Here is a 72089-nt window from a genome sequence, read left to right as displayed (position 1 = left end):
ACAATCCTAAATCTAACTTTCACTTTTTAATACTTTGTTGCAAATCCTTTGCAGGCAATTACAGCCTGAAGTCTGGAAAGCATAGACATCACCAGACGCTGGGTTTCATCCCTGGTGATGCTCTGCCAGGCCTCTACTGCAACTGTCTTCAGTTCCTGCTTGTTCTTGGGGTATTTTCCCTACAGTTTTGTCTTCATCAAGTGAAATGCACGCTCAATTGGATTCAGGTCAGGGGATTGACTTGGCCATTGCATAACATTCCACTTTTTAGCCTTAAAAAAAACTCTTTGGTTGCTTTTGCAGTATGCTTCGGGTCATTATCCATCTGCACTGTGAAGCACCGTCCAATGAGTTCTGAAGCATTTGACTGAATATGAGTATATAATATTGCCCGAAACACTTCAGAATTCATTCTGCTGCTTTTGTCAGCAGTCACATCATCAATAAATACAAGGGAACCAGTTCCATTGGCAGCCATACATGCCCATGCCATGACACTACCACCACCATGCTTCACTGATGAGGTGGTATGTTTTGGATCATGAGCAGTTCTTTTCCTTCTCCATACTTTCTCTTCCCATCACTCTGGTACAAGTTTATCTTTGTCTCATCTGTCCATAGGATATTGTTCCAGAACTGTAATGGCTTTTTTAGATGTTGTTTGGCAAACTCTAATTTGGTCTTCCTGTTTTTGAGGCTCAGCAATGGTTTACATCTTGTGGTGAACCCTGTATATTCACTCTTGTGAAGTCTTCTCTTGATTGATGACACTGGACACTGGAGAGTGTTCGTGATTTGGCCAACTATTGGGAAGGGGTTTTTCTTCACCAGAGAAATAATTCTTCTGTCATCCACCACAGTTGTTTTGCGTGGTCTTCCGGGTCTTTTGGTGTTGCTGAGCTCTCCGGTGCGTTATTTCTTTTTAAGAATGTTCCAAACAGTTGATTTGGCCACATCTAATGTTTTTACTATCTCTCTGATGGGTTTGTTTTGATTTTTCAGCCTAATGATGGCTTGCTTCACTGGTAGTGACAGCTCTTTGGATCTCATATTGAGAGTCGACAGCAACTGATTCCAAATGCAAATGTCACACCTAGAATCAACTCCAGACCTTTTACCTGCTTAATTGATAATGAAATAATGAGGGAATAGCCCACACCTGTCCATGAAATAGCTTTTGAGTTGATAGTCCCTTTACTTTTGGCCCCTTAAAAAGTGGGAGGCACATATAGAAACCGTTGTAATTCCTACACCGTTCACCTGATTTGGATGTAATTACCCTCAAATTAAATCTGAAAGTCTGCAGTTAAAGCACATCTTGTTTGTTTCATTTCAAAGCCATTGTGGTGGTGAATAGAGGTCAAAATATGAAAATTCTGTCAATGTCCCAATATTTATGCACCTGACTGTATCTGTATATATATTTCTCCTTCATCCACTAGGGGACACAGGAGCTTCATGACAGTGGGGTATAGATGGTGGTAGAGTAGAGCTCTGGCACTTTAAAAATCTAAAAGTGTGATTGGCTCCTCCCCCTCTATGCCCCATCAGCCCCAGTTTTTAGAACGTGCCCGAGAAGAGCCGGTGTACATGGGGCTGGCTCCAGCCCTATAGTTCTTATTTTTTATTATATTTATATGATTTACTATGAGGACAGTCTGCCTGCACCGTGCGAGCCGCCAGTGTGGGTCACCCTTATGGAGGAGTCATTACAATTGAGTCCACAGACTCAGTGGGGCCCACCACAGCTGAAACCGGCTTGTGTCCGGGTCCCCGCACCTCTCCCCTCTGCACAGCACTCTGGCCACAACAGCAGTAAGTATGACACACCTCTCCTGATTAGCGGGAGAGGTGTTAATTTCTAGCTGGGCAGTGACATGGTCACTATTGGTGTCTCTGTGGAGCTGTAGTGCGTCGGGGCTTGTAGTAGAAGCTCCGGCGACAGCATTGACGGGGGCACTTAGATGCTGCTTCAGCGCGGCTGTCTGTAAAGCCCCTAGCAGAGCCGCGTCAGCGCGGATGTCAGTGACCACCGCGCCGGTGACTTACAAAGTACATTGGCGACGGCATTGACGGGGGAACTCAGACGCCGCTTCAGCGCGGCTGTCTGTAACCTGCTCCAACAGCCTCTAGCAGTGCCGCTTCAGCACGGCTGTCTGTAAAACTGCTAAGAGCCGCCTCAGCGCGGTAGAGTAATTACCGCGCAGGTGCTTTACAAAACACCGGCGCCGGGTTGTTCTCCGGCATAGCCGCTTAGGACGCATACCGGAGATAGGGGCGGAGCTTCCATCTATCCCAGAGAGCCATGCGCCGCCGCCTCCTGCATATTGGCGCGCTCTGCTGAGTCTGCTCACTAGGGGGCCTATTTATCAAGCAGTGAAAAGTGTGGAGAAGTGTACCAGTGGAGAAGTTGCCATAGCAACCAATCAGCTTTCAAGTAGCATTTATCAACTACAGTCTATAAAATAATAGGTAGGAGCTGATTGGTTGCCTATGGGCAACTTCTCCACTGGTTCACTTCTCCACACTTTTCACAGCTTGATAAATAGGTCCCTAGGAGCGGTGCCATCTTCTGCAAAGGATGCTCAGGGTGATAGCCCACATTCCAGCTCCAGTCTGCAGAGTCTGTGAGTTTTGCAGTGGGGTTGTATATATTAATCCTCCCCATCTGCTTTTACAATAGTGGAATTTTCACCTTATAATTGAATAGGTGGGATTTTCCACTTTATCATTGAGTTGCGTTATTAGTGATATTCTGCTCCTCCCCATCTGTTGCTCCAACTGCCTCTGTTTGCACATTGTCTACTGAACTGGGGGCCTGATTCAGACCCACTCGCAAGCGGGTCGATGGTGGCCCAGTGCGCACGCGCGAGCCCAAAAAGCACTCGCTCCGGGACTCACTACAAATGGGGCGGCTGACGATGTTGATCGACAGCTCACCCCATTTTGTAGGCATGGCGGGGGGGGGGGTGGCTGAGCAAACGGAGGCGTTCCTGCAGGAACGCCTGCCGTTTGTGGGCGGCCCTACTGACATCACTAGTGATGGCAGTAGGTGGACTTCCTGCTCTAATAGTGCAGGAAGTCCACTGGGGCTTGCGGCAATGAGACCCTACCGCAAGGGTCTCGTCCCAAGCCCAATGGTCGCGATGGTCTTGACCATCATGTCCGCTCGCATAAGCTGTGGGTGGTAACACACAGCTATGTGAGCGGCCAAGAGGCTGCAACAAAAAAAACAACACGCCCTGATTCAGAGCGAGCGCACGCTTTTTGTGAGCTGCTCTGAATCAGGCCCAGTGTGTGAGTGTGTGGCTTGTCTGTGAGATTGTCTTCCAAGGCCACAGACAAGACTGCATCACAGAAACTGTATGCCTAGGTGCAAAAAGAAATGTACCCATGCTTGAACTGACGGGTCGTCCCTGTGCAAGGTTTGTGGGGCGGATAGTGCGAACACAGCACATACTGTCACACCCTCAATAGATTATTTGGCAGGGGTCATGACACAGCTTACATCAGAATTAGCCGCTTCACGTAGGGAACGGGAGGCTGCCAGAGACAGTCCTGGTTCCGCTCACCCTTCCTTTCTTGATACAGAACCAGCGTGGGCTTATGAACTAGCCCGCTCTGTTTATAGCCTTACCCAGGTTGTGGGTTCTGCATCTAAGACTCCTGAGGCCGCGGTAAGTCGGCCGTCCAAAAAGAGGACACTTCCAACTGAGGATTCTGAGGCAAATCACTCTTCTCAGGAGGAAGGAGAGATGCTAGACTAATATGATGTAGAGGCTGCTTCACAGGAACCGGCAGGGTATAGAGGCTGGCGGTGAGGGAGGTACTTCACATTTCTGACCTGGAGACATTAGAACAGGGGTGGCCAACCAGTCAGAGGCAAAGAGCCCAAAAATATCTGTAGATATGTCAAAGAGCCGAGAACATGTGCATGCTGAAGGCACATGTGCAAAAAGGGGCGTGGTTAGCTAGGCCATGCCCCTGGTATGATAATTGAAGGAGCATGTAAAAGCACATGCACACAAACACTGTGGAGGTAACTATTAAAGGGAAAGGAAAGCCAGAACAATATAAAAAAAACAGATCCACATAAAATAGGTTGGAATAAGCTAGATCCACAGAAAATACACTGATAAAGCCACCTATAGAAATAATACACTGAAAAAGTCACATCCACATAAATTACACTGAAACAACCCAGATCACCAAAAAAAAATAACCCCCCCCCCCCAGATTGACATAATACAATCCAACCCCACCTGGTGTCACTCCAGCCCTCTATGTGTCACTTTAGTCCCCCTCTTGGGTCACTACAGCCCCCCATTTGTCACTCCAGCAGCTCCTCCATGTGATACAGCAGCAACCTCCCTTGTCACTTCAGCAGCCCACCATATGTCACTCCAGCAGACCCTCATGTGTCACAACAGCAGACCCTCATATGCCACTCCAGCCTCCCCCTCTCCCCGGGCCACTCCAGTCCAACCACCTTCCCCCGCACTCCCACTCCAGCCCCTCCACGTCTCAAATAAAATGAAAAAAATAAATAAAAAACAAATAAAGAAACCCACAGCTTTTACCCTGTTGTGACTGTCTGTGTCACATAGGTAGGCTCCGGCGTCTGCAACCGTGTCCTCCTCGTGGCTGCAGTTTCACCTCTGAACAGCTGCGCTCCTATCAGAGGAGGCAGTTAGTGTCAGGGGAGCCGCATGTGGCTCAAGAGCCACAGGTTGGCCACCGCTGCACTAGAGTCATTGGATGATTCATTGTTTGCTAAGAAAAAGAAGTCTTCGGTTACCTTTCCGGTAAGTTAGATGAACAGATGGCAGCGGCCTGGAAGAATCCAGACCGTAAGTTCCAGATCCCTAGGCGGTTTTTCTACCTTTATCCTTTTCATACAGAGAATAGAAGGCGATGGGGGACACCACCATCTGTGGATTCTTCAGTGTCTCGCCTATCAAAGAAGACCACACCAGTCCCAGGAGCTACTACGTTGAAGGAAATCTCAGAGCGAAAATTTTAAACTACGTTAAAATCCATTTATACTGCTGCATGCGCACTTCTCAAACCGGTCTTGGTTGGTTTTTGGGTCAACAAGGCAGTGGAGAAGTGGGCGGAACAGTTGGTGGAAGGTTTAAAGTCGAACACTCTGCGGACAGATCTGATTACCTTGGCGGAGTATATTCAGGAGTCTGTAGTATACTTGGGAGACGCCTCCAGAGATATCGGCCAGGTAGGAGCTAGAATCTCTGCGTCGGCTGTCGCTGCTCGCCGAGCACTTTGGCTTCGTGCTTGGCAGGCGGACGCTGAGTCTAAAAGAGCCGTTGAAGCTCTTCCCTTCACAGGCGATATTTTATTTGGTCCAGAGTTGGACAAATGGATTTTGCTGGCCACGGGAGGTAAGAGTACTTTTCTACCTACGTCAGCTCCCACTCCATTTCGCTTGTTTAAAGGGCCTTCTTTTCGCTCCTTTCGAGCTCCAGCGAGAATTCAAGGTCGACCTCGAGGTTCATCTTTAGCAGGTTGAGGAGGTCACGCCAGAGGACGTCAGATGGCCAGTGCCCACCATCCGCATCCCAAGCCAGCAGATAAACCTGTTGCATGACAGGCTTCCATCTCACCTCGGGGATTCCAAGGTGAGTGATCGTCTCCAGCGCTTCTCCGAGGCTTGGAGGCAGACTTGTTCTGACAAGTGGGTCCAGAATCTGGTATCTTACGGATACAAGATCGAGTTTGCCTTCACTCCTTTAGTGCGATTTTTCACAACAGGTTTCCCTGTTGATCCTTTGAAACAACTAGTTATGCGTCAGGCGATCGACAAACTTCTGCTAGCCGAAGTTCTGGTTCCGGTGCCGTTGGCACAAAGAAACAAGGGGTTTTACTCAAACCTTTTTGTGGTTCTGAAGCCGGATGGGTCAGTCAGACCCATTCTAAATTTCAAATCATTGAACCAGTATCTCTCCTTTCACAGGTTCAAGATGGTGTCCCTTCATTCTGTAAACAATAATAGGATAAAGCGCTCTGTGGCAATAGATCTGATGTGTAAATGTCAACAAGATAATAAATCATAAACTAGCTGTAGTCCCATCTATTAAATATGTAGGTAATCGATACAAAACTGGTTAGCAAAAACTTGAGGCTGTATGTTCAGTACTGGATTATTTTGGTAAGAGATGTCGTGCTGGTGGACAATAACTTGAGGCTGGGTGTTCAGGACTAAAACCTTATAAATATGAGAGTCTAGTGTGGCATAAATACCACTAATGTCGTAATTAAAGTGTGGCTCTCCAATTCAATGTGACACAATAATCAACAAATACCATGCATCCCAGGTGGGCAAAAACTGTCGGCAGGATGTTCAGAAATGTAATACCTTGTAGCAATATAATTATTGCAAATAGGCAAAAACTGTAGGCAGGTTGTTGCATGAAAAATAAACCATAACCAGGATACGTTTAGAACGTGACCTATATGTTCTAAACGGATCCTGGTTATGGTTTATTTTTCATGCAACAACCTGCCTACAGTTTTTGCCTATTTGCAATCATTATATTGCTACAAGGTATTACATTTCTGAACATACTGCCGACAGTTTTTGCCCACCTGGGGTGCATGGTATTTGTTGATTATTGTGTCACATTGAATTGGAGAGACACACTTTAATTACGGCATTAGTGGTATTTATGCCACACTAGACTCTCATATTTATAAGGTTTTAGTCCTGAACACCCAGCCTCAAGTTATTGTCCACCAGTTTGGTAATGAGATCAGACTGTGATATATATATATATATATATATATATATATATATGTGTGTGGAGAGCAATATATTACTACGACATCTCTTACCAAAATAATCCAGTACTGAACATACAGCCTCAAGTTTTTGCAAACCAGTTTTGTATCGATTACCTACATATTTAATAGATGGGACTACAGCTAGTTTATGATTTATTATCTTGTTGACATTTACACATCAGATCTATTGCCACAGAGCGCTTTATCCTATTATTGTTTATATCTGTTTAGGAAGTGGGGATACTTCCAGAGAGAGCTGCTAGTGGGGTACTAACATCTCCTCATCTATGAGCGCCGATTGCTCTATTTGTTTTGATTCCCTTCATTCTGTGATTGCGGGACTAGAAGCCAGAGAGTTTGTGGTGACATTAGACATCGAGGACACCTATCTACATGTTTCGATTTTGGAGCCTTACCATGCTTTCCTCAGATTTGCCATCAGGGAGACTCGTTTCCAGTTTCAAGCCCTGCCATTCGGTCTCTCATCTGCTCCCAGAGTATTCACCAAGGTGATGGCCGTAATGGTGGCTCATCTGCGTTCTCAAGGGGTAACTATTGTCCCGTACCTGGATGACTTGCTTATCAAGGTACAGTTGGCAGAAATCCTTCTGCGCCATTTGTCTCTTATGCATCAGACTCTTATACAACACGGCTGGATTGTCAATTCCAGAAGTCTCAGTTGATACCGTTGTAGAAATTTCAATTCCTGGGTATGATTCTGGACACAACCCTACTTCGGATCTTTCTGCCTATGGACAAGGCCATAGCCATTCAGTAGCTGGTTCGTTCGGTGCTCAGACCCAGACTAGTGTCGGTGCATCTTTGCATTCGCCTCCTGAGGAAGATGGTGGCCTTTTTTGAGGCCATCCAATTTGGCAGATTTCACACCAGAACTTTTCAATTAGATCTTCTGTTTCAATGGTCGGGGTCACACCTACAGATGCATCGGCTGGTGCGTCCTGTCTCCTCAGTCCCGCATATCCCTACTCTGGTGGCTCCGGACGGACCATCTGATAGCGGGTCGACTCTTTGAAATTTGGAATTGGACCCTGGTCACCACGGATGCCAACCTCCGCGGATGGGGAGCTGTGGTCTTGGACAGTCACTTCCAGGGGCGTTGGTCGCGGCAGGAATCCCTCTTACCGATCAACGTTCTCGAACTGCTGGCAGTCTACAGGACCTTGATACAGGTTGCTTCTCTACTACAAGGCCTTCTGGTGCGGATACAATCCGACAACGCCATGGCCGTGGCATATATAAATCGACAAGAAGGAACTCGCAGTCGTCAGGCAATGAGAGAGGTCAACCGCATTCTTCAGTGGGCCCGAAAGACACGTTGAGGCCATCTTTGCAGTCTTTATTCCAGGAGTCGACAACTGGGAAGCAGACTACCTCAGTCATCAAGATCTTCACCCCGGGGAGTGGTCTCTGCACCCCGAGGTCTTCAACTAATTCACTGATGGGGGAGGTCACAGTTCCGGACAAATCGACAGCTACCCCTATACTGCTCAAAGACCATGGATCCAGTAGCGGTGGGAGCGGATGCTTTACTGATTCCTTGGCCGTACAGCCTTGTCTACCTGTTCCCACTTCTTCCTCGGGTTCTCAAGCGGATCAAACGCGAGTCGTCCACAGTTTCCTAGTGGCTCCGGATTGGCCTCGTCGAACTTGGTATTCAGATCTCCTACTCCTTCTAGTAGATGAACCTTGGCCCCTTCCACTGCGGTCAGATCTTCTGCAGCAGGGTCAGTTCGTATACCCGGATTTGTCGGCTTCATTTGACGGCGTGGCTGTTGAAGCCGCCATTCTTTTTTTTTTATCCAATCATTTTTTATTGAGTTTATAAAATATGCATTAAATTTACATTATACAACAATATAAACATTACAATGAAAACAAAAATTAAAAAAATAAAAATAAATAGTACATAAAGCAAAAATCTTGTGTGTGGTTTCACTTCTTATTATCCACATGTCATGTGTACGGTATATCAATCATCGCATGCATGTCAAACAACAAATAAGGTATTTAGGTACATATATACATGGTAAAGACATTTTGCACAGCATTATACAAATATAATTATTATTGTTAATTAAATATAGAATCTTGAGACTAGATAGTAGACAGGTTGAGTGCCATCAACCTTGAACGACTATATGTAGAATCGAGCCATCTTTCCCAGGTATCATAATACTTCCATACAGAGCCTCTAGCGGTATAAACATACTTTTCATGTGCAGCAACCGCCCCAACCAAAGATAACCAGGTTTCCATATTTGGCCAAGTGGTTGCCATCCAATCCCTTGCTATGCAGACTTTGGCAAGCGTACAGAGATTAATAGTGTAACGTATGGCATGTTTGTCGATTATGTCTGCATCTATCACCGCCAGAATGCATGCCTTAGGGGCAAGAATATCCTGAGGTATACCCGTAGAGACAATAACACGGGATACCCCTTGCCAAAAGGAATTTACCAAGGGACATGACCATATTAGATGCCAAAAGTTCCCCTCAGCTGAATTACATTTAGGACACTTTGAATCCGTCCTACCCCCTATTCTCAGTAATCGTTCCTTGTTATGCTTCAGTTCTGTTGCAGTTTTTGGTCTGTTATATTTGTGTGACTGTTATAATCCTGCAGCCTGTTGTGTTCCTGCAGTGAGTTGGTATGTTGGACTGAGTGTTCTTTGTCCTGTTCTCCTTCTCTGTCGTTCTGTCTGTTCTCAGTCTCCTCTCAGGCTCAGTTCTTAAAACTGGGGCTGATGGGGCGTAGAGGGGGTGGAGCCAGTCACACTTTTAGATTTTTAAAGTGCCAGGGCTCTACTCTACCACCGTCTATACCCCATTGTCATGGAGCTCCAGTGTCCCCTGTGGAATCTGAGAAATGGATTTAACAGTAAGTACCAAAATCCTGTTTTTATCATGTCTGATGAGAAAGTTGAGCGCTCTGCGGCTCCCACTCTACTCTCCTGCAGACGCTGCGCTGCAGGGGTAAATATGGAGGATTTATCACAGGATGGGCTGTGTGTGAAGTGCCATCAGTTACCTGGTCCCTCTGGCCTGGCAGTCACCTGGTAAGAGGTTCCAGCCTCTTCCAGCCGTTTAGCATCTAGTTATCAGTTTCCTGCAAGTCATTGCAAAAAGTCCTGCAGTGGATTCTCATGTTACTCACTTAATCAAGAGTGCTACCTTGCCTATGCTATAACTTCCATTTCATCCCTAAAGGATCCCATAAGAAGGTGGAGACTTTAAAATCAATTTATTCTCTCTGAGGTGGCGGTGGCCCGTCCATCCATGGCTATCTTTTGGGTGGCTAAAGCCATTGAGAGCTGAGCCAATGAACTGGAAGATACTTTTCCTGAGGAAGCTCCGGAGGTTCAGAGAGCTTTAGTGGGACAGATGAGGGATGCCGCTTCCTATATTGGAGAAGCGTCTTTGGATGCCAGTCTCTGTTCGCCGGTCTTTGTGGCTCCGTTCTTGGAAAGCGGATGCAGATTCCAAGAAGGGCCTGGAGGCCTTACCCTTTAATGGGGAGATTTTGTTCGGCCCTGATCTATTGTTGATACCCTGGCAAAGTCTAAGTCTGCATTTCTGCCATCAGCAGCTTCGCCTTCTAAGGCTAAGACCTCAGCCTTTCGGTCCTTTCGTACTCAGGGGAAGTCCAAGGGTCAGTCCTTCCCAAGGCAGTCATCAACCAAAGCTGCCCCTAAACCAAAGAAGCAGGCCTGGAGCACTAGATGCCCTGCTTCCAAGCCAGAGGATAAGCCTTGAGCCTGATGGGACGGGCCTCTCTCTGGGGGATCCCAGAGTGGGAGGCCGACATCTTCAATTCGCCCAGTGCTGGTGCAATACCACCACGGATGCTTGGGTACGAGAAGTGGTCTCTCAAGGGTACGCCCTCTCCTTTCGTCACAGACCCCCACCCCCCCCAACAGTTCTTCTGCACAAGTCTTTCTCAGGACAAGACCAAGGCCTTGCAGATTCAGGGAGCCATAGAGTACTTGCTGAAAGCAGAGGGTCATTGTTCCTGTTCTGCTTACTCAATGCAGGATGGGTTACTACTCTTCTCTGTTTCTGGTTCCGAAACCCAATGGGTCTCATCGGCCTATCCTCAACCTGCAGTCGCTGAACAAGTTCCTCAGAGTGCCCAAATTCAGGATGTAAACTTTGCATTTCATCATTCTGGCTATGGAACTGGGGGATTATTTGGTCTCCCTGGACATCCAGGACGCTTACCTCCATGTTCCTATAGCACCTTCACACCAGCGGTATCTCAGGTTTGCTATACGCCATCTTCACTTCCAATTTCAGGCTCTGCCCTTTGGCCTTTCCACGGCTCCAAGGGTGTTCACCAAAATTATGGCTGTCATGGCTGCCCATCTGCGCAGCCAGGGTATACGGCTTCTGCCGTAACTGGGCGACCTCCTATTGCTGGCAGGCTCTCCGGAGTTACTTCTACAACATCTGCACCTGACTATTGCTTGTCTGCAAGCGCATGGGTGTCTGATCAACTGGAAAAAGTCCTCCCTGATTCCGTCACAAAAGATGGATCATTTGGGAGCCCTTCTGGACTCTCATCAGCAAAAGATCTTTCTGACTCCAGAAAGGATTTCCTCCCTACAACTATGAGTGAGCAGTTGTCGGTTTACTCAGCAATGAGGGTGCTGGGGTCCATGGTGTCGGCATTCGACATGGTGGAGTATGCCCAGTTTCATTCCAGGCCCCTACAGGGGCTGATTCTATCCAAATGGAACGGGTTACCACACCGGGTCAGGACTCAGATGCTGGTGTTGTCTCTGGAGGTGCGCCTGTCGCTTGCTTGGTGGCTTCAGACATCACATCTCACCAAGGGTCACCCCTTTTGGATCCCAGCCTGGGTTCTGTTCACGACAGATACCAGTCTCCGGGGTTGGGGTGCAGTGACGGGTTCACTTCAGGGCCGTTGGATGGCGGAAGAAGCGGATCTTCCCATCAACATTCTGGAACTTTGGGCCGTGTACAGGGCTTTCCAGTTGCCCGGTCACGCTCTTCAAGGAAGGTCCGTGCAAGTTCAGTCCGACGATGCCACCATGGTGGCGTACATCAACCATAAGGGGGGTACTCGCAGTTGTGAGCAGCGATGTTGGAGGTGTCACGCATCCTGTCTTGGGCAGAGTGCCACCTTCCGACCATCTCGGCAGTCTTCATTCCAAGAGTCCTCAATTGGGAGGCGGACTTCCTCAGCCGTCACGACGCGCAACCTGGGGAATGGTTGCTTCACCCAGAGGTATTTCAACTACTCGTGGACAGGTGGGGACTGCCGGAGGTGGACCTCATGGCCTCCCATCACAATCACAAGCTGCCCGTGTATGGGTCCAGGACAAGAGACGCCAGCGCAAGCCTGGTCGACGCACTGTCAGTGAAATGGACGTTTCAGCTGGCGTATTTCTTTCCTCTGATATCCCTGCTGCCTCGGGTCCTCCAGAAATTCAAACAGAACGGCGGCACCCTTCTGCTGTTGGCTCCGGCTTGGCCCAGATGTCCTTGGTACTCCAATTTTCGGAGCCTATCCATCGATGCTCCGTTTCTTCTGCCTCAACGTTAAGACCTGTTGTCTCAGGGGCCCTGCCTTTACCCGGATCTGGGTCAGCTGTCTTTGACGGCGTAGCTCTTGAGACATCCATCTTAAGGTCCCGGGGTTTTTCCAGCTCAGCCATCAGCACAATACTACTGCAAGCCTGCTTCCACCAGGATTTACCACAGAGTGTGGCATACTTCTTTTCAATGGTGTGAGTCCAGAAACTACGATCCTCAGGCATTTCGTGTTTCTAGGGTTTTGGCGTTCCTTCAGTCTGATTTGGACCTAGGCTTACGCCTAGCTTCTTTGAAAGTTCATGTGTCTCACTATCTGTGTGGTTCCAGCGTAGGTTAGCTACTCTACCAGATGTCTGCACATTTTTCCAGGGTGTTCTCAGGATTCAGCCTCCCTTTGTTCCCCCAGTGGCTCCTTGGGATTTGGCGGTCCTTACAGGGTCCTCCATTTGAACTTGTTAAGTTGGTGGACCCCAAGTGGTTGACGGTTAAGACTATTTGTTTTTCTTCTGGCGATTGCTTCGGCCAGAATGGTGTCAGAATTGGGGGTGCTTTCCTGTCGTCCTCCTTTTCTGATTTTTCACCAGGACAGGGTGGTGCTTCGCACTCACCCAGGTTTTTTACCTAAAGTGGTTTCTAAGTTCCACATTAATCAGGAAATAGTTGTGCCGGTATTTCAGTCACCTGATCTCTCAGCTGGTGAGGCTTCCTTAGATGTGGTCCATGCTCTCAAAGTTTATGTGGACCGGACCAGTTCCATTCGGTAGTTGGATTCCTTATTCGTCCTCTTTGGTTTTCACAAGAGGGGTTGGCCTGCTGGCAAACAAACTTTGGTCCGTTGGCTTCGTTTGGTTATTTGTGAGGCTTATGTACAGGAGGGTTTGCATGTTACGGCCTCTGTTAAGGCTCATTCTACTAGGTCTGTGGGTCCCTCATAGGCTGCTAGCCGTGGCGCCTCGGCTGTTCAGCTGTGTAAGGTGGCCACGTGGTCTTCCATCCAGACCTTTCTGAGGTTCTATGCTTTTGACACCATCGTCTCTCAGGATGCATCCTTCGGGTGCCAGACTCTCCTTTCAGCACAGGAGCAGCCCGCCCTTAGTTGAACTGCTTTCGGACATCCCCAAGCTCAACACTGTGGACCCCGAAGTAGAAAACAAGAGATATGGTAAGAATTTACCATTATCTCTGTTTCTACGAAGTCCATAGGGTCCACAGGGCGCCTGCTCTGACGCACCTGGCTTCATATGGGCTCTGTGGCTGGTCACCGGTTTTCCATCTCCCTTTCTGTGAGTATGGTTCTTGTGTGTTCCAGTCTTCCTTCTCTCTGTTTTTTTTTTTTTCCTCCTCCGGCCTTGGCTACTTACCAACTGAGGTGCCTGTGGCTCGAGGTATAGAGGAGGATGGACACAGTGCATCCTGGGAGCAGCAAAAGCTTTAACTGCATGGTGCTTGTGGATCCAGATCCAGCTATACCCCAAGGTCAACCCTGTGGACCCTATGGACTTCGTAGACACAGAGATAACAAAGGTAAGTTCTTACCTTATCTCTTGTTGTTGGATGTGTACCCTACTTACACACAGGGTGATATATCTGTACTCATCAAGGTTTCTTTATAAAACCTTCTCAATTCTCATAATGTCACTTCAAAAGGCCGTCCTCATATGTGATTATCATCCACAAAGAAGGAAAAAAATTAAGTATATGTCACAAAAGTGCGTTTAATACATGATGAAAAGTAAACATACAGAAAGAGAAGTGTCTGCATTAAGGAAAGATATCGACCTGTTTAAATGGAATCAATGGAGTCCGGAAGTCCACTATCCATCAGCAGGGAAAGATTCCAACAGATACTTGCAATGATGTTATAAAAAAATGTCCCGTAAAACCAACGCGTTTCGATCCACTTCTGCGGATCTTCCTCAAGGTGTACAGTACTGGGAAGGTGTGATAAAGAAACCTTTATGAGTTCAGATATGTCACCCTGCGTGTAAGTAGGGTACGCATCCAACATTGGATTTTTATCCCATTTGTTGCTTTGGCTAATTTACCCTTGAAATAAGGGAGTGGATAAAAGATACCCAGATGTGAATACTCCCCACTTACTTTGTTGTAAGTTGGGGTACGTTCTTTTTATAAAACCTCTTGGGGATCATTAATTGTAAGGATCATTTATTAGAAGGTTCTTTTTTTTATAGTCATTTTTTTAAGAACTCTTTGTTCTTTTTTTTGGGCACACACATTGTGGAGAAAATCAAGATGTTTCAAACTTTAACCATCGTCTCATGTGATATTTATTGAATCCCCATCAAAAATCATATAAAGGACTGAATATTATTCACTTTTTCAGAATTTCTATAGGCTTATCATATCCAGCACCATCCCCTGCCCAGTTCTTTTTCTTATACTTATCTGTATAAAGGGTTTATCCACCATTGGGAACTTTTTGGTGAGTTCAATATATTAGACCAGGCCTGGCCAACCTATGGCTCTCCAGCTGTTGTGAGACTACAAGTCCCAGCATGAACTGCCACAGGTTTGGCATTCCCTAATAGCACAACTATGGCAGGGCATGCTGGGACATGTAGTTTCACAACAGCTGGAGAGCCACCGATTTGCCAGGTCTGTATTCGACCTATAGGTTTCAAAAAATAAAACTGGCTGCCTTCAGATCTTAACCTACTGTATGGGTAATATGCATTGTGTTGTGGAAATTACCTCCTACAGCCTTACGGTGTCCTAGTGCTGAATTCATACTGTTTGAGAGAAAATGAGGAGGTACTGGGGGAAGTAACTCACTATTGATTATACATAAAGTATAATTCACTGTATAGATTCTATTCCAATCAATGAAGTTCTGCAGTAGTTACATCACCTGCTCCCAAAGACCTACCCTGTCTTTCCTATGTGGTGCAGGGCAATGCGGCCTCTTGTGACATGTAGGGGGCTCTAACACATCATTTGTGTTTATACAATAGGCAGCCTTTCCCGTAAATATGACTGAGGAGCCTGACTCATGTTCAGGCACATGGAAGGAGCAGAGCCTTGTACAGTGTGTCATACCTCTGGCTGTAAGAACTGACTGCTCCCAGTGGAGCCCTAACAGATCCTGTTTGGCCATATTAAGGAATGAAATATAGGTACTTGTGTGTGTTAGAAAGTGACAAACATGCACACATGGTTATTTTATGTTTGTGACTATGACTAGTCACCCATAAATGTACAGTTGTTCCATTAACTCTTTTGTTACTGGGTCAAACAAGGACAAGCCAGTGTCTAAGGGACAGTGGTGGACGTACAGACACAATTAACCCTTAGGATGGATGCATACTGAATACTTGTTCTCAGCAGACAACCCTCCCTGCTACGCATCTCTGTTTCATAGCAACAAGCCTTCACATCTCATGATGTGGTACATGGTGACCAATAGCGTAATTCACCCTGTGTGAGGCCAGTCTGGCCAAGCAACAGCAACATGCACTGTGATTTATCATAGATTTTATACCTAGGCCAAAGGTATACACCTTGTTCATGAGCAATTTATTTTCTTCATGTATCAACCATTTGCAAGTAAATGTATTTGATTATTGCCAATTATAGGTGTATAAATGTCCATATTAATGTCAGGACATTTTAATGGCAAAGCAATTGAGGCACTCGCATTAGATCTAGAGCAGTGGTTCTCAAACTCTGTTGTCAGGACCTCACACAGTTCACGTTTTCCAGGTCCCCCAGCAGGTGCACAGGTGTATTCATTACACACTGACATGTTTTAAAATATCCACAGGTGGAGCTAATTATTTCACTTGTGATTCTGTGAGGAGACCTGTAAAACATGAACTGTTTGGGGTCCTGAGGACAGAGGGCCTAATTCAGACCCGCTCGCAAATGGGTCGATGGTGCCCTAGTGCGCATGCGCACGACAGAGGGAGCTCCGTCGTGCGCATACGCGAGACACGCATAGTGACGGCCAAGCCGTCGCTATGGGTCCCGAACCAAAGGGGGCGTGCTGTCGATGGTGAGTGACAGCACGCCCCCTTTGGTGGGCGTGCCGGGGCGTTGCTGCCCAGACGGAGGTGTTCCCATGGGAACGCCTACCATCTGGGGCCGGCCCTACTGACATCACTAGTGATGTCAGTGGGAGTGCTTTTGGCTCTAATAGAGCCAAAAGCACTCCTGGGCTTGCGGCAGCGAGACCCTACCGCAGGGCCTCGTTGCAAGCCCGATGGTAGCGATGGTCTTTACCATCTCGACCATCTTTTTGGCCACTCGCATAAGCTATCGGTGGTTACCCACAGCTATGCGAGCGGCCAGGAGTCCGCTCCAATTTTAGGTAGGAGGGCCCTGATTCAGAGCGAGCGCTCTTGTCAGAGCGTCCGGCTCTGAATCAGGCCCAGAGTTTGAGAACCTGTGATCTAGAGCGAAAGGCCCAAGAAAAAAAAAAGTACATACAGTAATGTCTTGCTCTACTTTGGGCCCAGCATTGCATCACACTTTGGATTGTTATTCAACTTTAGGTATGCTCAAAGATTAAACCAGAGTTTCCCAAACTTTGCCATTACAGGCCAGGTTTTAAGGATCCATGCTTGAGTCCAGATGGTACTGATTAAGTCACCTGTGCTCAAGCATGGATATCCTTAAAACATGTCTGCACTAGTGCAGGTTAGGAAACTCTCTTGATTAAACCATTGTGCTACGCTGATTACATTCAGTTAATGCAGAGGTTCTAAAACTCGGTCCTCAGGACTCCAATCAGTTCACGTTTTCCATTTCAACCAGCAGGTGCGCAAGTGAATTCATTACTTACAGTCACATTTTAAGAGATAGACAGAGTTTGAGAACCTGTAATCAAAGGATCAGTTCTTTCATTACATTTATAATTGATTGTTTTATACTTTATTTTTCTACTTCAGGGTCCATAGGGTATCCATAGGATACCCTGGGGTATAGGCGATGGTGTTAGACATCGGGCACCTCAGAGTTAAGTTTTCAGCCTCCCAGGATGCACTGGGATCCCTCTCCTATACCCCGCCCCCGAGCCAAGGCATCTAAGTTTCGTATGTGCCCGGCTCGGAGTCGGATCACCCTTTCAGAGGGGCAGTGGCGTAACTAGGGGGGGTCGGGCAGGGTGCGCGGCGCAGGGGGGGGCGCAGCCGGCCACCGTCCAGCCCGCCCTAGTTAGCCACCAGTGTAGCGCCAACCGCAGTGAGTGCGGTTAGCGCTACACATTTACACAGGACCGGCGCTAGGCTTCCAGCGCCGGGCCTGTGCTGCACAGCTGAGCCCGTTCCCTCCCCCTGAGCGCTTGCCCAATAGCGCTAGGAGGCGGGCTCAGGCTGTGCATAACACACGCATCGCCGCCAGCGCTGGCAGCGATGCGTGTGTTAAACAGCAGCCAATGAGAGTCAGATAGCCTCTCATTGACTGCTGCAGCACCCACTGCAAGAGCCGGGCTTCCCTCCGGCTCCTGCAGTGGGTAATGGGACATACGTCATGACATCATGACGTCTCTCCCATAATACTGAGCATTCCAGCCCAGGAGGACTGGCGGTGGCGGGAGCGGCGTCGCGGTCCGGAGCAGCAGCGTGGATTCAGGTAAGTATATTTTTATATATATATATATATATATATTTTTTTTTAACCTGTCTGGACTACTGGGGGCACAAAGGGGGAGGGGGGTGGCTACTACTGGGGTACCATTATTGGGAGAACCTCTACTGGGGGGGCTACTACTGGGGGCACTTAATCGGGAGGGGGAACCTCTACTGGGGACTACTACTTGGGGGGGTGGGGGGACTACCACTGGGGGCATTATAAAAGGGGCCTACTACTAGAGGCACTGCACTGGGGGGACCACTACTGGGGGCAATAATAGGAAGGGCCACTACAGAGGGCACTGGATAGGGGGGGGATCACTACTGGGTGCTTGCATAAGGGGGACCACTACTGGGAAAACTGCATGGGGGGGGACTACTGCTGGGGGCACTATATAAAGGGCACTGCACAGGGGGGAGGACTGCTACTGGGGGCACTATATAAAGGGCACCCTTTTTAAATTTGCCCTGGGCTCCAAATACCCTAGTTACGCCACTGCAGAGGGGGGTTGTAGAACAGCCCCTGAAGTTTTTTGAAAAGGCAGCTTTGCTGCGCTGCTATGAGCGGATAGCAGGGACAAGCTAATTAGAGATCTCTGCTGCCGCTCCGTCACCCCGCCGGGCCAGGATGCCGGTCCAGGGGTCTCAGTTAGCGGGGACCCCGGTATATCCAGACTGTGGCAGGATTCATGGGGACTCAGGTAAGCGGCGGGCACCCGCGGTGGGTACCCGCCGATTGACAGTCTTATTTGTCCCTAGGCAGAGGGCTACCTAGGGGCAGGCTGCGCGTGGAGCCAGGTATTGATACTGTTCATACACTAGACCACCAGGGACAGTGGGCTGCAGCGGTTAGGATACGCTCCAGCACCTCAGGGGTTAATAGCATCCAAGGGGAGCGTGCCTTCCTTGTCTCACAGCCATTTTACTATCCCTGTTCTTTCCCTGCTAAAGCCCTTGCGGCAGGGCCGTAGCGAGGGTAGTGCAGCCGGTGCCATCGCACAGTGCACCACAGGTCAGGGGGCACTGTTTGGGCCTGTCAAATTTCTGTTTATTATCATTCTAACTTCTAACTTCCTCTTATTTCATCCCCAGCATATCCTGGCCTCCCCTGTCTATTCCCTGGCCCTTCACCATGAGGCAATTCCTTTTTTTGGGTGCATCATGTCCCTTTGAAAAATGAGGGCGGCGCCAATGCTCTTTCTAGCACAGGGCACCAAAAAGTCTAGCTACGGCTCTGCCTTGCGGTGTGGTGTTGCCGGGTGTTCATTACCTCACAGTAGAAGTGTTTTTCTGTGTGGAGAGTCACATACACTCCGTTTACACTCATCATGTCTGGGAGTGAATGAGAATATCCTCTTCAGCTAAAATGTACTAAATGAAATGTACAGTTAGCGGAGGGAGATGTGAACGCTGAGGGTTTATATAGGGCAGTGTTGGCTAACCTTGACACTCCAGCTGTTGTGGAACTATATATCCCAGCATGCCCTGCCACAGTTTTAGCATGCCCTAATAGCAAAACTGTAGCAGTGCATGCTGGGTTATGTAGTTCCATAACAGCTGGAGTGTCAAGGTTAGCCAACACTGCTATAGGGCATGTTATATTATATCAAGACCGATTTCTGTCACGGCACCTGTTCAGGAACCGCCCTGGGCTTGTTTTGCTAAGGCACTTACAACTCTTGTGGGCCAGTTGACTACGCCCCCTGCGTTTCCCCAGATGGGGTTATCGCACCAGGTGGTGGTCTCATCATCCATGCAGGGGTTCCCTAGGCAGTTGATGTTACCCCAGTGTCTCCCGCTTTCACCCCCCTGAGGTCTCGCAGGAGCCTGTGTGGGTGAATTCATTGTCCAACACTGTACAGAACCTGACGGATGTTTTATAGGCGGGAGTCACCATTGCGGCCTTTATTGTCTCAGATGGCTCAGTATGATGATGATGACATGATGTCTGATGACGGTGAGATTCAAGAGTCCCTTTCTGCAAAGGAGGCGGAGCCTAAGTCTAAAGTCTTTATACCTGACCTTATACGGGCAGTCTGTGCGGCCTTGGTTATTGAGGATGAGGATCCCCCCGTGGCTAAATCCAAATACGCCTCTTTAAGGATATTAAGGGAGATGCCATTGTATTTCCTCTATCTGGTCAGTTAGTGGACCACTTAGAGGAGGCGTGGAAAAATCCGGGTAAGCGGTCCCAGCCTCAAAGACACTTGGCCTTTGCATACCCCTTTGCGGATAATTATTTTTCCAAATGGGAAACCCCTCCACAGGAGGATTCTCATGTCACACGCTTAGTGAGGAGTGCAACATTGCCCATGCCCTCCATGTCCTCCTTGAAGGGTGTTACAGATCGCAAGTGGAAATTTGCTTAAAATTCATTTATTGCCTTCCAGACCGGCTATTGGGTAGCCAGAACCATGGAGCGCTGGGCAGATAACTTGGAGGCGTCTCTGGACACTGACTCTTCAGCTGAGCAGGTGGAGTTAGTAGGCAATCTCAGAGCCACGTACATTAATGAGGCAGCCTTAGATATAGATCTCCTCACTTCCAGAATCTCCTCGGCAGCAGTAGTGGCTCGCCGCTCTCTGTGGTTGCGCTCTTGGAAAGCGGATGCAGATTGCAAGAAGGGATTGGAATGCTTGCCTTTTAATGGACAGGTCCTGTTTGGCCCTGATCTGGACAAAATTGCGGCCATGCTGGCAGCAGCTAAATCTGCATGTCTGCCATCGGCTGCAGTCCATCAGGGTCTGGTACTTCGTCCTTTCGGCCCTATAGGGCCCAGGGTAAGTCCAAGATACAGTCCTTTCCAAGACAGTCAGGGGCCAAGAAATCTGCCAAGCCAAAGAAGCAGGCTTGGAGTACAAGACATCCTACTCCGAAGTCGGACGATAAGCCTTCAGCCTGTAGGGACGGGCCTCCCCTTGGGGGACCCCAGAGTGGGAGGCCAACTTCTTCAGTTCACCCAGTGCTGGTATCTGACTACCACGGACACTTGGGTAAGAGAAGTGGTCTCTTGGGGGTACACCCTCTCCTTCCAGCGAAGACCTCCCAGCCGGTTTTTCACCGCAGACCTTCAGTCAGATCAAGACAAAGCCCTGGAATTCTGGAAAGTGTTACACTCTATGCTCCAGGCTGGAGTTATAGTGCCTGTTCCGTTGCCCCAGAGGGGAACGGGGTATTGCTCTAATCTCTTTCTGGTACAGAACCCAATGGGTCTTACCGGCCCATCCTCAACCTCAAGTCCCTCAACAAGTCCTTGAGGGTTCCTCGGTTCAGGATGGAGACCCTGCGTTCCATCATATTGACAATGGAGCCTGGGGATTTTATGGTATTGTTGGATATTCAGGATGCCTACCTGCATATCCCCATTTTCTCAGCACACCAGCATTTCCTCAGGTTTGCAGTGGTCAATCAACATTTCCAGTTTCAGGCACTGCCCTTTGGTCTGGCCACGGCACCTTGAGTGTTTACCAAAGTCATGGCAGCCCACCTGCCATGCAGATGCAGGGGGTCCACTTGTTACCCTGTTTGGATGACCTTCTATTGTTGGCATGATCTCCAGCGATACTTCAGTGCCATCTGCAACTGACAATATCAGTGTTGCAGAATCACAGTTGGTTGATAAACTGGAAGAAGTCCTCCCTGGTTCCCTCACAGAGGATGCTCCATCTCAGAGCCCTGTTGGACTCTCAACAACAGAGGATCTTTGTGACGGAGGTAAAGATCTCTGCATTGTAGGCAAAAGTACGCAGTTGCCTGCAGAGTCGCCGAGTGTCTATTCACTCGGCAATGAGGTTACTGGGATCCATGGTGTTGATGTTCGACATGGTGGAGTATGCCCAGTTTCACTCCAGACCTCTGCAGAAATTGATCCTCTCCAGATGGAATGGGTTGACCCATCAGATAAAGACAGACAATAGTGATTTCCCGGAGGTATGTCTGTCTCTGGCCTGGTGGCTGCAGTGTAATCCAAAATGGGCTCCCCTTTTGGATTGCGGACTAGGTCCTTCTGATGATGGACACCAGTCTCTGGGGCTGGGGAGCAGTAACAGGTCCACACTTGTTTCAGGGACGGTGGACACCAGCAGAATCTGCGCTTCCAATCAACGTATTGGAACTTCGAGCAGTATTCACAGTTCTTCAGCAGGCAAGACATGTTCTCCACGGAAAACCTGTGCAGGTACAGTCTGACAACGCCACCACAGTGGCTTACATAAACCGCCAAGGAGGAACCCAAAGTCAGGCGGCACTGACAGAGGTGTCCCGCATTCTGGCTTGGGCGGAAGGCAATCTCCCTGCCATCTCGGCAGTGTTCATTCATACTAGGAGTGCTCAACTGGGAAGCGGACTTCCTCAGCCTTCAAGACGTGCATCCAGGGTAATGGTCTCTTCACCACGAGATGTTTCAACTCCTAGTGAACAGGTGGGGCCTTCCAGAGATAGACCTCATGGCCTCCCGACACAACAACAAGCTGCCTGTGTACAGGTCAAGAACAAGAGACGATGAGGCTCTTCTGGTAGACTCTGTCAATCCGGTGGACCTTCCAGTTTGTGTACCTCTTCCCTCCATTCTCCCTACTTCCTCGAGTGCTTAAAAAATTCAAGCAAGAAGGAGGCACGCTCCTGTTGATAGCTCCAGCGTGGCCCAGACGTCACTGGTACTGAGATCTTTGGAGTCTCTCCATAGACACTCCGATGCTGTTGCCTCAACGTCCGGACCTGTTGTCTCAAGGTCCTTGCCATTACCCGGACCTGGGTCTTCTGTATTTGACGGCGTGGCTGTTGAGACAGCCCTCTTAAAGTCCAGGGGGTTTTCCAGCTCTGTAGTTAACACCATGCTCAGAGCTCGGGAGCCTGCTTCTGCAAGAATTTACCACAGAGTGTGGCATACTTTCTTTGAATGGTGTCGCCCTAGAGGCTATGATCCTCAGGTGTTTAGGATATCCAGGGTTTTGGCTTTCCTACAGGTGGGCTTAGATCACGGTCTTCACCTTGCTTCTCTGAAGGTGCAAGTTTCTACCCTGTCAGTGAAGTTTCAGTGTTGCATTGCTACTCTTCCTGATATCCGCACCTTTACGCAAGGTGTACTTCACATTCAGCCTCCTTTGTTCCACCAGTGGCTACTTGGGATTTGACTGTGGTCCTGAGGGCTCTCCAAGGACCGCCATTTGAACCACTGGGCTCAGTGGATTTAAAATAGCTTACAGCTAAGACTGTGTTTCTTCTGGCCATGTCAGATTTGGGGGCTCTCTCATGTCGCCCTCCCTTTCTGATTTTTCATAGGGACACCCGCCCTGGTTTCCTACCTAAGGTGGTATCTAGTTTCCACATTAATGAGAAAATCATAGTGTAGGCCTTTAATTCCCCAGACCTCTCAGCTGGTGAGGCCTCCTTGGATGTGGTACATGCTCTAAGGATTTATGTTGACCGTACCAATTCATTTCGGAAGTCGGACTCCTTGTTTGTCCTCTATGGTTTCCATAAGAAGGGTTGGCCTGCCAATAAGCAATCTTTGGCAGGATGGATTCGCATGGCGATTTCTGAGGCTTACACTCATGAGAGCCTTCCTGTACCGTCCTCTGTTAAAGCTCATTCTACTCGGTCTGTGTGTCCTTCGTGGGCAGTTCGCCGTGGTGCCTCTGCTGTTCAGCTTTGCAAGGCATTTGATACCTTCGCCTCTCAGGATGCTTCTCCTTTCTGCACAGGAGCGTCCCCACCCTTAAAGGGTACTGCTTTGGGACATCCCCAAGGTATCCTGTGGATATCCTATGGACCCTGAAGTAGAAAATATGAGATATGGTAAGAACTTACCCATGTTATCTCTACTTCTACGAAGTCCATAGGGTTCCACAGGACTCCCGCCCTGTCGCACCTGTACTGCAGATAGGCTTTGATCTGGTTACCGGTTTTTCTGTCTCCATCTGGTGAGAATGTGATTCTTGTGTGTTCCAGACTTTCTTCTCTCTCTTTCTTCTCCTCCTCCGGCCTATGGCTTGTTACGTAACTGAGATGCCTTGGCTCGGAGCGGGGTATAGGAGAGGGACCCCAGTGCATCCTGGGAGGCTGAAAACTTAACTCTGGTGCCCGATGTCTGCCACCATCGCCTATACCCCAAGGTATCCTGCGGAACCCTATGGACTTCGTAGAAATAGAGATAACAAGGGTAAGTTCTTACCATATCTCGTATTATTTCTACTATTGTTAATGGTTTTAATTTTGCATTAATTATACCTCACTACTCAGATTAAAAATAAAATGAGCCTATATAATGGCAATCATTGGTCCGAATTCAATTCAGTGCGATGTTAAATAGCTGCTGGAGGAAGCTCCCGCAGCTATTCAATTGAACGCACTGTTAGAATTGTCGGGAATGGATTATGTATGGGAATGCCAGTTATCACAACTTAACCTGGGTGTTAAGGCGCGGTAACCAGCATTCTCTGAGTAAAGGGCCGGGCACGCGGCTGTTAGCGATGTGCTAAGCTTGCAAACAGCTGCCCACCCACCACTTTTGTTGGATTTCTCCTTGCAGCCCCAGGGGGCTGCGAGAAGAAATCCTTTAGCCACCCAAACAGTGCGGAGTATTGAATAGCTTCGGGAGCTCCCGTCTGCGGCTATTCAACATTGCACTGAATTTAATTTGGCCCATTGTCATTTTGCTTTTTATTTACATGCGTGTTGTTTATTACTTTAATAAAAACTATTTAAAACAAAAATTAGCCAAGGTCCCAACTAGTCTAACCTTTATAGGGACCACAGCTAGTTAAATAGTTGGAAATCAAGGCATCTTAAAAAATTAGGCTGTTTGGTATGAGTTAGATGTCTTAATTAACCCTTCAAATGTCCCATATCTCCTCAGGCCTTAGATTTAGCTGAGTAAGTTCTGCAAGAAAGCAGCCACACTAGTAAACCAGTGGAGCAAATATTATTGAAACAGGGAGTTAAAAGTAATGGCATAAGAGCAAGGTTGCAATTGTGGTAATATGCAGATAGATGATGGTAGTGAGCCATGGATTCTGTGTGGGGCTGGAGGAATCCACCCACTGGGAGGAAAAAGGAGGTGTGGCCACTCCTAAGGGCTGCCTTGTGTACAGAGCCCAAGTAGGGCTGAGGAGGCAGATCAGTCAGGCTGCCAAAGGAAACGGTGTCCAAATCTGCAAGAGGCAGGGAGGACCATAAATCTCTGAGACTGTTTATGTAAAGTTGTGGTAGCCAGGCCAATAAGGCGCATGTTGTAGTGCTGAAGACTCTTTGGAATATTTGATAGTGTGTTTAGTTATACTGGAATGCCCAGCCATACTAGTACTGTGGTTTTTAGGCTTATGCCATACCATTTGAAGAGCGAATGGCATCATACGTTGATTTCTTGTCTACCATTCTGTCAGATTAGTTGCACAGGTTAGGCAAGAAATATGGGGTGCCCAGATTTTATTCTTGTCATCAAGAGCACAGTCAAAGTATATTCTATAAGCCACCTTTATCAAGGAAGTAATAGGCTTTCTTTGACTTATTGGTGAGAACTTACTGCAGGGCCAGCTCCAGGGGTCGGAGCACCCTTTGCCGACCCCCTCCAGCGCGCCCTCTGTTCGTGCGCGGCATGCATCTGAAAATTGGGACGTGGCCTATGGTAATTAGGCCATGCCCCCATTTTCGGATGCACGTGGCCGCGCTGGGGGGGGGGGGTCGGCACAGGGTGCTCCGTTCCCTGGAGCTGTCCCTGCAGTAAGTTTTCGCCAAAAAGTCAAAGAAAGCCTATTAGTTCCTACGTGACGTTATTAGGAGGCGTGTCCACCTCCAAATAACGTCAGGCTGGGGGAGCCTCACTAGCTGGGCTTCCCCCAGCCCTCTTCCCATCACTTAATGGATGCCGCGCGCATGCGCGCAGCATCCATTCAGAGTCTCCGGGGTCCCCAACCTCCCGATATAACCAACCGCGGGCCACTTCGGCCCACGGGTGGAACAGCAGGACAGTAATGTTTACACGCCCACAAATTTTAGCGGCTACCATTACTCTGTATGTACCTACAAACAGCGTAAAAAATGTACTCTCAAAGATACAAATTACGAACACAAGAAAAGAATACCACTGATTTTAACTTAAAACACAGGTAAAATCGCCTCTTGCGCCGGGCACTGGCAGTGGTATGAGGACCACATATTGCCTTATGGTGATCAGCCATCAGTGCTGGGACACAGACGGAGGTCCCGCCATGAAAAAGCCGACTGTGCGAACAGTCCATTACCCCCCCCCTTCCCCAGTTACTGATGGTCATGGTGCAGTCCGGGGAACTTTCTGCTTACTTGCCCCTCTGTATGTTGACTGGTTGCTGGGACAGTGGCCAGCGAACAACATGACATCCAGTGCCAAGAGGTGGGTTCTGCCCTGTGACCAGCACATGGAGGAGAAGGGGGGATTCTGATGACAAATACCCCTTTTCCACTGGACAAAATACCTGGGTTTTTGCCGTGTCAATCCTGGTAGCAGCTCAGTGGAAAAGGGTCCTAGGAAAAAAATCCTGGGTCTCGAGCAGGGTTTTTACAAGTGTAAAACCCTGGTCAGGCTCAGCAGAAACGGTGTTATTCGGTGTTTACCCCATCCCCGCTTCATTCGGGGAGGCTGTAATCACTCCCTCCCCAGTGACAGCTGTCACAGCTTCCCGAATGACACCTGGATATCTCCCATCTCTTTTCCTGTGATGTAATTCAGCAGTAGTTTCCAGCACCCTCTTTTAATTATGATATTAACAGATGGGATGAAATGGCAGCCTAAGGAGATTAGATGCTGATCCTGCACGTTTTGTGTGGAGGGTTTATAGGATAAGCGATGTGAGGGAAGCCATCAGAAAGCTGTAACTAAACCAATCCACAATTTTCAGCAATTACATTATATACATTGTACTACAGGGATATATGGGTAGCCAGAAGATCTCCTTACACTCTCCATAAGATACTTTACTCTCCTCAAACAAAATTAGGTAATTTGATGCCAAGATCAAACATGTCAGTTGAATAACTTTTGTTATTTGCACATGTGCAGTATAATTACCAATTTCCTGAGCATACATACACACTGTGCTCTGGGTTTAGGTGCATTACAGGTGACAATACAAGTGTATTAGCCTTTAGGTTGTAAGCTGTCATGAGCAGTGAGAACTCACAACCATGTGCTTTTCCTTTCCTCACCTATATCATCATCTCCTTCCAAATGCCTAGTAGTGCCTACAATGACACTAAGAGGGGCATTCAATATGAAACGTTAACTTCACTGTCGAAGTTAACGTCTCATATCGGAGTTTTTACCTGCGTTAAAGTATCGGATGCGCTCCTGCTTATACCCGTATTCAATATAAAATTAACGAAAATGGGAATCTCCGAAGTTGGATTTGCGTAAAGTTACGAATTTTTCCTTAAAAAAATTGTAAGACCCCCCTAAAGTAGTAAAAACATGGGGGATCACTATGGGTACCCCCGTTTTAGCCTTTAATTGAAAGTCGGGGATTTAAATAGCCGCAGCAGGTGTTTTTTTTCCAACATTGAAGAAGTGATGCAGAAGAGCACTTAGGTTATTTTTTTCGTTTTTTTAAGTGGTCCCATCAAATTTGGGGTACATAAAAATGGGTACTAGCATATTTTGATGTCCCTAAAGTAACTTTTTAAAAATTCTGCATTTGTGCACCTGCCGCTATAATTCTATTCTAGAAAACATCTGCCGCATACTTGCGGAATAGCCCTGAACCTATTTCCCTATTGTTAAACAATTTTTTCCCATTTTTTTTTTTTCACCCCAATTTTTGAATTCATTTTTTGGGGTGTCCCTATTTTTTTAAAAACTTTTTTTGACACAGTTCTTTTTTAAATGTCAGTCCCAGGGGTGCAGGCTATTTTTTTTAAGTCTGCACCCCTAAACCCCAATTCTGCACTTTTTTTCGACACCTATTCAATGGTGAAAACTTATCCCCGTTTTTTATCAAAGACTTTTCAAATCTGCGATAAGTCTTTGAAATTGAATACGGTGTAAAAGTCAAACCTGCGATAATGACGTCATACCTCCGATATTAACGCAAAAACGATGTTATCGCACCCATATTGAATACCCCTGAAAGACTTTTCAAAACTGCGATAAGTCTTTGAAATTGAATACGGTGTAAAAGTCAAACCTGCGATAATGACGTCAAAAGTACGATATTAACGCAAAAATTATGTTATCGCTCCCATATTGAATACCCCTGTAAACCTTAGGGTTATGCCGCTCTGCAGCTTATTTGGGTATTATGAATGCTGATGCAGCAATGTTGTCCATGTCCTGCAATATTTTGTACTGTAGGTCACTTTTTTCTTGATTTGTGCATACTATTTCTGTCTATGTACCTTGTAAGGTGTTGCAAACCCCTTGTGGCACCATATAATTAAAGTATTATAATAATAATAATAATAATAATAATAATAATAGCATACAGCAGGCCAGACCAACCTGTGGCTCTCCAGCTGTTGTGAAACTACAAGTCCCAGTAGAGCCGGATTTAGATCTCATGGGGCCCTAGGCAAGATACTGGTTTGGGCACCCCCCCCTCCTCAAAGAAGGGGTGTGGCCACACAATAGTACCAATTCAAACTAGGCCTCACAGTGGTTCCCCTTATACACGTTACACCGCACAGTATAGCCGGTTGTTCACATTATGCGACACAATAGTGCGTTACGGAAGGCCTTGCACATAAATAAAAAATTCCGCATCCGAGACATTATGCCACACAGTATTGTCCCTTATACACATTATGCCACACAGTAGTACCCCTTATACTGTATACATTATGCCACAGTAGTGCCCCTTGTAGCACATAATGACACACAGTAGTAGTACCCCTTACACACATGTCACACAGTAATGCCACTTAGACTGTATTAGTGCTTTTTATAGACAATAAAAAAACACTAGGGGCCCCATTTACTAAAGAAATTAAACCCCTTTAGTACTCGCTAAAAGGGTTACACCATCTTTCTGTATTTAGTAAGATTACCGCTGCTTTTACAGTATTGCTCTCGGACCGTCGCGCATACGCATAACTGGAGAGCCACAGATTGGCTAGACCTGGCCTAGAGCATCCAGAACCCTTAATCAGGCCTGACTGCATAAATTTAGTTGTAATAGCAATTATAAGGACACTACAGTAGAAGCTTCATAAAACTTATTAAGCATATGCTTTTATAAACATTCAAGTGCACAAAGGCTGTAACAAAAATGTACTAGCCTGTCCTCTGTAATGCATATCCTTCATTTGTTGGTAGGTACACAGTTAAACTATTACAACATATGTAGTCAAATGTGGTAAGAGTGTGTATATTTTTGTTGCAATAAACAGGAAATTGAGCTCACACTTGTACTGTAGAGCCTTCTTTAGAAATCAGAATTACGGTTTCTGTACCTAAAATACAAGTTACTCCAATATATAAAGACATTTTAAATTACACATTGATTGCTATTGTATGTATCTTGTTATTTAATCCACTGCAAGCTATTGATTCTATTTTTGCCACCAAAACGGATACCTGTAGAATTTTTAACTAGTAAACGGACCTGCTGGGTCACCATCAATCCCCACCCATCCCACAACTGCATACTTACCTGTTCTGGGCGGGTCTGTCCCATCACTCTAGCAGTGGAAGCCTTTGGAGGGGCGGCACATGCCCTGCTCCCATTGCACATGCATGTAGGAGACTAGACAGAGTTTAGGAGATTATTATATAGATAGTGCCACAAGGCTTCCATAGAACCATACATAAGTTAAATAACAAACATCCCCTTACACTGTACATACTATTACAGACAGGTATTAAACCCCTACATTTCATATCTTATGTTGTGACATTAATGTAGATGAGCATCCTGTTTAGTGGACATATTAACAGTTTTAAGATGTGGTGCATTATCTTCTCGTCTCTTCCAATATTCACTGGTAGAGGGAATTGTAAGGGTTGTAACGATACTGGATCAGAACCTCTATACGCACCTTCCTATACCTTCTAATGTCCTGACGCTAATTTGCGTACGCAGTCATACCATAAATAAAGACTTAGACGTGGAATCTGTGGTTCCAAAGCACAAGTGTTATTCAGGTAAAAGTTCAGACAGTTACACGCAATTGATCTAGACACAATTTAGGTGCAAAAGGAAAATTATACAGACCCAAGTACAGTATACATACGCAGGCGCTTGCGGACCCGGAGATAGGCATCAGCAAGAGACCCCTAGTCATACAGCGTTCAGCACGAAGACTGAGAACCAGCGTTCATGCACACATATTTATACCCCCCCAGAATAAACAGGACAATAGGGAAGTTAGTTGCTGATGTCATTGGTTCCCAGGAGAGAAGCATGTTACAGCACATTTAACAGGCTGGTTCAAATAGACTCTCCCTGCCTCTAACAGCTGGGGATCTTCCTCTTCACGCTCCCTGCAACATTCTAACAGTTGTTCATGAAGTATACATTTTGTTGCTTGTAGGCTCTGCGATCCATAACTTGAGTTTGCATGATGCGACCTCCCCACCGATAACACCGGAATACTGTAAAAAGAGTACGCATCAGTACAAGACCAAACACGACTTGTTCAGCATGTATAATACCTTAGTTATCAAATATCTTTATTTCTCAGCATTTAAACTAACTGAACCAACTTAAATCATACACTTTAAAGCTTATTGAACCTTATGTGTGAATATGTAATGTGTGGGTATTGAGGGTTTGATATAAGGACGCTAGTTAACTTGGGGCAGATGCGTGCGCATAAAGCTAAAACAGCGGTTTCATACAAAGTCCTATGCATTTGCTAATATGCGCCTAGTTAACAGCGCAATTGTGCGTATTAATGTGTGTATGAGAAATGGTGAAAAATGCAATCGCATGGTGCTAATAGTATCATCGCCACATATACTAAAATGTGAGTTTATCTAAAATGGCACTTCGGCGTCCATTCGCAAAATGGCGTCTTGCGATCTCATTTTCAAGATGGCGTCTTGCGGCCAGTCACAAGATGGCGTCATCGCGATTAAATTTTAAACTGAACTTGTCTCAGCCAATTATTCAGCTTCGACAGTCCACCCTTTGATAGCAAACAACATGCTATCACAATCTGCTATTAGAATTTAATTTAGGCTTACATTTACATATTATTTGGTGTTATTATGGGATGGCACAAGGTGGTTCTTAATCCATCAATAATGTGTCTCTGAGTGGGGACATAAAACTACTATTATACGCACACAGCTGATCTTGGAAGATCATGTGAAAGGTGTGGGAATGCACCAGTCTTATAAAAGCAGTCTTGAAGGGGAATTGAGACTTTACATTATCTGAGGTGTTCTTTGAATAACATTTCAATAATACATTCTATGCATGTCTAAATATAATACATTAAATAATGGGGTTTCCTAGCTCAGGGTTGTAATGCAGTTCTATATTTACCTTGGTATACATATTGTCATTACTGACCACCATCATAGTTTCATTCTTTCGTTTCACTCTGTTTTTACATTTTCCACACTTCAACACAATAGAAACACACCGGACACATATGCCAGTCATTATGATGACAATCAGTATAAGGATTAAGAATTTGCCTACGCTGGCGATCACTTCCTGGACCCATTCTCCTAGACCTGAGAACCATTTCACTGGGTTCAGCCATGAAACCCATCCTTCTATCTTCTCCCCTATTTCAACCACTGAAGCGTTATGGTTTTTGCAAAATTCCCACTTTAGCTGCAGAATTTCATCCATCTTCTGGTCTATCACATCTTTAGGGTCGCTGGTATCATTGGTGACATAGGTGCAACATTTTACTCCAAATTGGGTGGCCAATGTTACGCAATACCCTCCAGTAACAGCAGTTAAATAATTCAACACCAGCCTGTGTTGCACCAGTTCTTTCTTGTACGCTTGCAATTCTCTCCCTGTATTACCTGAATGTGTCATCGTACATCTCGGTGATATTATCTATCAATTTGGCAAGTTCCTGGATATATCTAAAATTTAATGTACCCCGAGCGATCCTGGTGGGGTCCAATGCGACCAGAACTTGAAAGCCAGTTGTCTCACTGATTAACTGAGTGGCTTTATGTATATCACCAGGTACCATATTTCTTTTGCCTCTGTGTTCATATTGTGTGTGAAGATATGGAGACGGCGTGTTTTTATGTATACCCAGCATTTAAACATGTGTGAGGGTCATAACTTCTGGGGCTACTCTTCACAGGTAACACAAACCTTCGGAACTCGGGGAGAGCCATTTATACGCTTTTCTTCCACAGATGAAATATACATTATCAGGGAGAACAGAAGGAATGGTATGCATCATTATCATTAAGCACATTTCCCTTGCAAACAATCCTATTTCTGGTTCTTCCATCTGGTACATGCAAGTTTCTGGCTGTATTATTTTAGCACAATAACCATTTGGCACCTTACCAATAATTTCTTTGGTGGAACTCAATGTATACCGATACCTAAAATGTTTCCCACCAGACTTAATGGAGCGCAGCAGATCATGGTTTATGGACTCATTATCAGCTCTTTGTGAGAAGGTTATCGTCTGATTATTCCCCGTCACTTCCCAACTCCCGGGTTTATTGGGGTTGGTTATGTTTAGACACAAAAGTAATCTATCTACTTGGAATTAATGGAGTTTGAAATGAGGTGGTTTGGATGAGAGGAATTTTCCATCCAATGTTTTCCCTTTTTGCAATTCTAAAATTTCCGTGATATTCAGCGGAAATGGCACCAACCCTACATTATGCTGTCCCTGTGGCACATGTGAATACACCCAGCAATCGGTTTGATTTAACACCTTGCCTACCATGCTATGATAATCCTCTAGAGGATACCCACCCCAGTACGGATTATATTTAGGTTGGCACCGTTGGATACAGTTCTCATCAACTAGGGACCCACAAAGCTCACAAATACAGGAATCTTCAGACGATAAACCTCCACACCTTCCCCGAGTATCCGGAATGACAGCTCTCTTAACAATAACAGTACTAAGATTGGTCAGACACTCCCCTAATTGGCATTGCACTCCTCCTGATTCCACTCCATCAGCACTGCCATCAGCTCCCGTTTCCTCAATCGGTCCTCCATCACAGACACTGGATATCCCCGGACTGACCAGGATGGTGAACACTCTAAAAGAGAATATGAAAATGAACACAGCAGGCCCGTCCATTGTCACAACAAGACCTGCAAATTTCTCTCAGTTCAGGTATCTTACTACGACCTTTTCAATCCTCCCAGAACAAGCTTGCGAGCAACAGGTCCACGCTATCAGCTTTGTCTCCGACTTGTTTCTCCACCGGTTGATTGACCTTTTTGCAGAGAGTGGAATGGACCCAGGTATCTCTCTCGGCCACCTTCAAAGATGTAGTACTCATCAGCAGCACCTGGTACGGACCTTCCCACCGATCAGTCAAACAACCTGAACGCAAAAAATTTCTGACCATTACATATGCTCCTGGTTCAACATCATGACAGTTCGTTTCAGGCATATCATTAGACAACAATTTCAGTTTCTGCTGCTGTTTCTTTAACTGCTTACTCATTGATATAAGATACTTCACTGTTACCTCGTTGTTAACCTTTAGATCTTCCTGTGGACTTCTAATCAAATGAGGTTGTCTACCGAACAATATTTCAAATGGGGACAGATTCAGAGGAGGTCTAGGAGTGGTCCTTATGCTATGTAGGACCAAAGGTAACGCTTCTGGCCATCCTAGTCCAGTCTCAGTCATGATTTTAATTAGCTTATTTTTAATAGTCCCGTTCATCCTCTCTACCTTTGCACTGGCTTGCGGTCGGTAGGGGGTGTGAAGTCGACTATTAATACCCATCAGCTTACACATATTTTGAAAAACATCACCTGTGAAATGGGTACCCCTAGCACTCTCAATGATTTTAGGGATACCGTACCTGCATACAAATTCCTGAACTATTTTCTTGGCAGTAAACGCAGCAGTATTAGTGGCCGCTGGGTAGGCCTCAACCCAGTTAGAAAATACGTCTGTGCACACTAATACATACTTAAGGTTCCTGCAGGGTGGTAATTGGATGAAATCAATTTGTATCACCTGGAAAGGTCCATCAGTCGGTGGAATGTGGGATGGTTCGGTAGGGATCGCTTTCCCTATGTTCTTTCTCAAGCAGGTCAAACAGGACATTGCTATCTTTTCTGCTTGTGAAGAAAAACCTGGTGCACACCAGTATGCCCTCACCAACTTGCACATACCCTGTTTACCCATATGAGTCAGACCGTGTGCTGCCTCAGCCAGGCTGGGGTAATATGCCTTCGGGGCTACTGGCTTACCATGTCCGTCCCTCCAGGGCCCAGAGGACTCTTGCCCACATCCCTTGGACTTCCAAATGGATTTTTCCTGAATTGAACACAAATTTTGCATCTCAATTAATTTCAGCATATCAATAGTTTGAAATGACATAATTGTTTCAGTTGGAGAAAACATTTTTAACCCTGCTGCCCATTTTGCAGCTTCATCAGCTCTGTTGTTGCCCAGTGACACCGGGTCATCCTCACATGTGTGGGCTTTGCATTTAATTACTGCCACTGCTTTGGGCAGTTGAATTTCTTCTAAAAGATGTTTTGTGTCGGGAATGTGCAACTGGTGTGCCTGCTGCTGTCATAAAATTTCTCAGACACCATAGAGCCCCAAAATCGTGCACCAACCCGAACGCATACCTCGAGTCAGTGTAAATGTTAGCAGATTTGCCTGCTGCCAGTTCACATGCTCTAGTCAGTGCTACTAACTCTGCCACCTGGGCTGAGTGAGGAGGACCGAGAGGTTTAGCTTCTATGATGTCTGTGTCATTTACAACAGCATAACCTGTACATAATTCACCTGTGTCTGTTTGTCTATGACAACTCCCATCCGTATAAAAAGTTACATCCACATTCTCTAAAGGTGTGTCATGTATGTCAGGTCTAGCAGTAAAGGGCTGATTCAGATATGTCATACAATCATGCGTATCATTATGTCTGCCGAACTCACCTCCCGCCAGCAACTCCTCTCCTTCCACCCTTTGTACATCATGTTGTACATATGGTAGGAATGTTGCTGGATTCAGCGTACTGCAACATTTAACAGTAATATTTGTAGGAGCGATTAGAGCTAGTTCCCATTTGGTGAACCTAGCCGAGGAGACGTGTCTGGTTTGAGCTGAGTTCAACAGAGCAGATACAGCATGGGGAGTGTAGACAATCATATCATGGCCCAATACTACGTCCTCACTTTTACTCACCAATAGAGCGGTAGCTGCTACACTTCTCAAACAGGTGGGGAGTGATCTTGCTACCGTGTCCAATTGGGCACTGTAGTATGCTACTGGCCTACTGGCATCACCATGTTTTTGTGTAAGGACACCTGCAGCACAACCATCGGCTTCCGTACAATACAAATCAAAAGGTTTTTCATAATCAGGTATTCCCAATGCAGGAGCTCTTGTCAGACTATCCTTAAGATTAAGGAAAGCCTGTTCTGATTCCTCTGTGTATGACATGATCGGGCTTTGAGGAAGAGACTAATTCCTGTAAAGGTAAGGCCAAAATAGAAAAACCTGGTATCCACATTCTACAATATCCACACATTCCCAAGAAGGTACGAATTTGCTGTTGATTCTGCGGCAGTGTCATGTTTTGTATGGCCTGGATTCTATCTGTTGTGAGGAGTCGTAACCCCTGGGTTAGGCAGTGTCCCAAATATTTTACTCTGGATTGGCACGGTTGTAGTTTGTCCTTAGCCACCTTGTGTCCTGTTTGTGAGAGATGAAGTAACAAAAGTTTAGTATCATTCAAACATAACATAAACAAGTTAGGATATAGCAATAAATCATCCACATATTGTATTAGAACAGATCCATTGGCAGGTTGAAAAGATTGTAAACAGTCGTGCAATGCCTGGGAGAAGATACTGGGGCTGTCTATGAAACCTTGGGGTAATCGTGTCCATGTGTATTGTAAACCTCTGTATGTAAATGCGAATAGATACTGACAGTCAGGATGGAGAGGCACAGAGAAGAAAGCTGAACAGAGGTCAATGACAGTGAAATGGGTTGCATTTGGTGGGATCTGCATCAAAATGACAGCTGGATTTGGCACTACAGGGAATTGGCTCTCTACTACCTTATTAACACCTCTAAGGTCTTGTACCAGCCTATAACCCCTCCCACCACTCTTCACCGGAAAGATGGGACTGTTGGCTACACTAGCTGTACGGACTAAAATTCCCTGTTGTAATGATCGCTCAATTATTGGAAAAACCCCTAATTCTACCTCCTGTTTTAGTGGGTACTGGGGAATTTTTGGAGCTTGCCTTCTGTTTTTTAAATTTACCATTACTGGGCTTACGTTTGCCATTAATCCAGTGTCCTGTCCATCTTTAGTCCAAAGGGAATCTGGAATTAGGGACAACATTTCATCTACCTGTGATGGAGTTTCTTTTAAAGCTGTAGAGTGATACATTATCCTTTGAGGAGTGTCTAACATATCCCGCACCTCGTATACCATTCTCTCTGGGATATCTAAAAATACACCATCAGGGGTGCAATATATAACACATCCCATCTTACATAACAAGTCTCTGCCCAGTAGGTTAGTAGGAGCTGCAGCAGCCAGGAGAAAAGGATGCCTGGTATACAACGGCCCAATAGTAACCTCTGTGGACTTTGTTAAAGGATAATGTTCCACTTTACCTGTTACACCCATTGTTGGTACTGTCTCGTTGGTCACCTGCAAATTAACGGGAGATTTTATCACCGACCTGGTCGCCCCTGTGTCTACAAGAAAAGGATATTCAGTACCAGCTACATCAACCATCATGACCGGTTCTTCCCTAGTATTTCCCGTTAACCTGACCATCTGTAGACTACAGGTATGACCTGACCCCTAGCGTTGGCTACCATTCTCCAATAAAGCATTTACGGCTACAATTGGAGCTGGTGCCTGCTGAACATTTGCTGGCCTCTGTGCATATCCCTTATGGGGATATCTAGGTCTTCCCTGATATGGGATCCCTACTCCTTTTACTGTACAGTTTCTACTTAAGTGTCCTGTTTGTTTACAGTTAAAACAGGTTCGTGTTTCGGGTGAAGACATGTGGTGTTGTGAGGTTTGCGCAGAGGGTAAAGGTGGTGGATATGGGTAAAGATAGGGAGGGTAAGGGTATTGTGGGGGATAAGAAGTTGGTGGATAGCCTGGGACCTGTGGTTGCATCGGGTTAGTGGGATAGAGTTGAAGAACTTCCTCTACGGGTGCAGAGGGCATTAACACTTCCCTTGCTGTTACCGATGGAGATGGCGGCACCACTCGTGATTGTGGTGATGCAGCATCTATCATCTGCACAGCATGGGAAATGGCAGACATTACAATAGGCTCATCATCCGCATCATGAACATTTTCTTTATAGTTGCTTAAGAGAGGGTACAAGTTGCTTGTTACATTTTTATGGGTATTTTTGGTAACTGTACTTGCACCTCCATCCACATAAGGTGGGGTAGGTGATCGTGAACGGCTGGCAATACTCTCCACGATGCTACTTTGCCGCACATGCGTGCCATTTTGCGGCTCGCCCATATTGTAATTCAGCGTCGCGGATGTATTTTCTGGCAATGTGCTCACGACGCTAGTTTGCGTCGTTTGCACATTGTTAAGCCACGCACTGATGTGATCCTGGACATTGTCTAACACATTTTTATCAAAACTACCAATTCTGGGAAACGGTCTAACACTTTTCCTCGTCATATTAAACCATAAATCACAATACCTTATTGATAAGTACCGTACTTGGTATGCATGATACGACGGGCCGATCCGATCGGCGCCTCCATTAGCAGCGCATCATTGCCTAACATCTCTACTGTTTGTGTGGCTCCCATTCTGAGACAACTCCTACGCTTTTCAATAAAGATTTAAACCGGTGAAAGACAATCAAGACACTTTCACTTACCTGTGGACTATTTAAGTCGGTGGCGCCCACACACTTGGATAAGATTTAGTAAAGCAACTTCCACACCTGGATAAGATTTGAAAAAGGCAACTTCCACACCCGGATAAGATTTAGTAAGGCAACTTCCACACCTGGATAAGATTTGAAAAAGGCAACTTCCACACCCGGATAAGATTTAGCAAGGCAACTTCCACACCTATGAGAGTTTATATGTCGGCTACTCTCACGCACCTCTCTACAACAAAGACAACATGTACACCTGCTACTGTGTATAGAACGGTAAAGCTGCTTACCGAGCGGCTAGACTAACCCTTGCACCTAGCCCTTAAGGATCATACGATACCCTTAACTTTGTTCAAGAAATATTCACTGTTACCCACTTTTTTCCTGCGCAGGAAAATACAGGTTAACCCAGATATTGATAATAGAAAAAAATGTAAACCTCAATGGCTTTGTTCAAACACGTGGCAGCGCAACCGGAAGTACGTATACGCTATTGTGCGACCAGTCGCATACACAATAATGTGACTACCACACAACCGTATAATGGCTTTTTAACTGCGTATGCAGTAAACGTAAGGTTCTATCAACAGAGGAAAACAAACTTTTTCCTCTCTTGTCCCTGGATTCTAGTCAGCTTCCTTGATTCACACAGAGACAGATAGCGATCTTTCAGCACATAGCGGTTGCAGGCAAACCCTGCATGTGGCCACTCCACCCTTTGCTGAAATATCGATGGCCGTATGTACCGTGTGAGCAGATAAGTGACTTCACTACGAGCTCCCAACTAACGATACTGGATCAGAACCTCTATACGCACCTTCCTATACCTTCTAATGTCCTGCTTATACCTTCTAAGGATGATGCTAATTTGCGTACGCAGTCATACCATAAATAAAGACTTAGACATGGAATCTGTGGTTCCAAAGCACAAGTGTTATTCAGGTAAAAGTTCAGACAGTTACACGCAATTGATCTAGACACAAAAGGAAAATTATACTGATCCAAGTACAGTATACATACGCAGGCGCTTCCGGACCCAGAGATAGGCATCAGCAAGAGACCCCTAGTCATACAGCGTTCAGCACGAAGACTGAGAACCAGCGTTCGTGCACACATATTTATACTCCCCCAGAATAAACAGGATAATAGGGAAGTTAGTTGCTGATGTCATTGGTTCCCAGGAGAGAAGCATCTGTTACAGCACATTTAACAGGCTGGTTCAAATAGACTCTCCCTGCCTCTAACCGCTGGGGATCGTCCTCTTCACGCCCCCTGCAACATTCTAACAGTTGTTCATGAAATATACATTTTGTTGCTTGTAGGCTCTGCGATCCATAACTTGAGTTTGCATGATGCGACCTCCCCACCGATAACACCGGAATACTGTAAAAAGAGTACGCATCAGTACAAGACCAAACATGACTTGTTCAGGATGTATAATACCTTAGTTATCAAATATCTTTATTTCTCAGCATTTAAACTAACTGAACCAACTTAAATCATACACTTTAAAGCTTATTTAACCTTATGTGTGAATATGTAATGTGTGGGTATTGAGGGTTTGATATAAGGATGCTAGTTAACTTGGGGCAGATGCGTGTGCGCATAAAGCTAATAAAACAGCGGTTTCATACAAAGTCCTATGCATTCGCTAATATGCGCCTAGTTAACAGCGCAATTGTGCGTATTAATGTGTGTATGAGAAATGGTGAAAAATGCAATCGCATGGTGCTAATAGTATCATCGCCACATATACTAAAATGTGAGTTTATCTAAAATGGCACTTCGGCGGCCATTCGCAAAATGACGTCTTGCGATCTCATTTTCAAGATGGCGTCTTGCGGCCAGTCGCAAGATGGCGTCGTCACGATTAAATTTTAAACTGAACTTGTCTCAGCCAATTATTCAGCTTCGACAGTTGGACTCCTCAATGAAAATAGCCACCACCAGAGTTGTGGGTGACGTTTATATAAAGCTGGCACAAATGCTGCAATAGCCGATATCTGGCAATTGGCCTGATACTGTAACATGTGGCACAAAAACTATTCCGATTATAATACGAATGAAATTGATTGGATTATTATTGGTCATGGTGGGAACACTCTTCAGAAGTTGACTGCTATGAGCTTGGTGCTATTTCCGGGTGCTCAGGTGGGTGGCTGGGTCGGCCTTATATGGCTGGCATTTGTTATTGACTGGTTTCTACATTCTATATGAATCTTACATATTGATCCCGATTTGGATGTGCTCCAAAGGGAAGCCATGACTGCAAATAATTGTTACACATCTATAAAAAACACATACTCCCATCTACAACCTTCAGCTCCTGGAATGATGTGACCTGTGTAAATACAAAATATCCCGATTATTTATTGACCTAGACGTGTGTTTTTGTTTTTTCCTTTTAGTCTTAAAGTTGTGATTGTGAGGGCAGATTTTTTTTTCAGTGACCAGTAAATGTACAGTCTTGGCTGTGTCTGCATGGTGATATGTGTTGATGCTGCTTGGTTATCTGCATTAACAAGCAGGTGTACAGTTGTACCCTGGGCTGTAACTAGGGGTGTGCGACCTGTGCCGTCATGCAGGGCTCCGGAGGTGGCACTGTCGCTGCCCCACGACACCTGCATGTGGCTTGCAAGGTGCCTGGAATGGCACCCTGCAGCCAGTGGCACTACTGCAGAGCCACCCCGAGCATCTAAGGGATTCTCTGGGCAGGCACCCTGCAGCCTGTAGAGTGCTCTACTTCCCTGAGCTGGACTACAAGGGGGTCTGTAGCATGTTGATCATCCCACGGAGGTCTGCCTGTGACCAAGGAGCAGCTGTGACCGGAATCACCAGCATACTGTAGACCCCTTTATCTCTGACACTGACTGACAGTGAATTATCAGAAGCAGAACAAGATTTAAATGTGGGGGTGGGTCACGGGAGCTGCATGCCCCGGACACCCCTCTCATTGTAAGGCAGATGATTCAGTCTCACCATGAGCTTGTCCTATTACCTGTCCTTAACTTTTCTTCTTTATACTTCTCCGCTCCTGATTTTTGTACCTGCCTGCCATGCCATACGGTATCCAAACTCATAGAAATAAAGGCACAAAGAAGCTTCCTATGTGTACCTCTGCCCCTCCCCAAGTGTGCTTTTGCCCCCCATCCCTCCCCAAGTGTGCCTCTGCACCCTCTCCAAATGTGCCTCTGCCGCCATACCTCCCCCAGTGTTCCTCTGCCCCCATTCCCCCCAAATCTGCAGATGAAACCCCATCCTTATATGTTCCTGTGACAACCTCTCTCAATGTGTTCCCCTGACACCTCTTTTCGTCTTTGACTCTGCCCAACTGTTACTTAGACGCCCCTCCCAATGTTAGGTGGCTGGCGATTAGAGGTTAATGGACAAAACAGAGACAAGAACATGTACAACTCCACATAACTCAACCTAAATATGGCGGTAAGCACAGTTGTTTTTTTCTTTAGCAAATCACTTGGACTAAACGTCTTCTATAACCATGCTATTACCAGCAATCCCTGACAGTTACACTTTTTTTAAATTTTATTTAATAAACATGTGTAATTTATTTTGTATTGTATAAATTATTTTTCTATCTTGTGCTTGTGTGTGTGTTATATATATATATATATATATATATATATATATATACACATATAGTACATGTGAGAAGGTCTGATGGAACGTGGAGAGGTTGGAGGCGCATGTCAGTACCGTGGTGGGGATCATCAAAGAATATGGTTTTTCTGGGCGCCAGGGCCCCATTTTACACCTCTGTGTCCACCAGGTTAAAAAGAGGATGAGGGGGCCCTAACTGCATCATCTGCACTGGGCCCTAGAATTTCGGATGGCAGCCCTGGTTATACCTGATGAAGTGCCATCTGATGGTACATGTTCTCTCCTCACTCTGCTGCTTCCCTTAAAATTATTCTGAAGAACCCTACTGTTATATTTTTTTATGCATACCTAGGAAGGAACTAGGAAGCACTTCAGTGGGTGGATTCTCTTACTGCTCTTTACCAAGCCTCAGGAAAACCAATATTGTTTGCAGCCTCAAGGTCCAGGCAGTATGTAGAGGTAATTGGGAGCAAAGTTTGTGAGGAGCTTCTCAAGTCCTTATCATATGTAAACAAGTTGCAAAGACCTTGCACTTCTCTGTCTGCTAATGGGACATTCACAACAGATATCAAATACATAGGCATCAGTGCAGGAAAACTTAATTTGTTTATAAATAAGATCTCATTAGGGATAGACAAATTAGTCACAAAACTATTGTGTCATTATGCTACCAAGAAACTGATAGGGGTGTGTGTGTGTGTGTGTGTGTGTGTATGTATATATATATATATATATATATATATATTACTTGCCGACAATCAGCTCCAGCCTTCCGGGAGGGAGCTGATTGTCGGCTAATAGCAGGGGGCGGGGGCGGCCATTTGGTGGCACACTGGGGGCGGGGATGCACATTCGTGTCATCGTGACTCCGCCCCCTCTTCACAATGCCGTTATTTTCAGCATTGTGAAGCAGAGGGCGGGGCCACGATGATGCGATTCTGCGCGAATCGCGTCATCTGGCCCCCCGCTGTGGGGGTTTCCGTTTTTTTCAGGGGGGAGGTCGGGAGGGTCGCAAGCTTTCCGGGAGGCTTGCCTGCCTTTCCGGGGGGCCAGGAGCGGCACCCGAAAATCGGGAGGCTCCCGTCCAAATCGGGAGGGTAGGCAAGCCTGATTATATTATATTATTATATAATATATATATTTATTAGGGGTGAGCGGGTTCGGATTTCTGAAATCCGAACCCCCCCGATCCGAGTCAGGCTCGACTTTTCCCGCCTGACTCGGATTCTGAAATCTAGGCAAAAAGTCATCATCCCGCCTTCCGAGTCTCGCGGGTTTTGGATCCTATATAAGGTACCCGCGTCGGCGCCATTTTCTCACTCGGCTGTGGACAGTGAAGAGGGAGGGTGGGAGTTAGGGCTGGCTGGGCTGTGTAGTGTAGTGTAGTGTAGTGCAGAGTAGTGTTGTGCTGTGCTGCTGTTGTCCATAGGGGCTGTGTCCACTACTTCAAAGTCCATAGGGGCTGGCTGGACTGTGTTGTGCAGTCAGTTGTCCATAGGGGCTGTGTCCCAGTCCTAAAGGGGTGCTGTAGTGTTGTCCAGGGGGTGCTCTGTCCATCAGGGGTGCTCCCACCAAGTGCTAAAAAAAATATTTTTTCTGTGTTTGTGAATTGTGTGCGCAGTATCCGCACGTGCATCAACAAAGTAGTGTCAAGCGTGCGCCTGTGTCAGAAGTAAAGAGCCGGCTGGCTTGACTGTTAAAGGGTGCTGTAACCCCCAAAGTACACTCCAAACCAAACAAAATTTTTTTTTTCTGTGTTTGTGAATTGTGTGCGCAGTAGCCGCACGTGCATCAACAAAGTAGTGCCAAGCGTGTGCCTGTGTCCCATAAGTAAAGGGCCGGCTGGCTCATTTCTTAAAAGGTGGTGTAACCCACAAAGTGCACTAGTCTCCAACAAAAATTAAAAAAAAATTTCTGTGTTTGTGTGCGCCTTAGCCGCACGTATATATCAATATAACATAAATGGAGGACCAAACTTTCTCCGATAAAAATAAAATAGGGAAAGATCAAGAACCACTTCCTCCTAGTGCTGAAGCTGCTGCCACTAGTCATGACAGACGATAACATGCCATCAACGTCGTCTGCCAAGGCCGATGCCCAATGTCATAGTAGAGGGCACATACAATCCCAAATGACAAAGATCAGGAAAATGACCTTGAAAAAAACATTTAAATCATCTGAAGAGAAACGTAAACTTGCCAATAAGCCATTTACGACACGGAGTGGCAAGGAACGGCTAAGGTCTTTCCCTATGTTCATGACTAGTGGTTCAGCTTCACATGATGATGGAAGCCCTCCTCCCGCTAAAAAAATCAAACAAGTTAAGCTGGCAAAAGCACAGCGAAGAACTGTGCGTTCTAAGAAGATATCACAAATCCCCAAGGAGAGTCCAAGTGTGGTGGCAGTTGCGATGCCTGACCTTCCCAGCACTGGACGGGAAGAGATGGCTCTTTCCACCATTTGCACGCCCCCTGCAAGTGCTGAAAGGAGCACCCACAGTCCACTTGCTGATATGCAAATTGAAGATGTCACTGTTGAAGTACAACAGGATGAGGATACTGGTGTAGCTGGCACTGAGAAGGAAGTTGGCGAGGAGGATTCTGATGGTGATGTGGTTTGTTTAAATCAGGCTCCGGGGGAGACAGTTGTTGTCCGTGGGATGAAAAAGCCCATCACGGTCATGCCTGGGCAGAAGACCAAACATTCCACCTCTTTGGTCTGGCAATATTTCTATCCAAATCCGGACAACAACTGTCTTGCCATATGTACCATATGTAAAGGTGAAATAAGTAGGGGTAGGGACGTTAACCACCTAGGAACATCCTCCCTTATACGGCACCTGCAGCGCGTTCATAAAAAGTTACTGTCAAGTTCAGAAACTTTGGCTCAGACCGTAAGCAGTCCAGGGTCACCTAAATCCCTTTTTCCTGTTTTATCCAAGGAATCGGTGGATGAGGAGGATGAGGACGACATCTTGCCTCCGTAGAACCAGTTTGTGCAGGGACAGATTAATTGCCAGCTTGTTTTCGGAGGCCCAAACGAACCAATCATTTCAGCCACAGTCGTGTGGCAGACCTGGCCGCTGAAATGATTGGTTTGTTAAGTGTGCATGTCCTGTTTATACAACATAAGGGTGGGTGGGAGGGCCCAAGGACAATTCCATCTTGCACCGCTTTTTTTTCTTTGCAGTATGTACTGTTTGGGGCCTAGTCTTTCAAACTGCCATCCTGTCTGCCACTTCAGTGTCACTCCTAGATGGGCCACGTGTTTGTGCCGCCCACTCGTGTCGCTTAGCATAGTCATCCAGCTACCTCGGTGCAACCTTTTGGCCATAAAAACAATATTGTGAGGTGTTCAGAATAGACTGGCAAAGAAGGTTATTGAGGTTAATAATAGTATAGGAGCAGAAAAACCCACAAATTCTGTGATTTTAGCTGTTTTTAAAAAAAAAATACAGATCCAAAACACAAAACCCAAAACACGGAAGGGTGGTTTTGGCAAAACCAATCCAGAACCAAAACACGAAGAAAGATCCAGAACCAAAACACGAAAAGTGGCCGGTGCACACTATATCTATCCATACATACATACATACATACATATATATATATATATATATATACACACACACACACACACACACACACACATATATACACACACATCATACCTGCCGACATTCTGACTGCTCCTTCCGGGAGGGAGCAGCCAGATCGGCAGGATGGGGTGGGCGTGGCCGAGACAAGGGGGAGTGGCCACTCGGGTGATGTCACTTGTGGGCGTGACGGGGGCGGGGTCACGCTATCGCATCAGTTTGGCCCCGCCCCCGCTACACAATGCCGATAAAATAGACATTATGCAGCAGGGGGCGGGGCCAAAATGACACGAATCGCGTCACCGGCCCCCCCCTGCTGCGGGGGGGATAGGAGGGGTGAGCGGCAGCCGGGAGAATTGCCTGCCTTCCCGGGAGGTCGGGAGCGGCACCCGATTTTCGGGAGGCTCCCGACCAAATCGGGAGGGTAGGCAAGTATGACATACATATATACACACACACTCACTAGGTGTATTAGGATGTAACTAGGGGTGTGCGAGTGGTGCGGCTGCACAGAGCACAGCTCTGCCACTCACCCACAGCTCCTGCATCTGACTAGCAGGGTGCCTGTAATGGCAATCTGCTGCCAGAATCTCTGTAGCAGTGGCGCCTGGAGCGTCCTTATGTCGCTCCAGACTAGTGCCTGGAAACAATGGAGAGGTATGTGGGTGGGATGGTGTATGAAGGTAGGGAGGGTGTGTGTGCGGTTTATGTTTAGGGGTGGTGGGGAGTTAGGAACACACACACACTGTGACCAGGGTCACAGTGCAGGAGCCTGGATACTAGCTGACCGGAGTCCCAGTGGGCCTCACTGGAGCACCGATCACCGGTCCCTGAATGCAGGTAAGTGGTTGTTTTTTGTTGTTGTTTTTTTAAAGTGATCAGCTATCACTCGTTTTGGTGATAAAACTCATTAGTATATGGGGGCCACAGCCTGTAAAAGGACATAAATTGGTTAGTACATTGTCTTTCTCTCCTTTATCTTTTGGAAAGCTTTGATATGAAGTGCGGCTATAACGAAACTGATGCTATCAATTTTGTTTACTTATATTAAGTAAATTTTAACTCAATTCCCCTTTCTATGTACTCCCCTTCTGCATCCAGGGCCACCATCAGTGGGGCTGCCAGGACTCCAGTTCCGGACAGAGAGGGGACCTGGGTGGCAGTGGCGAGGAATACACAGGCAGCAGGCACTGGCAGGGAGAAGGCCCATCGGTGCACAGGGCGCAGCACGGCATTAGAAATATGGAGCCGGGCATGAGCCAGCTCCATATTTCCGATATTACCGATGTAGCTCGCGTAATGGCAGTCAATCAGGAGCGGATTGGCTTGCGGCCGGCTCCATATTTCAAATGCCGATGCTCCTTCTCCCCGCCTGTGCCTGCTGCCTGTGTATTCCTTGCCGCTGCCACCTGGGCCCCCTGGGCCCCCTATCTCAGAAAAAAACGGAAGCATGTGTTCATTTTTTTAAAGCAGGGATGCTGACCCTGCCCTGTGCCCCCCAGCCCAACCTTCTCCTGCCCACACCCCCCAGTCAAGTCAGCCTTCTAGTACAGCAAGCCTGCCTTCCCTGCCCTTCCACCAGTCCAGCCAGCCTTCCCTGCACCCTACCCCTAGTCCAGCCAGACTGTCTTCCCTGCCCCAGTCCAGCCAGCCTTCCCTGCGCCCTACCACTAGTCCAGCCAGCCTGTCTCCCTGCCCCAGTCCCACCAGCCTTTCCTGCACCCTACGCCTAGTCCAGACAGCCTGTCTCCCTGCCCTGCCCCAATCCAGACAGCCTGTCTTCCCTGCCCCAGCCCAGCTAGTCTTCCCTGCGTCCCCAGTCCCTAATTTCCCCCTGGGGGTCCCTAAACCTAACCCCCTTTTCCCTGGGCTAAGGCGCATACTTACCCCGGATCCTACATTCGGGATTCTGGCGGTTGCGATGCAGACGCCGGTATCCTGATCCCCTTTGAGATATCAACGTCTGCATTTTGCCAGGCAGCAGGATTCCGGCATCTGTATATCGACTGCTGGCATCCCGTCCACCGGCATATGAACTACATCCCATTTATCTGGCAGTGTATGCCCAGCATTAGTAATCAAGTGAGCTTTATCTTCACTCCTTTCGGTACTCCTGCGCATGCTTGGTCTGCTGACTACTCATGTGCAGTGGCCATTGCTGGGGAGGGCTCCAGGCTAATGGAGCGTACACACGGTCAGATTTGTCAGACTTGTCAGATTTGTCAGATGAACGATTGAACGATTAAACGATCTGAACGATTTGAACGATTTTTGACTGCATTAAAATGAATGGAATCGTCCAAGTCTGACTGCAAACCCATCAGATGTCAGAAATCGTTATCTGACCATCGGGAACGCGCATCGTTGATCGTCCATCGTTCAGGCATGTCAGATATGAACGATTTTCCTTCAGATATGAACGACTGAACGATTTTTAAATCGTTATCGTTCATATCTGAAGGAAAAATCTGATCGTGTGTATGCACCATAACACCATCTTCAGATGGTGTAAGCTGTGGGAGCCAAACCCTGAAATGCTCCATATTGCGGCGCTTGATAAATCTAATAATTTCGCAGCCCCCATAGAAACCTATGGGGGTTGTGGCTGTGATCAGAAATGTTTGCGTGGTTTCCCCTGAAAACATCTGTTTTTGGGAAAAATCCCGCAAATATTATTTGATATATAGGCCCCATACAGGGAGATTCAACCTAGTGCGTGTTATACAGAAATGTGCAATAGTGGACAATATAAATACACTGCTGAAATGCATGGCACTCACTGTTCTGCGCTAGCCAAGGCACTGCCTATATGGCCATATCTAAACATCGTCCACTTCATGGCTGTAAAGGAGCGGAGATGTAAAAGTCAGACACATATGTTACATATTTATTTTCTTGTAACCACAAGTCCTGGCTGATGTTGATTATTGTTTAGTGAACAAATGTGATAGCCAGTTTTGTGTAGTGGACAGCACATTATCAAAACAGGTTTTCAACAGATATATTGAAATATACTGCATCATTTACATTACTGTGCTGCTATTCAGGATGTTAACTGTATACAGTATACACTGCGGGAGATGTATGACCCACCAAAGCGGCATCAGCGCACGTTATGTGCGCTGATACGGCTTCTCCCCATGTATGATCGGGGTACCCCAATCGTCTACGGAGTTTAGCCCCTTTGAACTCCTTTATGGTAGATCTCTTAAAGGAAGTGTGAGAGCAGCAACCGTCTCAAGAGCCTAACATTGTTCAATTTGTGTCTCAACTTTATGGCCGCTTAAGACAAATTGAGCACTTGTAAAAGAGCATATGAACTTGGCTCAACCGCATCAAAAGTGTAATTACAATGTTACAGCAGTTAGCTGCTCCTTTAAACTGGGGGACAAGGTATTGGTTTTGGTTCCCAACCCTAAAAGTAAATTGTTTGCCCATTAGCAGGGCCCTTATGAGATCATAGAGGCAGTGGGACCTGTTAATTCTAAAGTGCACCAGGAGGGTAGAAGGAACGAGCTACAGGTCTACCATGTTAACTTGTTACAGCCTTGGAAGGGAAATACCAGTCAACCCTCTCTGTTGGCCATAAAAATTCCTGATTGTCAAATGCCCATTGAAGCCTCATTGAGTTTCAGCCAAAAGCAAGAAGTTATAGGCCTGGTAGGGCGAAACCAGGATGTTTTCTTTGCCATCCCTGGAAAAGCCCAAATAATACTGCATGATATTTTTACTCTGCCAGGGGTAGTGATTAAACAAAGGCCTTATCGCATTCCCATGGCTAAACGGGCTGCAGTAAAACAAGAGGTAGAAGAGATGCTGTGCCAAGGGGTTATAGAGGAGTCAAACAGTGAGTGGAATAATCTGACTGTGCTGGTACCCAAGCCTTTGGGAGCTATAAGGTTTTGCCATGACTTTAGGAAACTAAATAAGGTTTCATAGTTTGATGCCTACCCTATACCTCGGGTTGACGAGCTGATAGAGAACTTGGTGAAAAGCCAATACGTAACCACTCCTGAATTGACTGGCAGATACCCTTAACTGATGCTGCCAAAGCAAAAACAGCCTTCTCTACCCCAGATGGACTGTTTCAGTATAAAACTGTGTCCTTTGGTTTACATGGAGCCTCTGCAACCTTCCATAGAGCCATAAATAAATTGCTTCAGCCTCATTGGGAGTATGCAGTGGCTTACCTCGATGACATCATCTTCAGCTCAGATTGGAAGACTCACCTTCCGAAGGTAGAGGCAGTTCTGCAATCTCTACAGACGCACGGGTTTACTGCTAACTCAGAAAACTCTGCTATCGGACTGGTGGAGGTAAGGTACTTGGGGTATGTTGTAGGTAGAGGGCAGATTACACCCCAACCCAATAAAGTAGAAGCAGTTGCAACATGGCCTAAGCCAGAACCAAAGTCTCAGCTCAGAACGTTTCTCAGTCTAGTAGGTGAGAGCAGCCCCACTGACTGAGTGTTTAAAGAAAAAAAATCACCCAATAAGATAGTCAAGCTTCATGTGCAGAGCCTGTTTTGCAAGCTCCTGACTTTTTGAAATAGTTTTTCTTGCAGACTGATGCTTCTTTAACAGGATTGGGTGCAGTCCTTTCCCAAGCAGTAGATGGGGAGGAAAAGCCCATCTTATATTTAAGCCGGAAATTATTACCCAGGGAGTGCAAGTACTCAACTGTAGAACAAGAGTGCTTGTCAGTTAAGTGGGTGGTAGTCTCTCTAAGATATTATCTGTTAGGGAGAGAGTTCTGGGTAGTTACACACCATGCACCCTTAAAGTGCATGCACACAAACAAAGATGTGAATGCTTGTGTGACCCACTGGTTTTTGGCTCTACAGCCATTCAAATTTGAGGAGTAACATCACCCTGGGAAGCTCCACCTCAACGCAGATGCCCTCTCAAGGAAATTTGTGAGTTCCAATCCTTCAGTCAATCCTATGGTGAGGGGGTAGGAAGGTAATGAGGAGGTGGGAAAGAGGCGTCTTACCAGACGGGTATTGGAAATAAAGGTAGGCGAGGTAGTGTCTTCGCCTGAAGAACTTGTAGCTTCACTAGGATGGTTGAAGCTAAGGGGTGAGGAGTGTGAAAGTGACAGCATGAACATACCTGGCCAGGATATAAAACAGAAGGGTTGTGTCTGGAAAGAATCCAGACCAGGTCTACCATTTGTTTAAGTCTAAGAACAGACAATATGATTGCAGACACCTGTCAGCTTATTTTAAAAAGGTGTCAGACAGAAGGAATAGGGCCAGGGGGTGGCTACTGTTAGGGGGCCTGTACCTCAGTGTTCTCTGGAAAACGTACAGTCAGGTGCATAAATATTGGGACATTGACAGAATTTTCATATTTTGCCCTCTATTCACCACCACAATGGCTTTGAAATGAAACAAACAAGATGTGCTTTAACTGCAGACTTTCAGATTTAAATTGAGGGTAATTACATCCAAATCAGGTGAACGGTGTAGGAATTACAACGGTTTCTATATGTGCCTCCCACTTTTTAAGGGGCCTAAAGTAATGGGACAAACTAAACAATCCTAAATCTAACTTTCACTTTTTAATACTTTGTTAAACCTTAAACCTTTTGCTTGGAACTTTTACCTGGTGTATGTGATCCTTGTCACAGTAGTTTGTCCAGGATTAGGTTTTTGCCTAGGTTTGAACTGCGTCAGGCCACATACTGTCACACAATCCCATAAAACTGTGACACTCTTAAATTACACAGGTTCTGGGGCTGAGGGGCTGGCTTCATATATACACTGTCACACTCATCTTTTCCAAAGTGCTGTGTTATATCACTTTTCCAACAGCCGCATACATGAATTACAGAGTTAGTCTTCCCTCTGCATTTGCATGATAATCTTTGACATTAACAGTGTGCATTATTAGCATTTTACTCACTGTCTCATCTTTCAGCAGCTGCCCCAGGGGACATGGCAGGCTCATGAGCAGCACAGCACTCGATACATTCAGACTGTGGCAGACAGTATAATCAATCCACAATCTTTGATCCTGGCAAAGCTTAGCATACGGAGATTACAAACAGTAGGGGAAATTGATCACAGCCATACAGTGCCACTGCGGATGGCCCCCTTCTGTCTGGGAAAGACACCAGTCCTGGCATTTCCCCACTGATGGCAGCACTGCTAGACAAGGGGCTAAATGTAATAGCTTGCGAACTTCCGATGCGGGGATTTATGCAAGTCTCCTCGTATTTTTAAAATGGCAGTCATTTTGAAGGATAAGCCAAGCTAGTTTAGCCTTTAAAATTATTGTAACTTTAAAAAATTGTCATTCAGCCAGGTGAAGGGATCATATGGTGACATGATATCATGTTAGCAGCTGCGATCGCATATCCGTCCGCAGCTGAATCACCCCCTGCAGTGATTTCTGAAACACAAGTGATTTTGGAAGCTATACTGATTTGTGTCCTGTGAGTTAGTCTGCTCCTGATATACCCCATTCCAATCAGTATGAGAACACGCCTGCCTGCACTGTCATTTACTCCTACTTTGCATAGTTATCTAGGTTATAGGTTAGGACAATGTAAACAATTGAAGGCTGCAGGTATACTTCAGGGTCCAGTCTACATGATTTGCATCATTTTAGCCCAGCCCCCTTCCCACGCACTGGCGATTCCTGGTATTCTCTCCCCATGCTGCCCACTTCACTAGGATATCTTATTTCTTTTAGAAATAGACATCTAAGAGCAGAGGTGGCCAAACTTTTGGACTTCGTGATCTACTTTTAAATCTAAAATCCTTTTGTGATCTACCGAGCCCGAAAATAGGGCATGGCATGCAAAAAAAAAAAAAAAAAAAAAAGGGCCTGACCTCACAGCAATGGGCGTTGGGTCTGTCCTGTCGAAATTACACATAGTATCCCCAATTCAAATTACACCTTACAGCAGCACACACATAGTAGTGTCCCTTATTTAATGTCCACTGTAGTAGTGCTCCTAATGCAATGTCCCCGGTAGTCATGGCCGTAACTAGGGTTGTGCGACCAGTGCCATGGCACAGGGCAATGCAGGGCAGGGGGCGCTGTTTGGGCCTGTCAATTTTCCTGCTTATTATCATTCTCACATGTAGCTATCTCTTATTTTATCCCCAGCATCTCCTGTTCTCCCGTATCTCTTCCCTGGCCCTTTCCCATGAGGCCATGGCCCTTTTTCAGGTGCACTATCTTATGTCCCTATTTAAAAAATGGGGCAGGCACCAATGCTCTCTCTGTCACAGGCCACCAAAAAGTCTAGTTACGGCTCTGCCAGTAGTAGTGCCCCTTATGCAATGCCCCCAGTAGTAGTGCCCCTTATGCAGTATCCACTGTAGTAGTGTCCCTTAAGCAATGCCCCCTATAGTAGTGCCCCTTATGCAGTGCCCCATAAAGTGCCCATTATGCAGTGCCCCCAGTAGTAGCCCCCTCCTCCCAGTGCAGAACAGCCCCCACACCCCTGTGCAGAACTTAACTGACCACGCCGGCACCGCACCACGCTGTCAGGGCTGCCGCTGAGTGGATCAAACTGGATCCAGCAGGCGCGTAGGCTCCTCACATCACGGGTGACATCGTGACGTCATGATGTCACCTGTGCACTGCATCACTGGGAGTGCTGGCCTCTAAAGCGATCAGAGGCTTCTTTAGCCTCTGATTGCTTCAGAGGCCAGCATTCCCAGTTGCTGTAGGCAAGTTGGTTGCAATCTACCAGTAAATTACGAGCGATGTTTTGGCCAGGCCTGCCTAAGAGGTACAGGGTCCCGATGCTGGCAGCAGAGCACCGACGTAGGTAATGTATGGAACAAATCCCTTTTCAGACATTTCCTGAATTGCTATGATTCCATAATCAGGAACAAGGTATACATTACCTCCTCTAGGACCAAGCAACCCATATAGCGTACAAGTGAAGAAGTCAGCTCTGTCAGTGTAACTGTCAGAAGCATAGACATCTATAGGAAGTGCTTACATTACTGCAATTTTCCCTAAAGGCGAAAATGACAAGGATTAGAAGGAGTATGATCGTTGCACAGGAGATGGAAAACCACTGCAAATTCCATTCCATGGTTGAAATAAAAAGAAAGATGTTATTTCAAAAAATAAAACTTGAACAACATGCAAATGTCTGATCTCTATACACATAAATCTACAGGCCAACTCTCACTCGCTGCCAGTGCTGGATTCAAAAGAAATGTTGCAGGAAGAAGGTGAACAAATGGAAACCATATACATGTCATAGAATGTGTCTTGCATTACACAGGCTTTCCACCCTGACCGATGTTTCTGTCTTTACTTTCCAGTGATTTCACACTTGAGTACATGAGTCTGCATTTTCCCCTCAGTTCTGTATGCACCCAGTCTTTACACATTGGCCAAAAATAACTTTGTGTGAATTTGTCAACCACAACCTTCCAAGGCTGGAGGTGGCAAGATAATAGCAAACTTTTGAATTAAAAACTATTTAAAATTATATTAAATTTCACAGCATCAAAAAAGTTACAGATGAGGTTTCTGCAACTGCAGAAATACTGAACAACAACATGCATTGCAGCAGTATTTTCATCTGTTTGATAATTTCTGGTTAGAAATGATCAACCTAATGAGTAGCAGCCAGTCCACAGTCTGGAAATGTAACCACCCTTAGGTACAGGGGCATATTAAGAGAGAAGGGGGCCCGTGTGCAGTCTCTGTCCGGGTCCCCCTCCTCTCTCTCTCCGGCGGCTGGCAGCGTACTGAGCGCTGCGCTGCAGCAGTAGACTCTGGGCACTAGTCTGTGCCCAAAGTCTAAAGTGCATGCGCAGATATCCAGGAAAATGGCGCGGCAGACATTTTCCCAGTGATTTCCCTACTGTGCATGCGCAAAACGCCAGGAGAATGGCCAACGTGGGACTCCGGAGGGGTAAGTATTAAAAATATGGATGCAGGGTTTGCGGTGGTGCCCGTGTGCCTCGCACACCATGCACCCATTGTAGATATGCCCCTGCTTAGGTATACTGATCTCCTCGATCCTAAAACACATACTAATTACATAATATAACAGGAATAATATTATTGATAATGCAAATAATTCATATTTGAAATATGTTTCTCTTTTCCTAAGATCACTGTTCTAGGGAAGGCGTGACCCATGTGCTTTTATGGGCAAAGGTGGAACCGAAATCATGGAACATAACTCTGATAGTGATAAGAACATTTTTATAACAAATTGGTTTTGTCTTGCCATGTTTTTATTCCTCCTCCCTTTGTTTCATGTATAATGTACAGGCCCATAGAGAGCCAGTCCGGGCCCCAGGGCTGCTAACAGGTAAGACAGTTAAGAGGGAGGAGGTGGAGACAGCGGACCTGGGCCCCCTGAACCCCTCCAACAAGCCTGGGCACAAGTAATTAGTCCCTGCTCCCCCCTCTCAGTGCCCATGATAATGTATCCAGCTTAATCTATTGTTTAAAATCTACAGATGTGTGTGGGACAGAATGACACTGGTAAGACAATTTTTATTGGTCCTCCTAAGTTTTAGACATGGTACACACTTGGCCGACGAATCACCGGGTCTGGCCACCCCTACTGTACAACATGCAATCGAGCGGACAGATGACGGTAGTGAAAAGTAAATCCTGGTGTTTCTGCAAGGATCTCCTGCACAGAGCATCTGTCTTCACATTCTTGGGACCGGGTGATAAGTAATGACAAAATCAATCTCTTAGCTGCAGGTTCTTGTGATCTTTGTATACTGTAATGATATGTTTGACTCCTTCCAGCCAGTGAGGTCGATACAGAGTTGAACACATGGCTGGATTGGCCAACTGGCACCACTGGCAAATTCCAGAAAGGGTAACGCCCTTGAGATGTGTGACACCTTTCCCGTGAGTGTACAAAGAATGCAGAGGTAGATTCTTGCACACAGTCAGTCACTGGTTAAACATATGCCCATTTGCAGAGCGTATTATGCATCTTTTTGCACTGTATGCTCTGGAATCAAGCATATGAAAATATGAGTGATAGAAAGTCCTGTCCATTTTAGTCTCATCTCCACTTGTGACTGAGTAAATGTAACTGGGTTCTCATAAGCAAATTTCAGTGAAGGTGTATGGATGAACTATGACCTTGCCGTATTCAATTAGCGGCAAAAACTGCAATTTTTTTGCCAAGAAAATGGCAAACAGGCGAAAATAAAAAACTGTAGAAAAGTTTTCTCCATCCCAGACCAGGAGAGAAAAATGCAAGATTCTTATTTTTTCGCTAAAAATGTGAGGATTTCTTTGAGAACCCTTTGAACTCTCCCTCTCCCCCCCCCCCCCCAATGATAAATTACCCCCAAGAAAATTCATAAGTTACTTACTTTGGCAAAAAACTACTGCGCAAATTTTGGGTGGAAAAAAAAAGTTCAAAATGATAGAAAGCTATTTTTTTCCCCAGGAAATTACTGTCCCACTTAAATTGGGGGTACGTTAAAATGGGTGCAAGTATATTTTTGTGTCGTAAAAATGCAATTTTAAAAGCTGTAAAAAAAACACCTGCTGTGACCGCATGCGAGGTTTAAAACACTTGCCACATCCATACCACCCCCCGAAAAATCAAACCCAATACGTAAAAACCCATTTCAACTATTTTTTTTATTTTTTTTCACCAAACTTGCAACTTACGGGGTCATTTATCATTAGGGGGGGTGTCCAGAGGGTTCTGAAAGAAATCCCCACATTTTTTGCCAAAAATAGAGATTTTGCATTTTTTTCTCCTGGTCTGGGATGAAGAAAACTTTTCTCCAGTTTTTTTCTCCATTTTCGCCAGTTTGCAGTTTTCGAAATGTTTTGGGCGAAAAACGTCCGTTTTCACCTATGGCGTAAAAAACAACAGTTGTCACTGCTAATTGAATATGGCCCTACGGTAAATATAGTTACCGGTCTTCCAGCCACTCCCAGGTACCTGTCCAGAGGGCCGCGATCTGCTCACTTGGTATAGTGAAACCCATATCCCAAATGGATATGGGCAGGTCTAGCCAAACCTGGGTTTGGCCACAATAGGGAGACCTAGTATTGTCACTCACCTGGTCGCTCCCTAGCTGCCCCTAACCCCCTGGCTTTTGTCTTCTCCCGAGGAACTTCCCATATGTTTCCTGACATGCTGGCTTATATAAACCAGCCAAGGGGCTGGGGCGATGATGTCGCGAGCCATGATTGGCTCACGGTGGCCATCTTTGAATTCAATTGTGAGACCATTCATTGGCTGAGAGGCGGGAGGCTCTCTTAGCCAATGAGCACTCAGCAGTGGGATTTCTATAGTGAAATTTCGCAGCTGCGCTGTCACTTGGGTAAAACTGTCCTTAGAGGACAGTACTTAGTACCCGGGTCCGGGTATTTGCGTCTTTTTATTTTGACGATCCCAAGGATGTCTACTTGGAACGAAGAGGACGCGATCTACACATAGGAGAAGGTGAGTATGGAATTTTTGTTTATAGGTACCCTATGGATTCCTACATGGACAAGGGTAAATGATTGCTTCAGGGATACATAGGTGAGTATTAGTGATGAGCGGTTCGGATTCTGAGGAATCCGAACCGCTCCGAACAGGTGGAATCCGAGTCCACCCGAACGCAAGTTCGGGTGTTCCCGCCTGACTCGGATTCCACCTCGAGGCCGAACGTCACCCGTCCGGCGTCGGATTCTCGCGAGAGCCGAGTGACGTTCGGCCTCAATAAAAAGGCAGTCGGCGCCATTTCTCGCGTGACGCGTAGTTAGGTAGTTAGCTAGTGCGCTGTCTGTTCTAGTGTTAGATAGATTAGAGTAGGCAGTGCTCTGTGACTTTACTGGGCATAAGCCCTTGTGTGTGCTCCGTGACTGGGCATAATAAGCCCACTGTGTGTATGTGTACTCTACTACTCACTGTATTATACAAGCTCCGTGACAACTGACAGGGCATAGCCCACTGAGTGTATTATACAAGCTCCGTGACAGGGCATAGCCCACTGAGTGTATTATACAAGCTCCGTGACAGGGCATAAGCCCACTGAGTGTATTATACAAGCTCTGTGACAGGGCATAAGCCCACTGTGTCTATTATACAAGCTCTGTGACAGGGCATAAGCCCACTGTGTCTATTATACAAGCTCCGTGACAGGGCATAGCCCACTGAGTCTATTATACAAGCTCCGTGACAGGGCATAAGCCCACTGAGTATTATACAAGCTTCGTGACAGGGCATAGCCCACTGAGTGTATTATACAAGCTCCGTGACAGGGCATAGCCCACTGTGTCTATTATACAAGCTCCGTGACAGGGCATAAGCCCACTGAGTATTATACAAGCTCCGTGACAGGGCATAGCCCACTGAGTGTATTATACAAGCTCCGTGACAGGGCATAGCCCACTGTGTCTATTATACAAGCTCCGTGACAGGGCATAAGCCCACTGAGTATTATACAAGCTCCGTGACAGGGCATAGCCCACTGTGTCTATTATACAAGCTCCTTGACAGGGCATAGCCCACTGTGTCTATTATACAAGCTCCGTGACAGGGCATAAGCCCACTGAGTATTATACAAGCTCCGTGACAGGGCATAAGCCCACTGTGTCTATTATACAAGCTCTGTGACAGGGCATAAGCCCACTGTGTCTATTATACAAGCTCCGTGACAGGGCATAGCCCACTGAGTCTATTATACAAGCTCCGTGACAGGGCATAGCCCACTGAGTGTATTATACAAGCTCCGTGACAGGGCATAAGCCCACTGAGTATTATACAAGCTTCGTGACAGGGCATAGCCCACTGAGTGTATTATACAAGCTCTGTGACAGGGCATAGCCCACTGTGTCTATTATACAAGCTCCGTGACAGGGCATAAGCCCACTGAGTATTATACAAGCTCCGTGACAGGGCATAAGCCCACTGAGTGTATTATACAAGCTCCGTGACAGGGCATAGCCCACTGTGTCTATTATACAAGCTCCGTGAAAGGGCATAGCCCACTGTGTGTATACAAGCTCTGTGACTCCAGTTCATAGTGATAAAGTAATATGGATCACGAGAATGAACTGAGAGGAGAGCAGAAACAACATGTAAATGCTAGCATTGCAGCGGCTGGAAGTCCATCACTTTTATCTAAAGCTGATGCTCAAGGGCGTAGAGGCTTTAAAACCTTAGGGAACCTGAAATCAAAAAAATTTAGATTTTACAGGGGTAAAGACAAAAAAAAAAACCTCTAAAGACTACTACTTTTGCAGAGAAACAGAAAATTGGCAACATACCATTCACCACACGTAGCGGCAAGGAAAGACTCAGGCTTTGCCCTTTATTTCTGAGTGGTGGTTCTGCAGCTGTCAGTGAGGCATCTTGTGCCTCTCGTGATGATAAAAGACCTTTTCAATCAGACTATAGAAGTGTGAAAAAATTTAAAACCAATAAGGCAGTCGAACAAACTGTTTTTTGAAACACAAATGTCAGAAATCCCTGAGGAGAGTCTAAGTGGGTCCACAAGTGACATTTCTATGTGTAAGCCTGACCTTTCAGAGAAGCCGCCCTCCACAGTTTCTTTTCCATCTGTAGTTGTGGGGATGAGCAGTATTGCCGAGGACATAGAAATTGAGGATGCCACCGTGGAATTGCAAGAGGATGAGAGGAATATATGTGCAGCTGATGCTGGCACTAATGAGGATGTTGAGGATGAGGATATTATTTGTATAAGTCAGGCACCAGTGGAAGCAGCTCTTGGCCAAGATAAGAAGGCCATTGCCATGCCTGGGCATAGAACCAAGAAATCCACATCTTTTGTGTGGAATTACTTTTACCCAAACCCTGACAACGTTTGTCAAGCCATTTGTAGCCTCTGTGAGACCACAGTTAGTAGAGGTAGGGACGTTAAACATCTAGGAACCTCTACGCTATTACGTCATCTGCAGCGAGCTCATGACAGGTGTTTGATAACAGAAACTACTGCAAAAAAAATAACAAGCAGTCCAGCATTAGCTAGATGCCTTCTCTCTACTAAATCCCAGCACCTGCAATCTCCGCCGACAACACCTTCCTCCTCAATATCCTCAGGAATGATCAGTGGTAGTACAACATCCAATTTATTAGTGCTAAGTCACGGTGACTCCTCCAATTTCCAGGACACCTCAGAAGAAACTGAATCTTTGAGCGCTAGGCCTGCTGCTGCTGCTGCTGGTGGATCTTCATCCCAGAAGTGGACAAAGAAGACTACTAGTAGTATACCAAAAAAACAATTGACTGTTAAAGAATCTCTTGCAAGGGGAAGCAAGTATGACAGCTCTCACCCTGTCGCACAGCGGATCACTGACGCCATGACAGCTATGCTAATATTAGATCTGCGTCCAATATCCTCAATTAATGCAGTGGGATTTACACAGCTAGTTGAGGTCATGTGTCCCCGGTACCAAATTCCATCTCGGTTTCATTTTACCCGAAAAGCCATTCCTCGGCTGTACCAGGACGTTAAACAGAACCTAATTATTGGTCTGCAAAATGCTAATGTACCCACTGTCCACTTAACCACAGATATGTGGACAAGCGGTAGTGGACAAACTAAAGATTACATGACTGTGACAGCCCACTGGGTGGGTGAATCGCCTTCAGCAGCAGCAGTATCTAACAAACAACACCAGCTCATTCAGAGGCAGGCAACTCTGTGCATCACCGGATTCAATAAGAGGCATACCGCTGACAACCTCTTAGAAAAACTAAGAGATGTCATAGAAACATGGCTTACCCCACTTGGACTCTCCTCAGGATTTGTGATTTCTGACAATGCTACAAATATAGTGAAAGCATTACAGCTGGGTGAATTCCAACACATCCCCTGTTTTGCTCACACAATAAACTTAGTGGTGCAGGGTTTTTTAAAAAACGACAGGGGCGTTCAGGAGATGCTGTCTGTGGCCCGAAAAATTTCGGGACATTTTCGGCATTCAGCAACAGCGTGCAGGAGATTGCAGCACCTGCAAGAGCAGTTTAATTTGCCCTGCCATCAACTGAAGCAAGAAGTGGTAACGAGGTGGAACTCAACCCTGTATATGCTTCAGCGGATGGAGGAGCAGCAAAAAGCCATCCATAGCTATACGACAAGCCATGACATTGGGAGAGGAGGGGGAATGTACCTTACCCCAGCACAGTGGAGAGTACTTTCTGTCTTGTGCAAGGTGCTCAAACCATTTGAAGTTGCCACTTGTGAAGTGAGTGCTGACACTGCTAGCTTGAGTAAGGTGATTCCCCTGATTTCGCTTTTGGAAAAGCAGCTGGAGAAATTGAAGGATGATATTAAACAAAGTGATTCCGCAAAGTATGCTGGACTGATAGATCAAGTCCTTTGTTCGCTTCGCCAGGATCCACGGGTGGCCAAGATCTTGAAATCTGATCATTATATTTTAGCAACCATTCTTGATCCTAGGTTCAAGTCATATGCTGTGTCTTTCTTTACAACTGACCCAGATCTTAAAAGAACCAAAGCGCTCCTGGTGAGCAAGTTGGCAGCTGAAGTGACACATGGCACTACGATGACGTCTCCTCCTTCGGTTTCTGCAGCAGCAGCCAGAAAAAAAATGCACCTTTTCCAAAAGACCCAGTGGTGATGCAGATAAGTCAAGTCAACATTTTGACATCTGGTCGGGTCTAAAAGATTTGCCCAACACCAGTGACACCTCTACCGCAACTCCATCTAATACGATTACCATCCAAAGAATGGTGGAGGATTATTTTCAGGACACCATACACGTAGACATGTCACAGAGTCCCTTCGAATATTGGAAGAAAAAAAAGGCAATTTGGAGACCCTTGTATAAACTGGCTTTGCATTATTTAAGCTGCCCACCCTCCAGTGTGTACTCGGAGAGAGTTTTCAGTACAGCCGGGAACCTTGTGAGTGAACGACGAAGGAGGCTACTTCCACAAAATGTAGAAAAAATGATGTTCATTAAAATGAACTGGAAATTTCACGAGGAAAACCTTTCCCACCAATCACGTCACAGTACAGATACTTCTGTAATGGTAGATTCCAGCGGGGATGAACTGATATTGTGTGAGGAATCGGATGATGTACACACTGATGAGGGTGAGGATGGCAATGATGGTGACATCATGCCACTGTAGACCTGTTGCCTTTAGTAGATTGGAAGATTTTTTTGTGGGGGCCCAAACAAACCAAGCACTTCAGCCACAAAGTGGCAGTACCTGTCGCTGAAATGCTTTGTTTGTTAAAGTGTGCATGTCCTTTTTAAGATCCAACATAAAGGGTGGGTGGGAGGGCCCAAGGACAATTCCATCTAGCACTACCTTTCATTTCTGCCACTGCTGTGTGGCATAGTTTCATAGATGTGCTTTAAACTGTGGTGTCTGTGCCACTGCGCCGCTGCTCTGACGCTTGGTCACCAGTCAGCTCACTGCAACCTTTGGCCAATAATGGTGAAACCAATAATTTAAGCTGTGAGGTGGTCTAAATTGACTGTAAATGACTGGAAATTAATGTTATTGAGGTAAATAACACTCTAGGAAGAAAAAAAAGCCCAATTTATGTAATTTTAGCTTTTTTTGCCAATTTTGGCAAAAAATCCAAATCCAAATCCAAATCCAAAGCCAGTCACCGCAGTTTGGCAAATCCAAATCCAAAGCCGGATGACGAATTAGAACCAAATCCAAATCCGGCAAAAATGGTCCGGCGCACATCCCTAGTGAGTATGTGAGATAGTGTGTGTACATGTGTGTGTGCGCATGTATGTTTTAATAAAGTTTTACTGTCAATGGTGTATGTGTCTTGTTTATTTTAATACTTATTTTGCTGTGGAACTACAGGTACCAGTGGGCCCGTAATGACCTGCATGCTGGTACCTGTGGTTCTCCAAGTACCAGCATGCGGGGAGGCTTACTGGGACCTGTAGTTGCACAGCAAAAGACAATATTTTTACTATCATCAAATGCACCACACTACATAATCAACACGGCACCCACTGGTCCAGGTCTGCTGGGGATAGCCCCAGGCTATCAGCCTAGGCCTGGGGTGCCCTGGAGAGGGGGACCCCTTTATTAGGAGGCTCCCCAGCTTCACCAGGATCCCCGGCCTGGGCTGACTAGCGATCAGGGGTGATACTTCAGCTGGGGTACCTGGTGAAAGGGCTCTGCTGGCTGTGGCATTACATCCCTCCCCCCTCCCCGCTAGAAAGTGTTCGGTGCTGGTTCTGGTAAATACAGGGGAACCCTACGCATTTTTTTCCCCTGTATTTCCAGAACCAGGATTGGCTCAGAGGCCAGTGCTCATTGTGCTTCATGCAGGGGACCCCTTCGTCATTTGTCCCCAGTATTTTGGAAACCAGGACTGGTTCTGGAAAGTCCGATGTTGGTTGTTACCTTCCTTCCCCTAAGTCCCAACGCTGCTACCGCCCGCAAAGGAGAGCCATCTTTGTGCACCCAAGTGAAGCCACGGTGAGTACACCCCCCTGCTGGAGGCACCTACTGAGGCTGTGCAGCAAGTTGAAGCTCCCTATCTGTATAATGGAGCATTTGTGAGGTAATAGTTTAGAAGATGGGCCTCAGACTGCACACCCTGAACATACACACATACAGGGCCGGACTGGCCATCGGGCAATTCTGGCAAATGCCAGAAGGGCCGATGATTAGATGGGCCGGTCTGGTTGCCGCTGTCCGCGGGACTGATCGAGTAGCCCTGCCTTCCTCTCCTACAGATACATACTGATTACTGTGTCCTCGGCCCCGCCTCCTACCTGACACTATTCTCAGCTCCGCCTCTCTCCTGAGTCTCGACGCTGTGCTTAGTGTGTCAGCGCAGCTGCAGGGTGCCTGTGACTCCTGCCCTGCAGTTTCTATTGTGCGTGTGACATCATGACGTCACACGCACAACAAACTGCAGGGCGGGAGAGAGGAGCCGGGACGCACACTGAGCACGGAGCCAGGACGCGCACGGAGAGGAGTTCAAGTAGATGTTGAGGTGAGTGCTTGCTGTGGACCCAGTGGCTGCCTGCTCCTGCCAGTGCCTGAATTGTTATTTTTATTTTGTAACTCACATGATCAGCCTGGTCTTATGCTGGGCGAAGGTGAGGGTGGGGGGGAGAGCAGTGTTATTTAAAATAATGTCAGTAACTCCTATGATTTATTTGGAGGGGGGGGGGGGCTTATATATAATGCAGCCACACTGACTGTAGGATGTCATAATCTTTATTATAAGGGATACAGGACCTGCTAGGCTCCTACAATCAATAAGGGAGGCACTGATATATAATGCAGACACACTATTGGTTGTAATAATAAGTATTATAAAAGTGCCTTCCCCTTTCTCCCTCACTAATTGTAGCAGCCTAGCAGGTCTTCCATCCCTTATACTACCTATTATTCCACCCCTCAGACAGTGACTATATTAATTTTTATTGTTGCAATGATTACAAAATATGTGCTACAGCTTGTATTTATGCGATACAGGCACTTGATAGGTATGTGGTCAGGAAGCCGGCGGTCGAAATGCAGACCGCCAGCTTCCCAACAGCATAATCCCGGCAAGGGAATTAACATAGGCGTCGAAATACCGCCGCCTATGTTAATCCCGACGACGGAACACCGACCCCCGCTATCCTGATCTCCCGCGATGGGTAAGTAGAACACTTAGCCCAGGGATGGGGGGGGTTAGGTTTAGGAACCCCCGGGGGGACTTAGGGTTAGACACCCCCCCAGGGAAGGTTAGAGTTAGGCTTCGGGAAGGGGGGGGGTTAGGGTTAGGTACCCCATAGGAGGGTTAAGTTTATGGTGCGGGGAGGGGGGGGGGGTTAGGTTTAGACATCTCTGGGAGGAGGTTAGGGTTAGGCACCCCTAAAGGAGGGTTAGGGATAGTTAAAATACTCACCCTGTCAGGATCTTCACTCTTCTGTCTTCCAGTATCGGTATTACATCCATCGGGCTTAGGTCCAGCGGGATGTCATACCGATTCCAGTTGAGGACCCGGTTTTAAAACAGAGCGGGTCCTGCAATCACCGCCAACAGCGTCTCCCCAAACAATCACTGCCGGCAGCGATTGGTTTAGGAGACACTGTCAGTGATTGGTTGCTGCGGACATAGCGCACACACACACACCACGTCCTGCAGACCCGCTATTTCAGCCAATCGCTGCCGGCAGCATCTCTTAACCAATCGCTGTTGGCAGGATCTCATCCGTCACTGCCACATCGGAGCATCTCCTTCCTTCTCTGTCCGCCCTCGTACTTCATGGCCACCACCCACAGTTCCTCCAGAAAAATAACCCTGCCTCTCACCATTAGTAATCACCTATTACTGACTCCTCTTACTGCATCATGGAGGGGTAACGTGTTACCACCACTAGGCTCCTACACAGGCCGATGGAACTGCATGTTCCACCCAGGTTCATACCAGCACCTGTAACTGCTACTCCCAGGTTTCTACCACTTATTTATGAGTATGTGTGGTCACACTGTTGCAATGGCTCCTGGTTGGTGTTGTACAAATCCCCACTGGCCACTTCCTAAGAACCACTGCTGCACTTGGTAGCTGCCAGGGGGCTTGAGCTTGGAGACAGGTGGAGATGTTTACGTTTTTGCTTCTAACTGGTGGTTGCTTACAGGATGAAAGTAGATACAGGTGTCTACTTGAAGATGGTGTTTATTTTAACTCCAAACGTCTTTCTAACCACAATTCGTTCACTGAAGGTTCTTAGGAATATCACTGCATACCAGATTGTACACTTCTCTTCTCAAGATGGCCAGAGAATACACCCAAAACAGATAAATGGTTAGACCATACAAATTGAGAACAACTGAGCAGCTGATCACAAGGATTGCCCGAGCTAATGGCAGTAAATGACAGCAATAAATCGTGCTTTGGGCTCGATTCAGGCCCGCTCGCTAGATGCGTTCGCACACACCAAGCGTATGCAAATCCGGCCAACCAACAGCAAGGCAGGCGATCGCATGGCAAGGCATTAGTACGCCCACTATGTCTTGGCGTGCGATCGCTTTGTGTATGCAGATGCCCATTAGCCTGTCTTAAGATGCCCACGTCATCTCCAGGAAGTTACCATCGGTACATCGGGTACCATCGGATGCAATCGCAGTGCTTGTGGCTGACCATACCCTACTGCAAGCACTGTGAGCACTTCAGTGTAAAAACCAGCCAGGTGATGTGTACTATGATGCTGCCTGTTAATTATGCACGCCTCTGAATCGGCGTTGAGACGCTCAGGCACGCCTGCCTTTGCACCTCCATTCCCAGTTATTAATGGCCAGCCCCTGTCACCACCCACAAACAGCTTCTCCTGTCACTCACTCTGCTGGGCTGTCTATGCGCGGCGAGTGAACGCTTCCCGATCTCTCGCACTGGTTCGCGTACGCACAATGCGAAAATCGACCAGCTACGAGCGAATGCATTTGGAATTAGTAAAGTTAGGCAGTGTGGGTATGGTTATAGGCTTTTACTAGAAAATGTAACATGTGGACATAAATACATGAAAATCAACACAATATCACAATACAGCAGACGGAATGTGAAAGGGTGCAAGTTATTTTGCAAGAATAACTCGCACAATGTAATAGGGTGCGAGATTTCCAGGTCCCACATAACTCGCATGCAACATCATGTCAGATTTCTCATGGGGAAGCCAGCGAGAATCTTGCCAACCAGAATGCTAGTTACATAATGCAAGTTGCACAGTTTGGAAGAAAGTCACCTATTGGCACTGAAAAGTCTGTAGAATTTTACCTCACAGCCCCTATATATGTCCCACCTCAGCCGTTTTGTCCTTTGATAGGTTGTGAAGGAGTGCACTCACATAGAGGACATTGGGCCTGATTCAGAGCCGCTCGTAAGCGGCCGCTCGTTCGTTCCGAGCGATGTTAGCCCAACTGCGCATGCGTATGGATCGTTATACGCATGCGCTAACCAGTCAGTGCGGCCGAAATTCATGTGCTCGCAAAACAGCGAATGCCTGCTATTTTGAGTGACAGAAAGAGGCGTATGTGGGTGGTAACAGGGGAAGGTGCTTGAAAATGGGGAGTGGAAATCAGAACGCAGACGTGCTTAAAGGTCAAAACGGGCGTTTTATGGGTGTGCATATTTAAAACAGCAGCGTCATTGACCACGTCACTGGGTTATTTTATAGTCAGAACTGCTCGCAAAATTGTGGTAGCAAACACCAACCCCAAGAATAGCGAGCAGTTCATACCCTTGTCGATGTACTCGATTAATCTAATAAATAGCGGACATGACGTAGGATGCGAGCGGCCAGGGGGCGTATTTTTCCAAAAGACGAACGCAAGTTTTGTTCGTTCGTTCAGACATAGAGGCGTGAACAGACCGCAAACAGCGAACGGTTCATTTGAATAGCCACCCCTTGTTTTAGAACGAACGACCGCAAATAGCGAGTGGCTCTGAATGAGGGCCATTGACCATCCACCATCCCAAAGGAGTCCTGGTGAATAAACAAACAAATGGGCCCCTTTTAACTGTACCAACCTGAATCAGTGTGAACTGTTTCTTTTTAAAGTTACAAAAGCTGTTACATAATGTAAATTCTCTAAATGTAATCCCTTCATCCTAATGAAGGTTAGCCACCCTAGCTGAGTAAGGGACATTTGCAAATGTGTCAATGTTCACCCTAAAACCACCAAACAGTATAGTTGTCAATGCACGTCCATTAATGAATAATGGACAGTGTTTATTTTTCAAAATGATGCTTATTCACCAAAAGATACATGTATTTAAAATCAAGAAATGCCAAACTTTATTTTTGGTTTCCTCAGCAGCACTACAAAGGAAGAAGGCTCCTGCCAAAGGTGATGAAAACAAATGGGATGAAGATGAGGCTGGTGAGTCCTAACAAAAAACCCATGAAATTACAGTCATCAGCAGGCCTGTGTAATGCAACTAAATTGTTACATAACATTAATGCCATTACCATTGTGCCATTAAGGCCTGCATCCATCTAATAATGCAATAAGGCCACAAACATATCAGTGATTTTATAAAAAAATATAGTGTAATGCTTATAAAACACTGATATGTAAATAATAAACTTAAATCAAACTTGACATCCAGATTACCATTAAAAACCCATGCTTGTACTGTGGGGAATTAAAAAATGTAATGGATTTACTACTGAATCCACCTGTGCTCAAGCATAGGTATCTGTAACACATGCATTGTAAGATGGTCAAAATGATGTATGTTTACTTACCATTAATATCCTCTTCTCAGGTCCTTCTCAGTGTAGTTCCACCTACACTGGTCATCATTCAGGAGATCTTGGCTCAGGAGGAGGACATCCTCCAGCTTGTGGATCCTGTATATCCTGCAGAAAACACAGCAGCAGCCTTTACCACAGCGAGTCAACAACAGCAGCAGGACCCACATCAGGGATACAGTGTTCAAAATGTGCACAAGATAAAATTAATATAAAAGTAGTGCTAATTTTAACATTTAAAAATACACAACACATAGCTTGTTTGGTTTTGGAGGAATTTTAAATCACTTACCGTATGTGCAGTGATCACAATATACAGTATATGCCAGCACATCACAAGGGTACATGTCATTTCCCTCTATAATGCAAAGACATGTTTTAAACTGGAACTGTGTAACATATCCCCTATATTCACATTATCGTTATGACACTTACATGAAAAGTATAGGAGTATGATCCTCTGTCACATCTCATAAACCACCCATAATCACTGGAGCACAGGAAGGGTTTAAAACTTTTACACACCTGATGCTCGCTGCCCTGATGCTGAGTAGCAGCCAGGATGTAGGGACACAGTGTTGTAATGCCAGGGTCCAAGAGCTATGCTGGGAGAGCATGCCCAAATTGTGGCTGCAAGCCACTGCTGACTGATTAGCACAAGGAGTGCTGAGATTTTATGTTTGTTTGTTTGTTTGTTTACTTTATGTTATGTGCCTGTATGTGTGCAGGCCTAACATCACAAATGCTAATGTACAGTGTCTAATGCTAAGAAAATACACTTCTTTAGCGAGTACCTGCCTGTCTGGATTCCTCATTTCTATACCCTGTGTTACTATATAATACTTACCTACCCTCCTGATTTCCGCGGGAGCCTCCCACTATACGCTGGGAGCTCCCGCTACCCCAGAAAGTGTAAAGAACCCCCCGGATTTCCCCACTGCCCCATCGAAATATGCTCTGCACATGCGCAAGTCGGCTGTGATGGGGGCAGGGCCTGGGCGCAAGGACGTCATGATCATCATTTAGCTTAATACGATAGGCTGGTCACCACAGGATACCGGGTAGTGGAGGCCACCTAGCCCTGCCAAATCACTTACTGCCGTGCCTGCTCCGAGTCTGTCTGATGGCAGGGACTGGCAGCGGCGGTAGCAGCAGTGCCCTCTTCCCCTCCCTGGCAGCCAGCCCAAGCCCCACCTTAGTAAATAAATAAATGTAAGTAAGGGGCGGACTGGGCAGGAGGGCATCTAGGTGTTAGTCAATGGATGCTCCTGGAAACTGCAGTGCAAGCGGCCATGCAGACTGGGAGAGAGCCGGCATCTGAGAGATATGAGGGACCACAGCAGCAGCAGGAGGATGGTGAGTAATGGGCTACCCCATAGATCTGAGGTCTCATTTAAAATGGATTTTTATTTACCAGATTTAAGGCAGTTGGAAAAGGCTAGTAATTGAGGGGGGTGAGGGGTGGCAGGTAAGGGAAGGACACTTTTGGAACATGATGTTAATTGAGGAGAAGGGGTTGTTTGGTCTGGGGGACAATTATGTGATTTTAATTAGGGGAGTTGTCAGATTTGATATTTATTTAATTATAAACTATATTGAGTTAGGAGGGGGAGATTGTCAGGACTAGGGTATGTTTCTAATTGAGGAGGGGGTTTGTGAAGTGTGGCGTATGATCATACTTGAGGTGGGGGTTTGTCAGTAATAGTGTATGATCATAATTGAGGCAGGCTTTCAGATTAGGGATGGGTTTGATTTTAAACTAGGTAGGAAGGAGATGTAGGATCTGGGAACTTATTTTTAATGAGGAGGGGGGGGGCGTCTATCAGATTACCACACTTGCAGTGATTTAGTGATCCATGTTTTCATATGTCCTTTGTTATTTCCCATACACAAACCTGCTCTGGCAGCATGCTTCTCATAGTACTATAGTTTTCAACTTCCACAGCAGGACAAACCCCTGAGTGGAAATAGATACGCCCATAGGTGGAGCTAAACACACCCTTTGGGTGAAGCTGGGCATGCCCCCTCAGCTCTATACGCTGCTCATTCTACTGCTATCTACAATCTCCCTGAAAGTAGTTTTCAAAAGTAGGGAAGTATGACAGATCGAGTATATATATATATATATACACACACACACATATATACACACACACACTCAGCACTTATTGTTAAATCACTCACAATAATACATAAATAATGGGGTTTTGGTTCATGGATTGATCAATGCATTTAAGCCTGCAGCCCACATCACGGGACCCCCATCTCTCTGCAGGTCCTACACTATCTGTCATACTTATGGAAACCTGGTAGTTGCTATCACAGAGTTTAAACTGAAAAAATGGTAACTGGTTTAGAGCTTAAGCGCCAACTAACTAATGGATTTTAAAGGCAAGGCAGTCACCAAATAGTTTCTATCATACTACCAAAAAGGCAGCTGACACAGGTTGATATAAATGAGCTTGCACAGGGGTGCATGAGAAAGCTGTGACCACAAAAGGTTAATTAAAAATTAACCAAACAAACAAAGTAAGAAATCCACTGCACTCGCCACTCCCAGATTTGGGGTGCAGACCAGACCTGCACTCGCCATTCCCAGGCCTGCACTCACCATTTATTTTTTTTATAATAATATATAATAAAAATAAAATTATTTGTAAGTTTTACTTACCACATAGATGCTTCTGGTTGCACTGCAAAGGGAAGGGGGGGGGGCAGTTCTGGCTGTGGGGGACTTGTTGTGACTGCAAGGGGGAAGTGGATTTTGGCCTGAAAAAGGAAGAGAGGCTGTTCTGGCTGTAGTGACTCGGGAGGAAGGTTGATCTCCATCTACAGGGGGTAGTGGGATTTGGGCTACACTGCAGGGGGGAAGGGGGGATTCAGGCTATACTGCAAGGTGAAGGGGACTTGTGGCTGCAAGGGGAAGGGGGCTGTTCTGGTTGCAAAAGAGCAGGTCATGGTGGATGTAAGGCAGGCAGATAAGCGCACACTGAGAGAGACTCCTACTGTAACCAGTGCTGAGCCTCCCCTGCAACTTTCCCAGGAGATTCCTTCTACTTCAGCGGGTTCACAGAGCACAGTAGCCAGGAACTGATGGCTGTGGGGAGGGAGAAGGTGGGCTAAGCATGGTGGTGGAGAGGGAGAAGGCGGGCTAAGCATGGCAGTGGAGAGGGAGAAGGTGGGCAGATAAAGGGTGCTGGGAGGGACACTGCCGGTTGCACTGTGCCCCCAATGGGGTGATGCCCCCGTTCGGCCGCACAGGTCAAACGGTCCTCAAGCCGGCCCTGTGGTCATGCATCTCCACATCTGCCCCAATGTCCCCAAGATCAGGGAGGCCTTGTCCCAGGGCGATGTTGTGGAAAATATAGCAGGTATTCACAATGTCACCAATTTCCTGGCATCAAATAACAGGATCCCAGCCGAACGGTCCAAACAGCAGAACCTCATTTTCAATACTTCAAAGGTCTGCTCAATCACACTGTGGGTGATGATGTGAGCAAGGTTATACTACTGTTGTATAATGTCTCGTGGTCTGGACAGAGGTGTCATGAGCCAAGTTTGACACCCATATCATGAGTCAGCTGTAGTTTGTGAGGACAAAAACAAGGGCAGAAAACAATTTCCACAATAACACCTCTGCAGACACAAACTTACACACACCTGTTACAGCACAAAAAATTTTTTTTTTTGGGTACAGTTAGTCCAACAAACCTAGTAGGCAGCCCTCTGGCATAAGTCCTGCTTCAAACTTCTCCCATAGGGCTGACTATTGCAGGATAGAAGCATCATGGCAAGACCCTGGCTAACCTGTAACCACACTGAGTAAATGAATGGGAGCATCACAGACCACCTGCACATTGAAGGATTGATAGTTATGGCGATTAACATACACATAACCCCTCAAGTACGGTGCTCTGATTCTAATGTGGTTACAATCTATGGATCGCAGCACATTACAGAATGCCAAGACCCTATAGAAAGCCACCTACAGGTCCTGCCACTTACACTCACAACTAGGGAATGAGAAATATGTATGCCACAATTTTTTCATGGTACAAAACACTTCAGTTAAATGTCTTGAGAAAGTGCCCTGCGCAATCCCCAACACCCTAGAGCTCACAGACTGAAAGGAGTCTGTTGCAAAAAGTGCAGGGCATACATTAATTTATGCAGCCCAGGCACTGCATAGTTGCTACCAGCCAAATGCTCCAAATCATTTCTCACCTGCTCATATAAGATCATGAGGTTTGTGCAGTTTAACCTAAAAAGCTGAACCACCTCATGATCTGAGACAGAGTACAGGTCCATCCTTGCTTTATAGGACCATCTGGCACGTACCCTAATGGGGACCTGGATCTGGTGATGCTCCTGTGCCCTCCTCCTATGCAGCTCCTCCATAGTGGTGATCCCACACAAATATAGCTCATTGACACTCAGCACAAAAACCATTGCTACACCCACATAGGTAAAATGGATGGAGATGTAGCTTAAATAGGGGTATAATTAGTGATAATGGTGTTCTTCTGTGTTAATATGCCTCAGATGTTGAATTACTATTAGTGTCACATAGAACTTGCCTATCTGAAGCTGGTTTATTTTTTTCCGATTATTTTTGTAATAACTTTGTGCGAGTATTCAACTCACATCCTATTACATTTAGCGAGTTGTATCTTTTAAATGAGAAAACATCTGGATGTGAGTTTGCACCATGCAAGTAGTGA

The 72089-nt window shown here is 46.3% G+C and overlaps 1 long non-coding RNA gene across 1 annotated transcript; it reads right to left on the bottom strand.

Moving 5' to 3' along the window:
• Positions 1-66852: 66852 nt before the first annotated feature.
• Positions 66853-71814, bottom strand: LOC148517934 (uncharacterized). Its single transcript, XR_015879235.1, has 4 exons — positions 71707-71814; positions 67661-67726; positions 67363-67476; positions 66853-67001 (listed from the first exon to the last, which is right to left on the bottom strand). It is a non-coding gene; the product is annotated as an uncharacterized LOC148517934 (long non-coding RNA).
• Between the last annotated feature and the right edge of the window lie 275 nt (positions 71815-72089).

The sequence above is a fragment of the Taudactylus pleione genome, unplaced genomic scaffold, assembly GCF_031769625.1.
Source record: "Taudactylus pleione unplaced genomic scaffold, aTauple2 ptg000205l, whole genome shotgun sequence".
Taxonomy (NCBI): Eukaryota; Metazoa; Chordata; class Amphibia; order Anura; family Myobatrachidae; genus Taudactylus; species Taudactylus pleione.
The sequence above is the reverse complement of the archived record's forward strand: the minus strand, read 5'-3'. Positions and strand labels throughout refer to the sequence as shown.